Source organism: Oreochromis niloticus, linkage group LG3 (assembly GCF_001858045.2).
Source record: "Oreochromis niloticus isolate F11D_XX linkage group LG3, O_niloticus_UMD_NMBU, whole genome shotgun sequence".
Taxonomy (NCBI): domain Eukaryota; kingdom Metazoa; phylum Chordata; class Actinopteri; order Cichliformes; family Cichlidae; genus Oreochromis; species Oreochromis niloticus.
In genome coordinates this window covers 62,896,658-62,968,529 of record NC_031967.2, presented here as the reverse complement: position 1 = coordinate 62,968,529, position 71,872 = coordinate 62,896,658, and the positions used below count along the sequence as shown (strand labels likewise).

Sequence of the window (71,872 nt, the reverse complement as noted above, 5' to 3'; positions counted from 1 at the left end):
CGGGACTCGGTCAAATCTCTAACCGAAAATGTGACCCAATTAAACATAGAAAATAAAAAAATAAAAGAGACCGTTATCGATCTACAGTCCCGTAGCATGAGAGATAATCTTGTGTTTTCTGGCATTCCAGAGTCTGCCGGAGAGGACCCGGAAATGACTGTGAGAAGCTTTATTAAAACCCACTTCAAGCTGCCGGAGGACACGGTGAAAAACATAGGGTTTGAAAGAGTGCATAGCATCAGGGCTCCGAAGACAGGAAGCGGGAGACCACATCCTATTGTGGCCAAATTCGGCCACTTTAAGCAGAAGGAGCAGGTGAAGAGTCGTGGCAGAGAGCTGAAAGGAACGGACTTCAGCGTGAACGACCAGTTCCCCAGAGAGATCCTGGAACGACGCAGGGTCCTGTTCCCAGTCCGACGTAGTTTTATTCAGAAAGGCTCCCGGGCTGTCATTCGACGGACAGCTCTACCGCGGCCCCGGCACCACTCCATGGCTGAATTGACCGCACACCAGATAAGAATCTGCTACAGTATTTTTTTTTTCACTCACACTCTCTTGCATTAACATCTGTTTAACTTTGTAATATCAGTTTGCTAATCTAGTATAATGTCACCGTCACTCTCCGCCAATGCCTTAACTGGAATGTGTCCGTTTTTATTTCTTTTCTCCCTCTTTCTCTCTCTTGTTGCTCACCTTGCTCTTTGGTTTCTTTGCTTCTCTTTTCTATCACTGCGGCGATCACCTGTTTCCCTATCCATCCACAAACAACACCCTCTATTTCTACATGCTCACTCTGCACGATCACGCACACACATGCGTTTAAAGGCAACACATTTACAACAGCCACACAGTGCACACAGATATAGGACACACACGCACACATTTTCTCTTATTAGTTATCATGCACACACATAGTCAGACCTATGGAGCTTCTCGCTGCGCATTTTCTTCTCTTTATTTACAAAAAAAATATGTGTTTCCATTTTCCTCACCCGTCTAAGCAAGACACACAGCGTATGTCATTAGCCACAAACACACAACTATGGGCACGCTAAGGTTTGTCTCATGGAATGTGCATGGAGCTGGCTCTAGGGAAAAAAGGTTAAAAATACTTAACCAACTTAAAAAACTACAGGCAGATGTTGTCCTTTTACAAGAGACCCACAGACCTCTTAGAGGTTCGAATGAACTTAAAACACCTGAGTTTCCTAATGTGTTCTCAGCCTATTATAATTCTAGACAAAGAGGAGTAGCAATTTTAATACATAAAAATATTAATTTCACAATATTTGACACAGTTATAGATCCAGAGGGCAGATTCCTAATCGTTAAACTATCTATACTTAACCAAAAGCTATGCATTGTAAGTATATATGGTCCAAATGTTGATGACCCCTCATTCTTCCACGTTTTTTTTAGTACACTCTCCGAACACCTAGATTGCACAATTGTTCTTGCGGGAGACCTCAACCTGGGACTAAATGAAGAAATGGATAGGCTCAATACAACAGGAACTCAGTGTAATTGGCAGTCCACAAATATAATCAAACAGTATATGAGCGACTTTGGTCTTTGCGATGCATGGAGCTCCCTCCACCCCAACAGTAAGGAATATTCTTTCTTCTCACATGTTCATCACTCCTACTCTCGTCTGGATTATTTTTTGGTCAGCAGCTCACTGCTGAGTGACATTTCAGACACTGAGATTCACCCTATAGCTGTCAGCGATCATGCTCCTGTATCTTTAACACTAATGCAGAAGAATAATACCACACCAAGTAAAAACTGGAGATTTAATACATCGCTGCTCAAAGATGAAGAGTTTATCAAATACTTTAAAAAAGAGTGGATTTCATATTTAGACTTTAATGACATTCCTGGAATATCAGCATCTGTCCTCTGGGAAGCAGGGAAAGCTGTGATGAGAGGTAAAATAATCTCTTTCTCATCACATAAGAAGAAAGAAGAAAACAAAAATATTCAGGAACTAGAAAAAAACATCAAATCCTTAGAAAAAGCCTATGTATCACACCAAGATCAAGAAATATTAAACAAAATATGCAAAACAAAACTAGAATTAAATGAAATTATTAATAAAAAGACTAAATTCTTAGTACAAAGACTTCGCCTGCAAAATTATGAACACGGTAACAAATCCAGACAATTTCTTGCAAACCAGTTAAAAATCAATAAAGAAAAAACAACTATATGTGCTGTTAAAGATTTATCTGGGAAAACAATATATGATCTTAAAAAAATAAACAAAATTTTTAGGGATTTCTATGAAACTTTATATACACCACAAATAAACCCATCTAAAAACGAAATTGATCAGTTTTTGGACAACATAACTCTTCCAAAATTATTAGACACCCAAGCAATGGCACTGGATTCGCCACTGACGCCAGGTGAACTCCAGGAAGCCCTGATAAGTATGCCCAATAATAAAGCTCCAGGTCCAGATGGCTTTCCTGCAGAATTCTACAAAGAATTCTGGACGATTCTAGCACCAGTTTTTCACAGAATGTTGTTGGAAATCAAAGAAAAGGGCCGACTTCCATCAAATATGAATTCTGCAAACATTAATCTCCTGCTAAAACCAGACAAAGACCCTGTATATCCCTCAAATTATCGTCCAATATCCCTTATAAATGTAGACCTCAAAATAATCTGCAAAGCTCTCTCAAAGAGATTAGAGAAAATGACCCCCCTCTTAATTCATCCTGACCAAACTGGTTTCATAAAAGGTAGGCACTCATCAACAAATACACGTAGATTACTTAATTTAATAGACTACTCATGCAGTAAAAACATTGAAACCATAATATTATCTCTAGATGCAGAAAAAGCATTTGAGAGTTAACTGGAAATTTCTATTTGCAACTTTACACAAATTTAGTTTTGGAACCTCTTTCATAAACTGGTTAAAAATATTATATAATTCCCCAACAGCTTATGTCAGAATAAATGAGCAGACATCTTCCAGCTTCTGTCTCCTGAGGGGCACCAGGCAGGGATGCCCACTCTCCCCCTCACTGTTTGCAATTTTTATTGAGCCACTAGCAGCAGCAATTAGACAGAATTCAGTAATTAAGGGCATAAAATGTAAGAATGTAGAACATAAAATCAGCCTTTATGCGGATGATGTGTTACTTTTTCTCCAAAACTCACAAACCAATATCTCTGGGGTGATTGAATTGATAAATTCTTTCTCAAGAGTCTCAGATTATTCAATTAACTGGTCAAAATCTACAGTTCTTCCGATTAATTGCTCCTTCCATAATTCTTCTCCTACACCACTGCAATCTGGAAATATAAAATATTTAGGTATTAATGTCTCTCCTAAGCTTTCAGAATTAACTAAATTAAACCACATCCCGCTTTTAAAGACAGTAGAAAGCGATCTAGCTAGATGGAAATCTTTACCCATATCACTCATGGGAAGGGTCGCCGCTATAAAAATGATGGTCTTGCCAAAAAATAAACTATTTGTTTTCGATGATCCCAAATAAGCCATCACAAGATTGGTTCAGATCTCTAGACTCATATATCTCTAAATTCCTTTGGAAAGACAAACCCCCACGTATCAGCTTAAAAACATTACAAAGGACCAAGGATAAAGGAGGATTAGATCTGCCTAACTTTAATCACTATTTTTTAGTCAACAGGCTTCAGTTCATCTCTAGATGGTTTAAACACAGCTTCTTAGATGAGCCCTGGATAGATGTAGAACAGGCACTATGTAATAATCTAGAAATTTCAGACCTACCATTTATCAGTTCAAACATCAAACGACATGAATGCGTTAAAAGCATCAACATCAGCTCCTCTCTGACAGCATGGTGGGAGTTTCTAAAAATGACAGAGTCCTCATTAATCCCATGCAAACGTACACCTATCTGGAATAACCCTGACATATTACAAAACAATAATATGATAAACTTTCCAGATTGGAGTTGCAAAGGAATTAAATACTTGGAACATATATTGGAAGGAACATACTTTATTTCGTTTGACAGACTAGTTACACAATATGGGATCAACAAGAAACGATTTTTGGAATATCAACAAATTAAATCCATAGTAAAAAAGAAATTTAATCCCAGTGAAGCTGAATTACAAACACCACCAAGTGTGGTACATTTTTTTAATCTAAAACCCCCCAAATTATTGTCTAAAATATACAGAATGCTTTCTAAAATAGATCAATCAATATCCCTTCCTATTGCAAAATGGGAAGCAGATTTATCAATCAGCTTAGACCAAAACCTTTGGTCTCAGATATGCTTAAAAACCTTTCAATGGATCAGAAATCCCAGTTTGCAATTAATACAATACAAAATATTACATAGAGTGCACTATACTGGTCATAGGATATTCAAGATGGGCTTTACGTCTACCAACAACTGCTCACACTGCCAAACCAATACACCAGACAATTACATCCACGCTCTTTGGTTCTGTCCACCAGTTCAGAAGTTTTGGCGTGAGATATGTGAAGACTTATCAAAGTGTCTGAAATGTAACATTCCAGCCTCCCCTTTAGTATGCTGGCTGAGCAACTTGGATGAGGTCATTGCAGAAATAAACACAGCCCACATTGTTTTTACAGCCCTATGCATTGCCAAGAAAACGGTCCTCCTTAACTGGAAAAATAAAAATAATCTTAATTCTAATCAATATAAAAACCATCTAATAGATCACATTAGTCTTGATACAGCCTCTGCCACCACATTTGATCAATCCCTCTGGGCTCCTTTGATCGGCTTCATCACCTAGTGGGGGTGGGGGGTCATGGTTTGGTCCTGCCTTCGCTATTGTTGTTGATATGGGGGTAGGGACAGCCTTAGGGCATCTGGGGAGTCCCTAGGGACGTTTTCCCTGGAAGGCCTAACCCGGGGGATGTGGCCACGACCTGGTTAGGGTCTCTGATGGCTCCTAGATGGTGTTTTCCTTGTGGCTGCATACAGCGGAGATGGGGGAGGGTCTGTACTGGCAGACGTTGGTTACTGGCCTGGTGGCCTGGTTGCCCCCGGGTGGGTCCGGGACGGGCGTGGAGGTCTGGGGGTGCTCCGCCCCCGGTCTGGGGTGCTGGCTGGGCCTTTGGGGCTTGGGTCCTGGCTGTTGTGTCACCGGGGCTGTGGGCCGGTGGGTGCAGGGGGCTCAGCCCCAGTGCAGGGGACCTCTGGTGCATCGGCCCAACTAGGGGGCTCTCTAACTGGTGGGGAGGCTGTTACATCTTTGCAGGTGGTCTCCTCTCTACAGGAGCTCACTTTGCAGGTGGGGGAGAGATATAGGAGAGGTAGAGAATGAACTCAACCTGGGTGTCTATTGTCTTGTGTAGTTTGGGAGATGATTGGATGATGGGGTGGGTGCAGTTTTCTCTGAGGTGGAGTCGGGTGGGCTGCCCTGGACTAGGGCTGTAGGGCTGGGCGGTGCTGCTGCTGTGGGCCCCGGTCCGGATGGGCCTGGGCCCCCTTGCCCTGGTGGGTTCCAGAGTTGGGGTGCTTACTGGGGTCAGCGGGGGAGCTGGCCCCAGGGAGGGGCCACTTGCCCCTCCCTTTCTTCCCTCCCCATCCTCAGCTACCTCCCTCTTCCCCCTCCACCACACCCACCCACACACACACAGGGCTTGGGGTGCAGATATATGTCACCAGGGTGCAGGGGAGGCACTCCCCCCCTCTGTCCCCTTCTGGCCACCTGTGCCTCAATTTTATTCTGCAACCTAGACATCCACATTACTCACACTCTCACATAACACATACATATAGGGCCTTGGGGGTGGGCACGTTTTACAGCATCCAGAGGATGGTCGGTGTATTCCAACCCACCTCTGGCGCTGGTGCCTTACCCTCAATTTTAATGCATATAGACACTGAGGGTTTTCGGGAGGAGCCGTGCTGCTCTCTGGCAGGAAGCACCATGCCCTCCTGTGTTTTAAATGCACTTTAGAACAGCACACGGCAACACTACATATGAGCGGGTGGAGGGAGGTTTGGGGTCTTCACTCTGTTAGCCATCAAGGCTGGGGGGCTGGGAGGAGCTGCTGGCCATCGGATTGGGGTCTGGGATGCGGGGCCTCCTTGCTACTGCAGATAGGGGGGCGGTCCGCTTGCCTCCACCCCAGAGAGAAGGGTTACACCTCCTGGGTCTAGGTGCGGCTTGCCCCTCTGGGGGCGGGGGTACCTAGACCTGGGATACAGAGTATGTTTGGGGAGTGTGATTGTCTGTGCAGTGTCTATTTGTGTCTGTCTACATGTTGGGTAAGTGCCGAGTATTTGGTTGTGTATATGGGGTGGGAATGCACGTTTGAGTCTGTGTGCGCCTGTTCGTCTGTGTCTATATGTCAGGTTGGGCCTTAGACTCTACCTCTCTGGGAACATCTCAGGCCCTCCAAAGTACGGAGGCCTATCTCCCCTCACCACATTCCCTGCCGGTGGCTGATGCCCTCAGATGTTGTTGTACATACAGGTGATCCAGGTGTTTTGTTTGTTTTCTTTCTTTCTTCTCCCCCTTTCCCACCATCTCTTCTCCCTTCTATTTTTCTTTCTCTCCCTCTCTTTCTTTCATTCTTTCTCCCTGTCCTATCCCCCAGTCATGTCTGTCCAGACTGTAACAACTGAAAATAAATCCGCTTGGCATCTCTCTTGGCTTTAAGACAACAATTCTAATGGCTAAAGATCCAAACGGGACAGGGGAAAAAAAGAAAAAGAAAAAAAAAGCATAAAGTCAAACATGACTTATAAAAACACCAGTATAGGTTTTCAGGCCTACAAGTAAAAAACTACATTTTCCAAAAATGACGTCACTTCCGGTTTCGGACAGGAAATGGCGGACATGCGATCATTCGCGCTGACATCTGTTTCAATGTGGGAAGTGTTACGAACAGCTGATCGGATCAGCAAAGCGTGTTTGTGGAATATTATGTTTTTGTTCTTGCAAGCGCTTTGTATGCAATTTTTGCAAAGCTATATGTGGTAGTGATGATGAGATGAAGCCTCGTCATGAACTGAAGCTTTTCATCCAACTGGTCGACTCATGGTTCGAAGCATTGTGATGATTCATTTGCTCTACTGCACCATCAAGTGGACAATTCAAGTGAAACGGGCTCTGTGATTATAATGATGTGTAAACCTCTAAACTGATTAAATAAATAAATTGTTTTCATGGTTATTTATCCCGAGTATTGCCTCAGTTAGAGCTGGACGATATAAGATTTTTTCATATCACGATATGTTTTTTTAATTTCAGGCAATAACAATATATATCACGATATAAGCCAAATAACTATATTTGTAAGATTTAAATGTGCCGTTGCTCACAAGTAAAAAGTAAAATAATCAGCAGCTTGTTTTGATTTAAATATTTATTTCCCATAATAAGTTCAACAGGGCAGATGTACTTAAGAAACATGAGACTTCAGTTTCAGATAAATAAAGGCAAATATTGCAAACTACACAAAAGGCAGCCGCTAAAGCGTTTAAGTTTCAAAATAGAACAAACAAAACAGACCACTAAATTGTCAATTCCACTTAGAAACAAAATATTAATTCTAAAAATAAATCTTAGTTTGTTTTACAGAAGAACAGACAAAATTGACTAACTTTTGTCAATATCAAATAAACTGAGAACTAAAAGGAAATTCTCAATCTCTCCTTGTTGTATAGCTTAGCTATTACCTCAATTAGCTGCTTGAATCCTTCATTTTCGACCGTGTTTATTGGTAGCATGTCTTTAGCAAGACGGTAGGCTATGGCATTCGTTATGTCGTTATGTCTCTTAGCTTTTTTGTCATATGGTAAGACGCTGGAGAAAGCCGACTCAATTGACTGTTGCTGCTTCGCAGGGATTCTCCTGGTTGTTTTCGATGACAAATTAGCGCTTTCAGTCTACGGAACTTCTCTGGCCCTTCCTTTCGACAATCTCTCCGGAATTGGAACCGTCATCTGTGTTCTCTTCGGTAACCTGGTCACCCAAGCTCTCGGTTGATTTTTCTCTAGCGGGCACACTCATTTTCTCCATTACCCGGCCAGCACATGTGCGGCTTGGCACTTGTGCTGTACGTCACAAGTGACGTGACGTGACACTGCGGCTGTGATTGATTCGGCTATGCGCTACTTAATTTGGATTGGCTGTTCTTTTTTTTAAGACAGGAAGAGAGAGAGGGATGAGGTCGATCGCAATAGTTTCATTTTTCTATCGAGAAAAAGTTATTTCGCAATACATATCGTTATCGTTCTATCGCCCAGCTCTAGTCTCAGTATGTGTGATACAAAAGAGAAAGTGGAAACTATCAGGACAGAATTTTGGTATGATTGTATAACTGTTAGCCTCAGACAGTCAGTCAATAGGATAATTCAGATAGAAGATCAGTACATTTACATATTTTTAGAACTATAAAAAGAAAGCTGACACTTTTGAGACTTTATCTAAGGTGTAAGCATCACAGCAGATGCCTTTGTGTCAACGTAGCTGAGGCTAAAACAGAAAAACAATTTTATAAAAATATTCAGCAGTAGATCAAAAATGAAAGAAAACCATTAATCAACAAATGAACATTACCTGATGCTGCTGAATTGAAGCAGAGCAAATTACAGAGGCTTTACACACCTTAGCGTTTAAAAATTTTGCATAATGTTAAAAAGTTTAAATTTGTTTAGCAGCCTATTGAACAGCAGAAATTAGGTTTTCTTTTCAGAAGTAAGTAAAAGGAAAAAAACAGTGGCTGACAGCGCTGTAAACAACGGTAGTCGTATGTGTAACAAGCAAGTGAATAACGCAGAAAACAGATTTTTAGACGGGAAACTGTGTGTGTGTGTGTGTGTGTGTGTGTGTGAGAGAGAGAGAGAGAGAGAGAGAGAGAGAGAAAGCTGTGCATGAAGTGTGATTTTATCCTGGTGGAAGCAAAACAGCAAAAGTCAGAGTGAATTCATGACGATGTTTATGTGAAGCGTAGTTTGAATATACAATTCAAATATTGTTTGAATGAATACATAATGGGATTGGATTTACAACATTATGAATGAAATGTGCTCTATTTGGAAGCAGCCGGCGCCCCTCCCCTTTCGACAGGTTGTGTGTGAGACTTTAAATCATCAAACTATAAAAATATAAATTTTAAATTGTTATTGATCCCTTTGCCCCGAGTCCTAAAGTGTATATTTATTTTCTTACTCTTCTTACATATATTGTTTGTTTACTTGCACTGCTGTAACTGGAGCCTCGTTCTCTCGTCTCTCTACAGGGAGTGCAGAATTATTAGGCAAGTTGTATTTTTGAGGAATAATTTTATTATTGAACAACAACCATGTTCTCAATGAACCCAAAAAACTCATTAATATCAAAGCTGAATGTTTTTGGAAGTAGTTTTTAGTTTGTTTTTAGTTTGAGCTATTTTAGGGGGATATCTGTGTGTGCAGGTGACTATTACTGTGCATAATTATTAGGCAACTTAACAAAAAACAAATATATACCCATTTCAATTATTTATTTTTACCAGTGAAACCAATATAACATCTCCACATTGACAAATATACATTTCTGACATTCAAAAACAAAACCAAAACAAATCAGCGACCAATATAGCCACCTTTCTTTGCAAGGACACTCAAAAGCCTGCCATCCATGGATTCTGTCAGTGTTTTGATCTGTTCACCATCAACATTGCGTGCAGCAGCAACCACAGCCTCCCAGACACTGTTCAGAGAGGTGTACTGTTTTCCCTCCTTGTAAATCTCACATTTGATGATGGACCACAGGTTCTCAATGGGGTTCAGATCAGGTGAACAAGGAGGCCATGTCATTAGTTCTTCTTCTTTTATACCCTTTCTTGCCAGCCACGCTGTGGAGTACTTGGACGCGTGTGATGGAGCATTGTCCTGCATGAAAATCATGTTTTTCTTGAAGGATGCAGACTTCTTCCTGTACCACTGCTTGAAGAAGGTGTCTTCCAGAAACTGGCAGTAGGACTGGGAGTTGAGCTTGACTCCATCCTCAACCCGAAAAGGCCCCACAAGCTCATCTTTGATGATACCAGCCCAAACCAGTACTCCACCTCCACCTTGCTGGCGTCTGAGTGGGACTGGAGCTCTCTGCCCTTTACCAATCCAGCCACGGGCCCATCCACCTGGCCCATCAAGACTCACTCTCATTTCATCAGTCCATAAAACCTTAGAAAAATCAGTCTTGAGATATTTCTTGGCCCAGTCTTGACGTTTCAGCTTGTGTGTCTTGTTCAGTGGTGGTCGTCTTTCAGCCTTTCTTACCTTGGCCATGTCTCTGAGTATTGCACACCTTGTGCTTTTGGGCACTCCAGTGATGTTGCAGCTCTGAAATATGGCCAAACTGGTGGCAAGTGGCATCCTGGCAGCTGCACGCTTGACTTTTCTCAGTTCATGGGCAGTTATTTTGCGCCTTGGTTTTTCCACACGCGTCTTGCGACCCTGTTGACTATTTTGAATGAAACGCTTGATTGTTCGATGATCACGCTTCAGAAGCTTTGCAATTTTAAGACTGCTGCATCCCTCTGCAAGATATCTCACTATTTTTGACTTTTCTGAGCCTGTCAAGTCCTTCTTTTGACCCATTTTGCCAAAGGAAAGGAAGTTGCCTAATAATTATGCACACCTGATATAGGGTGTTGATGTCATTAGACCACACCCCTTCTCATTACAGAGATGCACATCACCTAATATGCTTAATTGGTAGTAGGCTTTCGAGCCTATACAGCTTGGAGTAAGACAACATGCATGAAGAGGATGATGTGGACAAAATACTCATTTGCCTAATAATTCTGCACTCCCTGTATATACCGGACTGTATGCAGCAGAGATGACAATAAAATTTACTTTTACTTCAGCAGCAAGCAAGTGAACCGAGGGCTCTCGCGCTCACTTTTCGCGTATAGAATTTCGAAAAAACTGAAACTTGCAAACAGTGTGCAAGGTTTAAAACTACTTATAAACACAAACACACAGTAACTCCACCAGAGTGCCTATTTCGGGTCACTTTTGCCAGTCCAGGCCTGGATAAAGGAGCAGGGTTGGAATTGTGACATTAAAAAACAATAATTGCTAAAAGAAATTTAATTTGTAGTTCTAAATAAATTCAAAATGTATTTAGGACATTTTTTGCTCACTTTATGTCTCTTCCACGATGTTATTCTCTCTCCAACAACGTAGGCTAGGATTATATTAGCATGACCAATTATGCAAATTAGGTGATGACGTCAGATTCCAGGCAGAGTGGATTCTGGAGTCTTCCACGCTCCTGTTACTGATCCTCCATCTGGATGGATGATAACAACCTTCTGAACAATCTAGCAGGTGGAGATGGCCCACATTTATGGGACTGATTTCTGCTAATAACGCCTGATGGACTGATAACATCCGAAGCGGGTGAATAAAGTTGCTAGCTGTATCATTACCCAGCATACACCTCTCCCTCCATAAATGCAATAAACGATACAAAAGTAATAACCTATAATTAATTTATCTGCTGTATCTGTTGTTTCTCAGGTAGTTGTTTACATTATATAATTTATTGTGTTCAGTATACGTCACTACAATGTGATTTCAGAAATGTATAAATATACGGACAACAGGCTTTTCTGCGGCAATCTCTTGTCATCAATAAACAACGTTTGGGGAGCTCTATAGGGCTTTGGAGTTGACGTCACGCCGCAATGCATTGTGGGAGCGCGGCGCCATATTCGGGGTCTACGAATCAAAACAGACACTGTGTTGGAACGACGACGACAAGAATCATGCTTAAAAGCAGCTCCAAAGAAAACGGACGGTATAGAGACCGATTGCGTCCAGAGGCGAAGCTGCGGTACTTGCAGAAAATAGCGTGCATTGGAAATGTGGACCCGTTTGAAATACGGCCATGGAGTAGAAACCCTGAATACCTACCGCTACTGATGTAGCCTGACATATTTTCGTACCTTATCTGTGGAGTCAGCGCGTACAAGTCGTCATTCAAACAAAGGTAAGTCAGCTCAAGTACTGTGTGTGAAATGTGTTTGATTTCCCTGCAAACATTCAGATTAGTGCAGCATAAATTCATTCATGAGGGGAAATTACAGTGAGAACATGTGGAGGCTGTTAGGTGGATAGCATAGTGAGTTCAGTGCACTGATGTGACATTGTCCTGAAGGATTTAGTTATTCTTTATGGTTAAAGAAGTTGCAATGATTTATTCATATTTATTATAAATAATTCTAATTATAGATCTTGCTTCAATATTTGTATCTTGTGTCACTAAAAATACATTTTATTTTAGTTTTATACACTGATTAATGACCTGCAGAATCTCCTTATCATATTAAGTGATTCATAATTGTCACTTTATGCTTTCTCCATCTCTAAAGTGATGACATCCTTGCATTACATACTTTAGGTTCATTTTCTGCAGGCAGGTTTCTGACAGAGAACAGGCAGATTTACACTATAACATGCAGCGTTCTATAGATGGACACATAAAGAAATGAAAAATTACATGTATGTGCTAACTTTCTAAACACTTTGTTACATTTATGATAAAGTAGATAAAACACATTTATGTCGGCCTTGGCTCATAGTTCTTGTCTTTAAATGAACTTTGTCTGTGTGTGTTTCAGGTCCTGCACTCTCAAAGACTGAATGAACCAGCATTGCAGCCATGGGTCACTGTGAGCATCACAGGGAAGGTTGAAGCCGCCCGCTGCAGCTGTATGGCCGGAGTCTCGGAGACCTGCAGCCATGTCCCTGCTCTTCTGTTTAATGTAGAAGCAACAGTGTTGATCCGTGGCACAAGGACTGTTACAGATGAACCTGCATACTGGGTTTTGCTGGGTAATGTGACCAAGATACAGCCAGAGGTTGGCCATAAGATAGACTTCTCCTCTTCAGCTGCCCAAAAAAAGGCTCTTGATCAAAACATAAACAGACCATCCGTAGTGAAAGGTAAAAGAAGCCGTCCTCAAAAAAGAAAAATCCCACCTGCTACTGCGGAGGAGTTGTCACTGCTATAATGCCATAATGTTTTATATAGCGGTCTAGATTTATGCCTGTAGTGCACTGCCATGTAAATAATTTGCATTTACTGAATATGTACTGACTGAGTACCACTGTTCAAAAATTGAATAAAGAAACAAACTAATTTTTGCCTCTTTTTTTTAAATTAAAACCACTTTATAGAACATCACATCAGTTACAGTGTAGAATCCATGTCATTTATAGTTTACAAATGACAAAATGTTCACATAAAATCATGACAGTGTTTACATGATATCACCCACTACTAACATTATTTACTGTATCTTTTGAAAAAAAAAATACTGCTATTTATTAAGTAAAAGACTTAAGAATATTTAACAGGAGCAATTTTCATTTTTCCCTGGTTTTACTATAACATTGTTCAACAAACGCAGCAAACCTTCACCATCTTATCCTGAAGGGTCACCTCTTCACCCTCACATGGAAGAAGTAATCTGATTGGCATGGTGGTATGTTTGAAGCAGGTCCCTTATGTAGCGCTGGAACCCAGTCACGATGTTTCATCCATTTCATAGGCTGGTTTGCTGCAATAATGCCAATTTTTTTATTTTATTTAACCTTTATTTAACCAGGAATGTCCCATTGAGATCAAAAACCTCTTTTTCAAGGGAGTCCTGGCCAAGAGGCAGCACATTTCCAAACAAATACATACAAACAAACAAAGTTAAAAATTACACAAAACAATTACACATTATTGAGGCAGTCTGTAGGCCTTTGAGTTTAGTTTTAAAAACATTTAAAGACAACAGATCAGTCAGTTTCCAGTCTTTCTGTAACAGGTTCCACGAAAAAGGCGCGGAGTGGACAAAGGCTTTCTTACCCAACTCTGTGCGGACAAGCGGAACAGACAGCAGCAGCTGATCATTTGAACACAAGGAGTAAGAACCACTATTTGTCCTTGTGACCAAAGTACAAATATAAGGAGGCAGCAATCCAAGCATAGCTTTGTAAATAAAAGTGTACCAATGCCCCTGTCTTCTAATGGCCAAAGAAGGCCATTTTACTCTTAAGTACAAGTCACAGTGATGGAATAATTATGTATTATATATATTATATATATATAAAAATAATTAGAAACTCTATAAAGAGAGGGTAGTTCTGCAAAATCACTCAGTAGGATGTTTGATCTAATTTGATATGACCTCAGAGCGCATCGAAAATAAAACTAATAGGCTATAAAGAGTGATATGAACATATTTAGAACTTACCGGAATGAAACTGTCTGGAGCACCAACAGATATTTGGGGATGGAAGAGAACTGGATATCAGCTCGTCTCACAGCTGCTATGCAGGCTAGACGCCTTCGTTTGGTAACATCAATACACGAGCTGCCTCATGTTGCTTCCAGGTTGGGAAAGAATGAAAAGATAAACCCTTTTCAAGCTTGTTCTCTTGCCGGTCATGCGATCACACATTGCAGCCGACCACACAGCAAATACGAACCATGGCTGTTGTGTGTGCCTTCGCTCCCTTTTCACTTGCGCTAGACCCCCAACATGGCGGATTGGGCCAAAATCCTTTCCACGCCCACCCCTGTGACATCACGCTCCAAAGCCCTATAGTGTTCAATAAGAGGACCCTGCACGTCAATTCTCGACACGAGGGGGGTACCCTGCGCGTCGATAAGTGAAGCAGAGGGAGCCTGACCATGCATTTGACGAGTGAAGTGAGAAGTGACAATACTAATATATCAATTATACTAGTTTGTATGATGAATCTTAATCAAAGAGCCATTTTTGACGCCCCCGGGACAGGGGGTAAAAAGGAGAAGATCACGTTTAATCGGTTATAACGCGGGTTGAGAAATATAAGTCCAGACATGTGTGGTATCCACACAAACCTCAGAATCTCAGCTAAAATGTCATATAAACCATTTCTACAACCACCAAACACACCGAAAACAAGCCGCGATTAAACGAGTGAACTCTACATTGGAGAGACCAAACAGCCACTTCATAAGCGCATGGCACAACATAGAAGAGCCACCTCCACAGGACAAGACTCAGCAGTCCACCTGCATCTTAAGGATAAAGGTCACTCTTTCGAGGATGCCAATGTTCACATATTGGACAGAGAGGACAGATGGTTTGAAAGAGGAGTGAAAGAGGCCATCTATGTCCACTGTGAGCGACCATCTTTGAACAGAGGCGGTGGTTTACGACACCAACTGTCTGCCATCTATAATCCAGTTTTGAGTTCCCTCCCCAGACGCCTTAACGCCCACTCACACCCTGGGCCATCTGACTTCAGGAAATCACATGATAGGGTGGGGCCAGGTTTCACAATGAGCTCACCCGAAACCCTGGCTGATTAGGTCCCACACCCACTTTCACACCTTGGCGCATGTGATTAGAGGATCACCAGGGGGTCCTTTGTCCCTCCTTGGGGGGATACTCCCACTGGGTTTAAATCTGGGACTCTCGGCCATTTGACCTTAGAACTGAAGAAGCTTCTCGGATGAGAGGTGAAACGTCTTCAAGCAACTTAAAGACGTCCAGACGCTTTTCTTTGCAAACTCCTTTGACTACGATGACCTGGATGACTGAGAACCTTCACAGACATTTTGGTTTTCAATGTTCGGGTTTCAATGTTCTGGTTTCAATGCTCGGGTGCACCCTAGTAACCTGACTCCTTAACTCTTATGGAAACAGATTACACAAATCTAATGTACATTCAAATGAAAATTTCACACTCTTTTCACATCTGGAGAATGTTCTACACAACAGCTCATTATTTAAAGTCCCAAATAAAAAATGTCCAAGGGGTAAAGTCCAAAAAATTCCCAGGGTGTGAAAGAATATAGGGGTGGAAGAATGTCAGTCAGTGGTCTTATGTATAACCAGCTGTGTGTGAAAGTGTGAGTGATACAATCCTACCACACCGCAAGGTACAGCAGATCATCAAGTGGAAAAGAAGCAAATCTCAGTCTCTCTAAGTCCAGGTGGGAAGTCTCGCCATCTATTTCACCGGAGGAATCCACCTCTGGAACAATTCAGCATACAAAAAAAACCCTGACCTGTCAACAGACAGGGTCAGAAGAGCAATTCAAATATTAATTATGCCGTTCTAGCTATAATTCAGGCCGCTTTGAGGGTTCACACTAGAGCGCGTTTGCTGTCACATTTTATTCATAATGTGAACAGAATTTCATTGATCAAAAAATCGGAATTAAGCATTAAGCCCTGCACTGTGAACGTAGCCTAATTATTTTCTCCTCTCTCTCTGTGAGTGTCAGCTTCAGAAATATTCCCCTCTGAAACCCCTTGGTGTGAGGAACTTATTTAAAATAAAACTTAAAATGAGTCTGCTCTTCTCTCTGGGCTGAACCTTGACAGTTTTAGACAGCTTAATTTAACCGCAGCTATTTTATTTCACACATGAAACTTTGAAATCACTTCGCAACCAAACAGATCATGCAAAAAAAAAGAACAGAGAGAGGAAAAAAATGGTTTCAGACAAACACACGCTGTCATGGTTCTGGGTCGGTTCGACCCAGCATTTTGGAGTTGTTATGTTTTGGTTTTGATTGATGGATTTTTCCTGTATACTGGTGGTAGTGGTGATGATTATGATGATGATAGATTATTATTAGAGTCGCATGTTTCTGTTTATTTGTGTTTAGGATTTGTGTTCTCATGTTTTGTGTGGGTTTAGTTCCATGTGTCATTTTCTGTTTGTCTCTCAGTGTCAAGTCTGCGTCTTTGTGTAGTGTTCTTGTTTCCTGTTTTATTGTGAAGGTCTGCGTCTCATGTGAGTGTGTTCAGTTTTACCTCTCTCTCGTCTTGTTGATTACTCCCAGCTGTGTTCCCCACTTGTGTGTAAACCCCTGTGTTTCTCTGTGTGTATTTAAGTTGCGTCTTCTGTCATTGTAGTTGCTGGTCCGTCTGTGTATCCACCATGTCTCACTCGTGTGTTTCCCCTGCTGTCCGTTGTCGTTCTCCGCTGCTCATCCTCCTTCATGTTCATGTCCTGGTTTGTGTTCACTAGTTTAGTTGTTCTCAGTTTAGATAGCCTTCGGTTCCTTTTGCCGTTTGGCCATTTTTATTTTGTGTTTAATAACCCACCCTCACACCTTTACAAGTGCCTGCGTTTGGATCCTCCTTTATTTTCTTCCACACGGCTCATCTCACTCGCCGTGACACACGCATGCGCATGCAGGAAAAAACATTACAGCACCAGTTGGACTAGAAACCTGAGAGACATATACCTCTTTACTAATCACACAGAACTGCTTAGGATCCAGTTCGCTCACAGATTTCAAAAGCCTTAGTGATTATTATCCAGCATTAGTATCTGAACCTGGAATCTTTTCCTATGGAAACTGAATTTTATGTAAACGTTAAATTTAATCTGATGCAGTCAGTTTTAAACTGATGTTCTGTTATTCACTGAAAATACAGACATTTAGAACAAACTAAGACCATCTGTGCTGGAGGAAATGTCTGCTTTGACTGCATCACTCTGCTCATCTTTGTTGTTCTTCAGCCTCTGCATGTTTACCTCTGCAGGTGAGTTTTACCTGTCAGGAGATAAACGACATTTCAATGATAGATAAAGACAAAGAAATAGAGTAGGATTATTTCATATTCATTCCGTTTGTCTGTGTGCGTGCAGGCAACATGAGCCTGCACACATTAATTTTGTGATAAGTGATATTATTGAAAATTCTATGTGAGTAAGTACAGTTTAGTGCTGTCTGATTGACTGCTGTAGAAGTGAACAGTGTTACTTTGACCTTTAACCTCTCTGCGCTCTGTTGTTTCCTCTTTCAGATCACAAAATCATCACAGCTGAGTCTGGACAGGACGTCACTCTGACATGTCGAGCTCAAGCCCACATCATCATAGTTGTAGAGTGGAGCAGAACTGACCTGGAGAACTTGTCCTTTTATATCAGCATGGATGGCTTGTTCCAGATTACCAGCATCCATCTTTTGAGAACCGGGTGGATCTGATGGACAGACAGATCACTGATGGAGACGTGTCTTTGATTCTGAAGAATGTGAGACAAGATGATGCTGGAACATACGAGTGCCGTGTCATTGAGAGAGCTGGAAAACCTTTGAAGCTCATCAGCATCATCAACCTGAAAGTTGGTTCTCCAAGTGAGTGAGGAGTGTTCAGTGTGTTTGAGATCTTCGGCTCTTTTAGCTCTGCTGCCTTATTACTCCTAAATAGCTCTGTTCTCACGATCACTGAGATCCTTCTATTTTAGCCTAGCTGTGAATGATCTGTGTTGGTAATGTCCCGATTCGAAATATTGAGGCAAGGAACAAACCAACACTGGCCCAGAAGAGTTCAGTCAAATGATGATTTATTGAGTACACATGTGGGAAGATGTACACTGCAATACATCAGCATAGATCTTCTCCGAACAACTCAATTCAGAATAGTTTTATTCATGTCAGGGTTCAGCCCCTTCTGTGTCACAAATGTACATAATATGCTTAAGTTACAGTAAATCATCACTTAAAAATAGCTAAAATAGACAGATGTTCCTCTTTCTAGTACTTTCTTCCATACATGATAATTAAACTCATTATCGAATAGCCCCTGGGGACTTTACACTTTCTTCACTCTTCTTCTGTCACTTGTTACTAGGCAAGCTCAACTGCAGGTAGAAGCTAAATGAATTCAAGGCCTTCGCTTACAAAGGTCTACATTTAAATCATATTTGTCTGTAAGCGTGAATGCTGTTTTAACCTTCCATTGCTCCAAGTCACCTTACACAATAGATTGTGAAGACATCGCGCTGCACAAAGCTTGAAGCCTTCAATAGACTGAGAATCAACATGCAAATGTGTGTATACAATGATTATGGCTGCACCTGCAATAAAAATTTTAATCTGATGCCAGTAGCTGTGATAAACAGTTTAATGCAATTTAATGATAAAGTTATATTATTAATGCAGTAAAATAATTCCTTTATTCCCACTGTTAGCAGTGTTTGATTTAGTGTTTTCATAAAAGCCCATTTCTTGTGTGTATATTAGTGCTCAGAAGAACAGATATGTGGTTTAAAGCCTAGACAAAAAAAATCCTCCTCATCAACACTTTTTTGTTTGTCAGGGGACATTTGTTTTGTAATAATTGTTGTTCTTTTGATTTGACTTGCAGCATGCCATAGTTTATTCAACACAGTGGATGGTACAGCAGAGATACCTGACTCAAAACAGGACACTCTTTCAGGGCCAGTGAATGTCACCTCTCCTCCAGCTACAGGTAGATATGAGCAGCATTTAGATGAATCTTTTGATTTTGCTCTGACAAATATTAACATTTTAGAAATTCAATTTCCTGATCCATTTTTTATCATTTCTATCACTTTTCCCAATGTACCTGCAATTAATTCCAGATCCTTGTCTCTGTGTCGCTCTGTGTACCTGGCCTGTACCACCACAGTCGCTGTCTTCACAGTTTCTGCCCTCCGTCTGAGATTCTAGGTTCATCCAATTGTCACAAGAAGTCACCAGCAGGGACAGTACTTGTTTAGAGTCCGAATCAGAAGAAGATGTTTCTGACTCTGGAGGTGTGGAACATGACTGACCTTAGGTACCGACCAGAGGGCACGGGTCACACGGGTGGTGGGTGGGGTGCAAGGGGTCACCCATGATGACAGTGGTTTTCCTGAGAATGGAGGACATGGCAATGGCCTCCATGGGTGGCAGAGGGCAGCAAATGTTTTTGGGTTTTTTTTTTTTTGCTTTTTTGTGGGGTTAATTACCCTCTGTGCAGCCTTTCTGTTCTCAGTTGTGGCCCCTGTGTACCTAATAGCCAGGCAGTAGGAGAGTACGGTCTCCACTGAAGCACAGTAAAAGACTCGCAGCAGCTTCCGGTCTGGGTTATTCTTTCTCAGGACAAGGAGGAAATGCAGTTGCTGCTGGGCCTTCTTTACCAGCATCTTGGTGTTGTGGGCCCAGGTGAGATTGACAGAGATGTGGCTGCTGGACTCATCGACTGTTTGGGGCCAGTTGATGATGAAATATTTAAATCAGGATCAGGATTAAGGTGGTCCAGTTTGGTAGTAAAAATGTCTGGGATTATGGTGTTGAATGCTGAGATGTAGTCCACGAAGACCATCCTTACATATCTTTTCCTGTGAGGGCTATAGGTCTGTAGCCATGACCAGGATGCTTGGAGGGGCTTGTTTTTTTTCCTGAGGGGGATGTAGGCAGGGATGAGGAGCAGAGAGATTCTGTGAGATTGTCCTAGGACATGGAAGGGTTTCAGTCTGTAGGCCTGCTTGATATCTTCACATGGTTCAGTGTCCTTACCCCTCTGGTAGGACATGTAACATATTGGTGGAATTTGGGGAGTACAATTTTCACACATGCCCTATTAAAGTCCCCAACAACGATATGGACACCCTGGTTGCTCTCTGCTGTGGTCGCACCTTTCCTTACAGGAGTATTTGGTGTGATCCTGCTGGTGTAATGTCCAGCTTGGTAACTCCACCTAGGCATTGGGGATGTTTGGATGGAGCCAAGATTCAGTTACAATTCAGTTTCAGTAGATAACACTCCCAGACAAAACAGTTACAGTAAATTTCTGATCAACTATAAAAATATTTTTGATGTTCTTGTGTATTATGTTGTTTCAGTCTGCTGTATTTTTAATAATAAGTTAAGCACTTTGTAATAGATTCTTGTCTAAAAAAAGTGCTGTATTAATAAGTTTTAGTTACTTACTTTACTCATCACCTACTTGACAGCTGACACCCTACATATGTTTCTTACTTTCAGGTCAGCCAAGAGGAACCAAATGGATGGATCTGTTGGAGGGATATGTTGGACTAATTGTCGTAGTAGTTTGTTTTGTTATTGTTGTTGTTAATGCAAGTATTACAGTTGTTGGTTGTGCTATTTCACTTCCTGGTTGTAGAAAGCAGCAACTTCCCAAGTCTGATGATACCTTTAACCCCTATTCCAGCTGTGAATTCACACATATAAGTGAATATAAGTGCACAGGGAACCAGGTTTGCTCGAGCCCAGGTCCCTGACAGTACCCTGCATGCTGGACGCTGTGCCGTACATGGACATGCAGGACCCTCCGTTGTGCTGACTTCCTGCTCGGGCAGAGCGGGTCCCTCCGGCGGCATTGCAGCTGCAGATGATTGAGCAGATGATAATGGTGGTGTGGCAGCTTCCATGTAGACTACGGGACCGGCGTGCCAGGCTGTGAAGTTACTGGCTGCCCAGGCCAGTGAGCAGCCTTGATTGGAGGGAGGAGGTGGAGTTAATTAAGAAATGTGTAATACCCAAGGGGAAACCACACAGCCACTTTCCCACAACGTGATGAACCTCTTCCCCGGGCATCTCCAGATAAATAAAATAGCTGCGGCCAAATTAATATTTACATGTAAACCACATGAATGGCCTTTTTTATGTCTGTTTTTGTGATGTACCAAGATCTGAAAGTTTTTATTTATTTTAATGAGAAACTGAAGTATAGCAGAAAGCTTTGTGAGCTTCTCCTGGTAATATCCTGGTAATAGTAATAGTAAAAACAAAATTTTAAAGTGTCTTGATACATGCTCAATCAAGCAGTTAAGTAAATCTCCAAAAGCTGATTCTGTTCATTTGGACGTAATGTTTTCAGTGGGAGAAGTGTTTTGTCACTCATCCAAGTGACTTCTTCAGTCTCAGCTGACTGCAGGTTTCCCCAATCTTATAAACAGTACATTTCCATAATGACTGAAACCAGCCCACTGAAGGAACAATGGTCTGGGAGGTCAGTTCCTTGATCATTAATATACAAATTCTCATGACCATTGATCAACAATCACTGACCAAAGCACACTGATCAATGGCCATGAGTACCATTCACACAGAGTTGAAAGCCATTCCCCAACTCTCTGTGAATCAATGACACAAGGATCCAGGCCCACACAGACGGTGCGTAAATCATGGGAGGCCACATCACGGACAGGAAGAGAGACACAGATGGGCCGTTTAGACAGGAATAGGATAGGAATCCGTGGGAGGAAGTTGTATCCCCATCTACAAGACCGCGCAAAGAAGGTATATGCTCTCTGCACTGGTATGTCATCCTTTAGGTTTATCACCATTTTCAGATCAGGATTACAACCAATATTGTTCCCATCCCACTCAAAGACCCTGCACTCATCAAACAACATTCTCTGGACAATCTCTTTTTGTTCCTCTTCCAAATGATCAAGATTCACTGGCGGATACCACGACATTGGGAGAGGTCCAGCTGACTCCACCATTATCTTGCGAACTGTTATTGCAGGTGGGCACTCGTTTGAGGCCTCGACCTCCACAATACGTTCAACTGGCTGTAAGGTGCCCAGCGCCATCTTCCTTGTCAAGGTGATATCATGTTTGGTGTCATTACTTAGAGCAATGGTGATGTATGGCTTAGCTGGATTCCGTATTTTAACTAACCCCGTCAAGACATCGAACCGCTTTAGGGCCTGGTTACCCTCATCAGCCTCAAACAGCACTAAACAATCAAGCAGATTCATGGTTGATGGAACCCGGCACTTTAACCAGGTGACCTGTTCAGGAGGGATAATCACATCCCTTTCAACTGTTCTCAAGCACCCTTGTGTAATGTTTGGCTCTACTGTCTGGATGAAGCTTCTGACCACCTCACCTTTCTCAGGGGGAAGACAGATGGCATTCACAGCAAGGTAACAAGAGTAGGTATCAACTGCTCTAGTTGCCCCTCAATGATCTGTTCCAAGACATTGAAACCAATCAATGGTTTGCCCACAGGCAAGGTACTGACGAGGACCGGAATACTGACGGAGAGACTGGGGTCTTCACCCCCCAGTAAGTTGATCACGATGGGTACCCAGCCATCAAATGATATGGTTTCCCCGTTGACTGCACAAACTTTCAACTCATCAATTTCCTTGATTATTTCAGACAGGTTGCATGACTAATTCAGGCAAGTATCAGTCTTTCCAATGTTTACTTATGATGCAAACTTGAGCACATATGCCAAGTACTGCTTTCACTGCTAACCCATTCAAATTGCAATGTATGAGAGCTTTCTTACTGATTAGCTTAGCAACTGCCCCACATTTAGTGTGGGGTGCCATAACACCAGACGTAGCGAGTGCCTCACCCTGCTGCTGGTTAAATACTTCTGATGTGACTGGCGAGGGGAGACTTGGTTTGCTACTGTTAAGGTTAGGTTGGGTCCCATCCCAGATAGCAAGACGACATTGAATCTATGTTGATTTTTCATCCGAACCGTCGTATATGGTTGGGGTTGAAATGCCAATGTTGTAACAACATTGAAATACTGTGGTAAACCGATGGTCTTACTATAGGGACGTTGTAACAATGTTGATTTACCGTTGTTTTTTTGTCATTGATGTTTGATCTATTTGTAGTCGACCAGGTGACACCAACAACGTCGAGAAAACGTCTATTTATAGTTGACGATCATTCGGCTCCGGTCACCATCAAAAACCATCGATTTGTAGTTGAGCATTAAATTGCATTGCAACTGATCGGGTATAAAGTACCAGAGAAAGTAGATTTATTGTTCACTTGTTATCAATGACTTGGTCTAGTCTACGTGCAATTTATGTATAGTTGACCGGGAAATTAAAGCAGCGATCACTTGGACTATTCCGCAGCACCCCTCTCACATTGGTACATCCCCCCAGGTATTCATTGTCTTCTACAGTAGAGCGGGACATTTGATTTACTCTCAGCGGAATTGACCGGAGAAGGCATCAGGTCATGCACTGCACTGGCCTGCACCACGATTAGTATAAGGTAAGAATGAATGAATTTTTTTTCTACTCGTTATTTCCATGTTTGCATTTGAATAACATTAAAAAAACTCGTTAATGTTGTACATTAACAAGTTTTTTACTGTTATTTACGTTGCTCCCACAAAATGTGGGAGCCCGAAATTGTGTCTACTTCTTACAATCCGGCAACAAATAAATTGCACTGCGAACAAAGTATATCAACAAAGAAAACATTTTCGTTTCATAATTTCTTCGTTATATTCCCTTACAAAGCTAGCTTTAACGCTTCGAGGTTTCCTTTGTTCTTGCCGTCACCTCGGCGCTTGACCCAGACTTTCGCTCTGTAGTTGCTTAGTACTACAAAAAATTCTAAATCTGTGATATATGATTGATAAACGTAATGGTAACTGTATAAATGTGTTCAAGGACTTTGTTTGCACCTTTCGTCCACACGTAAACAGCGTTTTTGGTCACTGAAAATGGAGATTTCTAAAAACGCCTGCCAGGGTGGATATTTTCGAAAACTCAGTTTTTGCATTTATGTGTGGACGAGAAAAACGTAGAAAACGCAGCGTCAAAGGTCTGCGCCAATTTTGACGTCACACTATGCGCCACGGTTTTGTCTCGGTGCCATGAATTCCTACAATGGCAGACTTAGACAAAATACTGTTAATTTTAGTATATTCAGTGTTTAAATGCTTACATATACACACACAGTAACTGTCCCTTCACACATAGGACTAAGTGAACACTGTGATACGTCTGACCTTCAGTCCGAAGCTGAAACTCAGACCAGTCATAAAAGAAAGCACAAGTAAAACTTTTTTTTATTCTCAAACATATCTTTGATTGTTAAGAATTTATAATCTTGTCTTTTGTACATATCTGTGATGCTTGAATACTGCAATATAACCACATAATATAGTCCAAAAAGTGTAAGTTTGTAAACTTTAAAAATGCAAAGCCGTGTACACTTGTGCACTTCAAAAATTCCTTGTATACTGCACCTTCTTGCACATCTCCATTTCCTGTGTGTGTTGTTATAAATCAAACTGTAACTTTAGGAAAAAATATGCCAAAAGAACATTTGTAATTACTTGTGAACTTTTTCTACTTATTTCTTTAGACCAAATCCCCTGTACACATATAGTGACTCAGAGGATGAGTAGCCCACAAAAAAACGGTTTCCCCGGGCACCTCGAGTGAAAATACCAGGTAATAAAATACTGTCTAGTGTCTGTGTACATATCTGTGTGTGACACATGGAAACTTTTTGGACAAGTTGTCTGTATTCTTAAATACTTTAAAAAATTTATCTTTTTCTAAACAGCCCTCACCACTCCGCAGTCTTCCCCCCAGCCCACTGACAGCAGGCATCATAATGCCCCACCCAGCTTCCTGCACCTTTCGCCACTCCGGCAGAACACTCCAAACGACACAGCTTTGCAATCTCCCCAGCATGCAGAGTCTGATGTTGAGGCCTTCCCTATAGATGGTATGCTTTTAAAGTTGTTTTAAAGCTGAATCACAATGTCATTGTGCACTTATCTTCAAAACACCAGTTTATACTCCTGAATGTCATCTTGTTGTGATTTGTTTTTCTGTAGATTCCAGAGACTCTGTGAGGCCACTATTACAAGGCAAGTTCGAACATCTTGGAATTTCAGATTTTACATGGTATAAATGGTAAATGGCCTATATTTGTACAGCGCTTTAACTAGTCCCTAAGGACCCCAAAGCGCTTTACACATTCAGTCATCCACCCATTCACACACACATTCACGCACTGGTGATGGCAAGCTACATATACAAATATCATATATATGTGACAGGCAAAAACTAGCAAACACTTTTTGCAGTTAAAACAACTTATACTTGAATGGAGAATGTTACACCATCACTTATGGATATATTAGTTTTTCGCCTCTCACTGCTTAAGCCATTAATCTTTCTGGAATTGTTCTTTGAAACAGATGCTGATAGGTTTGTAGCTTGAACCTATCCGCTGGAACGTTGAAGGCAATGTAATTACACAACAAGCAAGACACGAGTAGGCAACATTCTTTATGTTTCACGTGCACGGGAGAGAACTGGACAGGCGCCGTTCCTTCGCTTGACCCCAGTTGCTCTCGTCTGCTCTCCCGTAACACTGCTCTTTTATTGCGGTTACATGAATATGCATAGGTTCTTTAACATATGACGTATACATACACACAAAGAGTACCTTGCCTGTGATTTTGTGTAAGCGTGTGTGTGTGTGTGTGTGTGTGGGTGTGTGGGGTCGAGATATGACCCCGTGAAGACTCCCCAAAGCTGGTGCCAGGAGTCTAGCGGTCCATCTAAACAAAAGGCTCTTAGACTCAAACAGATATACATATGTTTGCTATACCATATATCAGCAAGAGAAGATACGACCTCTCCTAGGAGGTGTGTGATCTATGCCAGAACACTCTGAAGAGGAGTGAACGCACTCCCCTCTTCATGCTACACAGAGTTGTTACAGACCTCCTAGGATGAGACATTCTTTCAATCTACAAATGATTATATACTTCTAAGCATATATGAGTAAATATTTCTAAGCATAAATGACAATAAACAATACAAATCTAACAGATGCAACCTCACAAAAGATGTTAACTATGCTGTCTGACCTGACGAGATCTCTTAACGAACTCCGTGAGGAGGTCAGAGCCATCCGCAATACCAGCTCCAATGAATCGGTAGATGCTGGGGTACTCCCTTTGGATTTGCCCTTGCACAACATTGAGGAGCTAAACAATGCAGAGGCAGCTCTTCAATCGCAAGAGGCAAATAAGGCAATGGTAAGTATATAAAGCTTATGTACACTTTGTAACTATAAAGTGTAATAGCTGTCAGATGTGATTTAAATGCATAACAACGGCATACACACAAGCACTTGCATACACATTTAAGACATGAGACACGCTAATTCCATCTCTTAAAATGTGTCTATAGGTGAGACGCTTTGCCTTGATTGGAGGGACCACACTGGAAGTGCAAGTCCGCCGTGTAATGGCTTATGCCATCACAAACGAGCTGGCCTCGGTACTAAACTGGGCAGGGAAAAAAACAAAGGACCAGACGAAGCAAAAAAGGGCATTTAAAGATACTGCGCTGTGCAGATGCATATTTGGTAAGTTTTACCGTTTATTGTAGTTTTATGAGCCTAAAGTGAACAATAAAGGGATCGATTGATCTGCTTGGTGTGTTTCACATGTCCTATGTCCGGTTTTTGCTATATTACTTTGTCTTTTTTAATAACAAGACTTTCATGTCTGGTTAATCTGGAGATGGAGTCTTTGGTCTTTGGCTTGTTTAGTCCTCGGGTTGTAGTTTGTACAGCCCGAGGACCCCATGTTTATTTTGTTTTAAAGGATGCACGGCACACCATGCTAAGACTTATCACTTTTTCCGCTCATAGCTCTTTGGGAATCAAATGCGGCAGTTTGCAGATTTACGCCTGGTGACTTTCATGTTTATCAGCCTAGGAGTTTACATACTTTCTCCCTGCTGAAGACAGATAACAAGAGCTTATTCATGTGCTCTAATTCCCTTTTTTTGTTTGTGTGTGTGTGTATTTTTGTCCTAAATGGCCTGACGCAGCAGTTAGGGGCAAACTCTATGTCAGAGTTTGTCTTTGCACAGGCAGTGCAGAAATGGCTCCGATATGCCCCAGACCGTTTGGGTGGCAATACTGTGGCTGACAGGGTTTATTATGTGAAACAGCACCTTGTTTAGTTTAAACAGTCTGCTTTAAGCTGGGCAAACACTGCGATTTTTTTCAGTCATGTTATTCAGCTCCTGCTCAAACTGTACAATTAAATCGCAGAGGTTAGAAGTTCATAGGTCACGATGCAGGGTCTCTCACTATACGGCCTGATGCTCTGATGCGACCTGAGTGCTCAAACTGTGCGTCCATAACATGAAGCTTATTATACAAAATCTGTCCCTCGCTCTCCCTCTCTGTCTTTCACTCACACAGACACACACACCATCAACTCTGCTAAATTACTAATGAAAAACATTGACCAGGCAGCTGTGATTGAGCAGCAATATCCATCCAACTCTTTTCACTGTTGTTGTAGTCGTGATAATTTTGTGAGGCCACATTGAAAAGCCTCGGATACGGAAGCGTAGAGCTGCCACCGGGGCAAAAGAAAAATAGAGCTATGTCATGTTATAACATGAAAGGTTTATTGTTCTAACAATATAGTTTTAATGTTTGTACAATATACCTTCATGTTTGAAAATTATAATATCACGTTATTACAATATACATAATTATCACGTTCGTACAATATAAATATTATATTGTTCAAACGTGAAAGGCATAGCTGGACTGGCCATCGGGCATACCGGGCATTTGCCCGGTGGGCCGGTGGCGATTTTTTGTTTTTATGGGCCGATGGATTTTTTTCTTTCTTTTTTTTTTTTTAAGGAAGGGTATATATAATGAAAGGTGTTGGATTGGCCAATTGGTCATGATCGACTCTGGGCTGGACCAATTGCAGCAGAGGAGGTCGGATGCACCCTCCCCCTTGTTTAGCAATCTTATAGACGAACTAAGGAAAATGGAGAACAATAAAAGGAAAGGAGGTGTTTAAGAAAAAATTAGGGCCAAAAAGAAACAAGCCCTTCAGGCAGACGCTGCCAAATGTGTAAAAATAACTGAATTGTTTGGTGGTAGCTATGGCGGAGCTTCCACAGATTTAGCAACATCAGCCAGTGGTGGAGGCCCGCAGGTGGATGAGGGAAAGGGGAGGCAAGAGGATGAGAGACCCGAGGCGGCCGCCGGTCATAGTGGCAGAGGAACTGAACTTCAGGTAAGAAGTTATGACCTGCTGTCTATCTGTGTCAGATATAAACCAAGTTTAGTTGTAGTTTGTTTTCGTTGTGCTGACTTTTTACAGTCGCTTAGAATAACTCGTACTGCGTACTAGCTAGCATGACGGAGTTTATATACTGCTGGGCGTGTGCTATGAAGTTACTGATAGTAAATTTTATTTTATGCGGTTAGTTTCTCAAACTCCTCAAAATCTTAACAAATTGTGCCAATCCTTACATGTTGCACCAGCCTGATTTATCATCAAAAGTGGAGAAGTCTGTGACAGAGGAGACAGAAGAGCAGCAGAGAGAGATGGAGCAAGAGAGACAAATAAAAGAGCAGCAGAGAGAGATGGAGCAAGAGAGACAAATAAAAGAGCAGCAGAGAGAGATGGAGCAAGAGAAAGAGACGGAGCAGCAGGGACATACAGAAGAGCAGGAGAGAGAAATGGAGCAAGAGAGAGAGATGGAAGAGCAGGAGAGTGAGAGCCAGGGCATCGATTACTTTGCTCGCCCTGAACCTGCCATATTACAGGCCTTCTTAGATTACCACCCACAGCAGAACAGTACCAGTGCAGTTGTGATGAGGGTGTTCAGCTGTAAAGATGGCACCAACAGGAAGCTGCTTACTTATTGCAAAGAACGCCATTTATTGTTCTGCTTTGTGTGTCTGGCATTTGCAAGGCAGACTGACACCAGCACATTTATAACAGGCATGAGTGACTGGCGACATATACATCTGCGCACAGAGGAGCATGAAAAGAGCACTACACACCAGACCTGTGCTGAAGCTTTTTTCTTAAGGAGCTCAAAAGGCAACATCAGGAGCTTGTTTGCTGGCAGTCACTTGTCAGCTCACAGAGCACAAGTGAAAAAGAGATGGCAAGTTTTAGAGCGTATAGTACTTGGGAAGAGGGGACTCAGCTATAGGCATGTGGAGAATGAGGCTGCATACACTTTAGGTGATAACACCATCGATAATGGTAACTTTCTGGAACTGATTGTGTTATTAGGCAAGTATGATATGTGCCTTGGAGAACATTTGAATGACTGCATTGAAAAAAAGCAAGAAGTTGCATCAGACCAGTGGATCAAGAGGTAGAGGATCTCTCATCACCCTACTCTCCAAAACAACTGTCAACTCAGTGATTGATGCACTTGGCCATCTCCTTCAAGAGAGCATTGCCAGTGATGTCCAGAAAGCTGGGATGTTTTCTGTTCAGCTAGACACAACCCAAGACATCACATGTTATGATTAGTGTTCAGTGATCATCAGGTATGTTACTGAGGCTGTGCAGGAGAGGCTTGTCTCCATAGTGAGGTGCGAAGCATCCACGGGGCAGTACTTTGTAAACTTGCTTTCCGGAGTTTTAGAGTATCTGAATCTAGACAAGGCCATGTGCATTGGGAATGCAACAGATGGTGTTTCAAATATGCAGGGCCAGTACAAAGGCTTTCCAGCACTTATGACTGCCCAGTCTCCAACTCATGTGCATGTGTGGTGCTATGCACACATACTTAATCTTGTGATTGCTGACACAACACAAAGTGTCATTGAAAGTGGATCACTCTTTAATTTACTTAATGACATAGCTGTGTTCCTCAAGGAGTCCTATCACAGGGTTAATCTGTGGGAGAAACAAACCCAAGAGACAAGACACAGACGCCTCAGTCCAATAGGTGAGACACGGTGGTGGGCCAAGCATGATGCCCTCCAAAAAATCTTTGGACATTTTGGAAAACCAGATGATGGCCTCTTGGTTGATGTAGTGCTGACGCTGGAAGCCATTGGAAAGAGGGAAAAAGAAAAGCCAGCTGTTCATGCCAAACCACGAGGCTTTAAAGAGTGTCTCTTGAAGCATGAAATTGTGTTAACAGCACAGATATTTCTTAGAGTGTTTGAGCAAACAACTCCTCTGTCGAAGTACCTCCAGTCAAAGGGGATGGACATTCTCTCTGCACATCATATGGTGACTGCCACACAAGATGGCCTCAAAAGTATCGCCAGGGACTTTCCAACTGTGAAGACAGCTGCAGACACATTTGTGAAACAGACAAATCAAAAACTAGAGGAGAGGGAGAACAACACAGACATGGAAGTGGAGGCTGAACTACCTGAAAAGAGAGCCAAAAAGAGAAAAGGCATGGCCGGAGAGATACCTGAAGATGAGTTGCAAATCAATGCTGAGAAATCATATGAGGTAAAAGTGCACAACATCATCCTGGACACAGTTATTGAAGCAATCTACAGACGATTTGTCATACATGGCCCTCTTCTTGCCGATTTGGCATGGTTGGACCCCAGGAAGTTTAGCCAGGTCAGAACAGTTTCTCTTCAAAGTAATGCATTTCAAAACCTCAGCACCCGTCTACTTAAATTTGACAGCAGGGCTACAGTTAATAACCTTCAGTCAGAACTGAAACATTTTGCTGAACAGTGGGAAAGGCTTAAGACATCACATGTAGATGACTACAGGACCAGAACAGCAAAGGACAGATCTGAAGAATGGGACGAAGAAAGTGAAATTGTGACCAAAAGCTGTGGTTCTTGCAAAAATTGCCCACTGTGCTGCTATCAAATACTCAGGCGGTTCAACATGCTGTCTGATGCCTATCGTCTCCTTGGGCTGGCATACAAGTACCTGCTGACCCTCTCCCTCACTCAGGTTGCCTGTGAAAGAACATTCTCTACACTCAAGTTCATTAAAAGCAGACTTCGAAGCAGCCTGTCTGCAAGCAAGCTGGAGATGTTTATACTGATGGCCAGTGAAAAGGACATTCTCATGTCATTGGACTCTGACATGGTCATTGAGAGGGTAGCTGAGAAGAGTGACCTGCTGAGAAAGCTCCTTTTGTAACCTGGTGAGGTGAAATAAAAATGAGCAAAACATTCCTAATTATCTATTGTTAATATTAAATTCAGCTTTATTGTTATTGCCTAAAGTACAGTCAAATGAATACGTTTAGTATCTACCTTCACTTCAAACAAGTCAAGTGCTTGGTAAATACTTAGAATTTGTCCATCTTAATAGATAGAATAAATATGAGATTGGAGTATTAGGCATTTATAAACATATATTCTTACAGTCTTAATCTGTCATTGTTTCATTTCAGATGCTGTCAGTCATTTTAGGAGGACTGAAGTGTGTTCATTTTAAGTAAGTACTATATGGAATATGATTCAACCATTTTTCTAGAGTAAGCATACCAGTACTGTCATCGTCTGAAAAAAATCTATTAAGTGCAATTCTTTCTCAACCTTCACTGTCTGTCCTTTCACTTCTTAAAGGTTTCCAGGTCTTAAGATATGTTCAGTGTTGCTGCTGTGGAAGTGTTGTAGGTGACCTTTTATTGATGAGTGAATAGTCTTTGGTGTTACAATTCAATCATAATCTGTCCTTTATAGATTTTAATATTCATCTAATCTTTATTCCTTTCTGTCCTGTTTGTCAGGGTCTAATCATACATTGTTTTTTTAAGAGGTTCTCGAGACCATTCAACTTTTTAAGTTCATCAACGTAAGTACTGCTGTATATGATTCCTCTAATTCCTTTGTGTAATAAAGATGCCAGTACTGTGATGGCAATTGATGGACTGAGCAAGTCCATCAATTGCCATTCACTGTTCTTTGTCCTTTCATTTGTGTCCTGTTTTTCAGGGTCCCATATAATTTCTTCAGAAGTAAGTACTGTATATGATGCCAGTATTTTGCCATATTTTCTAGATACTGTATTAGTACTATGTGTAAAATGCCATCAAAAACTCAATTAAGTGTTTTTCTTATTCTTCTTTCTCACCTTTCTTTCTCTGTCTCCTTTCATATTTAAAGGTTGCTGTGTTAAAAAAATAATATTGTGCTACCATGCTGTTTTGTATTGTTTTGGTAAATAAATAGTTTATGAAAATATCACTAAATCTGTCATTTATTAATTTTAATATTAATTACTGATCATGTCTCACCTCTAGTGTTCTTGGTCTTAATTTCAGGTTTCTACCATGTGTTGTAGTCTTTTTGTCTTTTTGTTTCCGCTATGTACTGCTTAAAATCCAGAATAGGGAGGATGGTGTAGGTTTAAGTTTATTAGATTGATACATATATACCAACAAGGCAGTGTACATCAAAGCAGTAGTTTTCATGCAAAGGCTTTATGGTTTTTCCTATAGCGATTGACAGATCACGTGACTTTGGCGCATTGCATGCCGGGAACTCGTGGCAAAACAAGTACCAAGTACCGCATCAAATGCAAGCATTTGCAGCACCGCAAAACGTTCATTCTCCGGTTCCAATACCTTCTTGGTTTTTCTTTGCCGCACAAAAAAGGAATGTACAAAACGAAGGAGAATAATGCCGGACCGTACAAAGACAGACTCGACGAAAGGGCAAAGAAAAGATACGAGGAAAAAATCAAAGGAGTGAGAGGGTCAGACCCTTACGAGCACACAGAGTGGACAAAAGATGTTAGCGTGCTGCCCAACTTTCACCACGCTCAGATTTATAATTATACGGTTCTTGGAGTGAGTGCATACACTCAGGTCACTGCAACAAGCCCAGGTACAGTTTACCGACGGATGCATACAGGACCTTGAAATGCACCGTGTAGAACGAAAGACCATCGTACGAACAAAGGTAAGTTTACCAGTCTCACAAATCGTCGTCATAAATACACATTCGTCAACCGTTTATTAATAGGACCTTTAAGCTCAACGGTAATTAATTAGTAGTGGAAATAATTTCTGGTACGCATTACAGAAATGTAGCAGTGACAATAATATTGTATGCTGTAATCGTACTGGGCAATTAGTGATAAAAACAACTGTTTTATCCTGTGAATAAAAGTATATGTTTTTGTCAGTGTACCGTGGTAATAACAGAAGCAAAACGCAATATTGTGTCAGGACAATTCACTATTTATGCACAATAAACAAAGGAGCATAGCGCGACAATTTCTGTTCAGTGCCAGACTTGCTTGTAACCTATATCACCAATTATGTTAAGAAAAATGACGTATTAACTACTACAAAACACTGACCTTTGTGGGAATGCTTGGAGCAGACTAACATGTGAGCTGGAGTGTTCTGAGACGTTATATTTGGTATATCCAGACCATCCGTCGGCTCTTACTTCGGAAACATAGCTTAAAAAATTTCTCTTCAACGATGTAATCCGATTAAAAAAAAACGATCTCTTTACCCGTCAGCTTCCCGTGGCTGTCATGCGACTGACTATTGCAGTTAATAATAGAACAGCTTCTTGCCATTTTTTGGGTTTCTTTTTATCGCTGTGTAACTGAGTTCAATTGAAAGCCTGCGTGCGCTAGTACCTCTTGCCACAAGATCCCAGAATCCTTTGCGGTTTTACCCCTGAATGACGTCACATTTTCAATCTCTATCCTGGTGGGCCGGTCTCTAGTCAAAATGCCCGGGCCGATTTTTTGTCCCAGTCCAGCCCTGGTGAAAGGTATATTGTTAGAACAATAAACTGTTTACGTTATAACGTCATATAGCTCTATTTTACTTTTGCCTGGGTGGCAGCTCTACGCTTACGTACTCGGATGAGCTTGCCAAGTTGTGCCTCCATCTCTTGTGTCCAGATCACACGCTGCTGCCGTGCCGCTCCACCTTTTCTTTCATTTCTGTGTTTGTGCTGCGCAGTGTGAGAGGCAACAGGATTTCAAACTGGTTTGATTATCATGCGACCATACGATTGATGATTGGGAGCTGGTTGTGAGGTGTTAACTGCTTATCGTTACCCCATGTATACTACACGATGCACACACGATTAAGGCAAAACACGGCTGATCCCCAAAACGGTTGCGCGACTGAAAAATCGTGTCAAAATGGGCCAAATCGCACAGTGTATGGCCAGCTTTTGGAGGCTAGCTCCAAACAAACATCTGCAGCTTGGCAGTGTATACAGCACTATAATGACCAGACCTAATTCTTTTGAAAACCTTACATCTTTCCACAGGTCTCCACTTCATCAGACATCACCTAGACACAGAGCTGGATGAGACCAGCACAAACAGCAGCCTAACTGACGAAGATGATGGATCCATGGGGGTCAGGAAAGCCAGAAGCAGAGGAACTGGAGAGGTACCTTTCATGTCCATTCACTGGAGGTGTGGAGCTATTGCATGGCTTTCCTCAGATCAAGAAGCTGTCGATCAAAGTCAATACAGCTCTTCCTGCATCTGCAGCCTGTGAGAGACTTTTTAGTCATGCAGGACTCCTGTTCACTGCCAAACGGTCACAGCTTCAAAGCAAGAACCTTGAGAGCAAACTGCTGCTGAAGCTGAAGCACCATTTCACTGACTGAAGAAACAATTTATGGTAAAGTGAGCAATACACATATGTACATCCACATAGTGGGAATTTGTATTTGTTTTTTATAATTAGTTTTACTCTGATTTCAGTGTTTATTTGTGAGTGTAGTTTTTACATTTTTACATATAACATTGTGTTAATCCACTGTCTATACTTCAGGGTATTTTAGTATACAAAATAAGTTTTGTTTGAATGTCTATTCTTGTGGAATTTTAGCACAGATGTTTTGTTTTGGGTTTTTTTGTTTTTTTTTTTTATTCCTGCTGTCCGCCTTGGGAATAAACTTTTCCTGATTATACCTGTTGCATCTCTGTGTCATTTGTTTCTGATTTACTTAATCCCTCTTGTATTTAAAAGAACCACCCCTAGTATGACATTCTGGTGCATCAGCTGTAGTCTGTTATGTTGAAGTTGCCTCGTTCTAATGTTTTCTCTGAGGCTGCTGTAAATGCGAATATATTTACTGTGGGTTTTGCTTGAAAAAGCTTTACGTTGTGAAAAACTGAAATCTTGAAATTAGAATTGTTGTGCCTTATTTTGTGGATCTTTTTACATATATTCCTTTTGAAAATACTAAAATTTGTATATTTATTTTTGATTGTCTGATAGCATTTATTTATAAAATAAATCGGACATTTCAAACAGTTACTCGCTACTTACTCAGTACTTGAGTAGCCTTTTCACCAAGTACTTTTTTACTCTTACTCGAGTAACTTTTTTGACAACTACTTATTACTTTTACTTGAGTAATAATATTTTAAAGTAATGATACTCTTACTTGAGTACATTTTTTGGATACTCGACCCACCTCTGAGAGGACCTACTGCTTCAACCCTGTCACCCAGTAGAGAAACTGCTGTGGTGTCTCCCTGTCATCTTTTCTGGCACACATTAATTCTTGAAAGAGTTCTGTACTATTTTTCTCTCTCAAGTGGGCATGGAGAAACCCCTTCTGTTCAAGTACAGCCAAATTGTCTTTATTGATTAACATGTCTTTAAAAGTTCCAGGCTTTAATATCCTGAGCGCTCCACGAACTCTCTCTGCATCAGGGAAGCCTTCTCTGCGTCGACCTCTTGCTGACCCAGGCCCGCTGGACCCACCGTCTTAGCAACCATGGATCAGTCTCAGCTCCAACTTTCAGCTCGTATCAGCTCCTGTCCTGGTCCCAGATGTCATTTTTGGATCAGTCTCAACTGCAAGGTGTCGACAATCCTGGACGAGCCCGCAAGATTTGTTACAGGTCCCAAGGATGAAGACCATGATGACAAATATGTTACTTGTAAAAGCAGGTGAAGAGCAGAGTAAGGAAGACCCGGTGTGTCTCTGTATTCCTCCAGATTGTGTCTGATTTATTTCACACAAACAAATGCTATATAAACACTACCATGAGCTTTCAATATACTATTCATCAGGTTCCTCATTCACATCAACTACATTTACTTATTTCACATCCTCAGTGAAATATACTCTTCACTGGTTCATTTTCTCTAATTAACATCTTTCATAACAGTTACTTTCCTTACTCATATCAATAAACACATCACATTGTCTTCTACAGTGTCTTACTGGCTAAACAGTTCAATAACAGTGTCAGTTTTGTTCGGCGGTCATAGGTTCTGTCCAATAATATGACGCGAGACTGGAGTAAAAGACATCCATGGATTGGCACTTTATTAATGAAGGAACATGATAGGAGCACAAGAACACCAACTACAACTAAACAAAATGGCTTCTTTTTATACTCTTCCGGAATAGCACAAGTATGGGGGTTAACTAATCAAAATGAAAACATAACCCTCCACACACACACAAACATACAATAACATTAAAGCACATCACAAACATATACATATTTCCAACACGTACTATAAACAAACCACTAACTTAAGCTTCACCCATTACTATATAAATTGGCTCACTGGTCTGCTCCAAGAGCCCTTAAACAGGTGATTGAGCGGCTTTCACTCTTATGCTCCACATCTTGCAAGAAGCAACCAGGACAGGTGAGTACCTTATTTAGGTTACTGACAAATGATTAACTGTAAACAGCTTTAACCTTGGCTCTTCTCTGACACAGGTAGGATGGCCAGTCCCACTGTCTCTTCACCTTTACAAGCTGTCATTTTAATTGTATGTCACATAAACCCAATAAAAGACTCCATAAGAACTAAAGTGTTTTTTCTTTATTACACTATTTTAAATTCCCAATCCAACAATTAATCACTAACAATACCAACCAGGTAATGGAACCCCTGGTCTCCATTACAAACAGCATCGGTAAATATATCACTAGAGAAGGGTACCGGTATCTGGTGCTATGATGGCACCGGTTCTGACATAAACGGTAGTAACCAGACCGAAAAGCAGCGCACATTTCGGTGCTACAGATTGAAAATGCCCAAGGCAAAGCGGACAAAAGTCTGGCTGTACTTCACAGCAAAAGATGCAAACTCAGCAGCCTGCTACAAGTGCTTTAATCAGATACTGCGATACTGTCAAAGGAGGTAACACCTCAAATCTGATGAAACACCTGGCGACGAATAGTGTTTTGTTAAAAGCCGAGAAATGCACCGTATTTGATAGCTTGCTGCAAGACCTCACGCCGTGCACATCTACTGCGGGTGTGGTGCCTGTTATCGGACCCGGAGTTAGCAACATCCCCCAAAAACCCGAAGAGGAGAGTCCTGGCCCCTAGCCCTGCCAGTGTAGCAGAAATGATGACGGATGAAGATGGCAGCAGCAGCCGTTCTTAATGTTGTTTGTGTGTAATTCACGTTGAGTACGCTAACCATGTTATTACATTATTGCATGTAAGGTGAACTAGCAAACATCATAGCTACATGTGTATAATTCCGTCGAAGCACAGGCAGACGCAAGTGGTTTTCTGTCACTGGTTTATTTGAAGACTTCTCTCCAAAGCCACCGTGAAAACTATACAGCATTAACAAAATAAAACTCAGCGTAAGACACAGCACTAAAAATAACACTGTACAACAAACACGATAAATGAATAAATACCTCGTTGGCTGCATGCTGCAAAAAGGGAATTAGCCGCCGTTCTTCTGAGGTTTCCTTTAACCGTTTACAGTTTTTCTCCATTGGTTTGGCTCATTTCTTGAAACAGACTGTGGCAGCACAAGGTGGAAATAAAGTAAGTACGCTTCACAGTTTAAAAAGACAACGCCACCCTGGGAATTTCACCCAGAGAAAACTGGAGGTAACACTAATCACTAAGAAGGCAGTTAGGTTTGTTATACTCAATACAGACGAGGTTCAATGATAAAATAAGTTGACAATTTATTAATTAAAACAACGTTTAAAAGCACAGTCATAAATATCAGTGTACAAGTATGCTAAAAAAAAAAAAAAAAAAAGGTATTCAGAGCCGAGGCTTACCACAAACTCAAAAAAGAAGACACACCAAGATACAAGTGCAGCACACTATCACACACTCACACTAATAAACTAAGCAAGGCAGGTGTGTACACTCAAAGGATCCCACCACCAAGGCACCCTAGTCTCCTCCACGTCGGCACTCCGCATCTGAATAAAAGAAACAAAGAAAATTTTAATATAGTACAACAAACTGATGTGTAGCGCTGGGGGATAACCCAACTGCAGGACCACACTGGTGATCTACAGCTAGAAAAAGGGCCTCCCACCAGTGGCGTAACAAAAATCCAAACTACAAATCAAAACAACAGAAACACAACATACAATCTAGATAAAACTCTAAAATATGGAGCAAACGGAATCGCCGTATTGCTCCAACTTGCCGTCTGCATGACTATAAGTTAATTATCCAGTCAGTCAATCAGTATGCACGCCAGCCGACCCGCGTGGCATGCATATGGCCGTTGTCCACGCCGACGTCCACTTTAAAGGCTGGCAGCAGTAGGAAAGAAACTTCGCAGCCGGAACAGACAGTAAAAACAAAGTAAAACAAAGCAGCAGCACTTCGGTTCGCGTAGCGTGGCGTAAAACTAAGGCCCACACTTCCTGCAAAGCATAATAAGTAATTACTATAAAAGAACAATAAAAAGGCAGAGATCGTAACAAAAGTTGATTACGTACCGAGTAAGCCGCGTCATAAACCATGAGCAGAATGGCTCAGAGGAGGCTTCTACAGCTACGACCTACAAACAATAGCCGTTTACCACCAAGTAAGGTAATGTACACGCTACAATGAGTAAACACCTACCAGCCACGATGGAGGCTTCAGAAGTGTAACCCGCAAATGAGCTCTGCAACACCAAAGGGAAGTCAGGTGACCAAAAAGGAGATCACAGGTAAGCGATCCAGGGACACTCAAATGGCCACTATTTATACTAGCGCCCCCTAATGCGCCAGGCTGAAAGTGGGTTGGACCGAGGGATAACATTCATCCTGCCACAAGACATTACATTCTCAAAACTCTAAGATCATTTGGCAAAACACTCTTACAGTTCAGCACAACACTATAGCTCACCTGCAAAAGCTCATATCTCTTCCAAAACTGTTCACTCAGGCTTCAATCTAAATCCCTTTCTCATTTAAACAGTCAGTGTCTCCAAAATGGCAAAGATCCTTCTCAATAGCTTTGGCTCATTTCTCGACACAGATCCGACATTCTCATCATTCTTGGTGCTTTTGTCAAAATAAACCTGGATGGTTGATCACAACAACATGGTCCACCTGCAAAAGCTCATATCTCTCCTAAAACAGTTCACTCATGTGTCAAAACTACATTTCTTTCTAATCTGAATAGTCAGTGTCCCCAAAATGTATCGTCCCTTTGGCATTGTGTGAGTACTGCCATACAAAATGTTTAGATGTTTTGTCACTATGGAGGACCAACAATATACAACAGAAAAGAGTAGCCTCCAAGGTTTGACATCACAGATTGCACTCACACTACCAAGGAAATCATAACCATTTTTTATTCACACGCAAAGAAAGTTTCATACATATGTAAAAAGAAAATGTACATTACAGTAGTAAATTGTATGAACACAAAATCAAAAAACCAGGACTTATTCAGTGGTCGCTGTACTCATTCTCCCGCTCTTGTCCACTGTCTCCCTTCCTGATTATTTACACGCTGTTGTCCGTCTGGCCACAGATTCTCATCCACATCACAGCGGATACTTTCTCTTGCGATGCAGTGAGGGAAGAAACGGCGTGCATGCCACAACCATCCCCTGCATTGATCTCCTGTAATGTCGTCACACGCTGCGTCCATAGCATGGAGCAGGGACGGCTGATCCTGAGCATGATGCTCATACACTCTCCACCTCCAAGCAGAGAAAAACTCATCTATCGGATTGAGGAAAGGAGAGTAAGGTGGTAGGAAGCCCATGACCATCCTTGGATGCGCTGCAAACCAGCCCCTAATGAGTGGGTTATGGTGGAAATTGACATTGTCCCACACAATTACATAAATGGGTAAGTGAGGCCCTATGAGACCACTCTTATTTTCAGGGATAAAATCGGTATAAAGGCGATCCAAGAAGATGAGGAGCTTGTGTGTGTTGTATGGGCCAAGACTGGGGATGTGAGTGGCCACACCATTTTCAGAAATGGCAGCACACATAGTTATATTGCCCCCTCGCTGACCTGGGACATCCACTGTGGCCCGGTGGCCAATAATATTACTGCCACGTCTTTGGCCCTTGGCCAGGTTGAAGCCAGCTTCATCCACGAACACCAGGATGTGAGGGGTCTCATGTCCTTCCAATGCCATTATTCTCTAAAATAGAGTAAAGAACATACAATCAGTCATACAGAAGAGTCATATACTACAGTTAGACAATTACATGTCCCCCCCCCCACAGGTTCAATATACTACAGGCCACTACTCCAGTGGTTCTAAACTAGTGATAGGCCTATGAGGAAGTACTGCAGGGGTATATGATAGAAAGGGGAGTGGGAAATACTGATGAGTCACTGAGATGTTACAGTAAAACCTACAGTATTAGATAGATTTGATTGGGAGACAACAAAATAAGGATTATAATGAGAATTGTATCATACAGTAAACTGATTCTGAAATCAGGTAAAGGAGGTATTGAAACCAAATAAGTGAACTACTGCTTACTATGATTACAGGTAAGGTTATAATGAGAGACAACCAGTAACTGACTTACATTTACATACTGGTAGCGCAGCTCCTTCACTCTGTCAGAGTTCCTCTCAAATGGTACCCTGTAGATTTGTTTCATTGTCATCTGATGCTTCTTCAAAACCCGGTCTATTGTGGAGATGCTTATTGTGTTTATATTCTGGAATATATGATTGTCCTGAAGGATGGCATCACGGATCTGTCTGAATGTGATGGCATTATTTGCCATCACCATGTTACAAATCTCTTTCCTGTTGTTCATTGAGCAGTTTTCCTCTGCCACCCACATGAGGTTGTCGTCCAATCCTACACAAAGAACAGAATACAGTAGGTTACCAGTGTAATTGTATTATTGTTTTACTCACAGTAACTTCACCACAATCCTAATGCAACATTGCACAGTGACTGGAATACTACTCTAAACTGTATAAATTATGTAATTCCATAGTTTACAGTAATTTGTTCAATATCTTTCTTGTCATATTTAGTATCAAAACATTCCACTAGTCCTCTCCACCTGCTAGTATAGACCTACTACTGTAGGCAGATGCACACAAAATCTCTACAGTAAGTTATACATTTTTTGCCTCACGCACAGTGCAATGTCCTATGCAACATATAATTCCATCATCGATTATATAGAGTACATACCTGTTTTCCCTGTGAAAGGTTTGGATGATGGAGGAGACTGTAGAGCAAGGCACATTAGGCTGCACTCGACGACCTGCCTCTGCCATTGTGAGGCCATGGTTTATGACATGATCTATAATTGTGGCCCGAATTTCATTCGGGACAGCACAATGTCTTCGCGCACCTCGGCCTCTTCCCCCTATTCCTCCACCACGCCTTCTCAGTCCTCCTCTTCTTTGAGGAAGAACTTCCCCTTGTCTGTTTGCTTAGCCTTGTCTATCCATGTTCAGAGGTATTATGTTCTTGACCAATTTTGACAATTGAACAGACAGTTGTGCATGCGAGTACTTATACAATGAAATGAAATCATGGTGACATGTTTTGGAGAGAATGATCATTAGACTGAGAATCAACTAATCAGTTTAGATCTACAAGATCTATTCATTTGGAAAATGTGCTAAATGTGGGCTAACTGTATAACTGTAGGCTACTTGTACTTAATCATTTGCAAAGATGCACTGAGACAATTGAGACATGTACTAAGGCATTTGCCATTTGATGAAATGAATGAGAAATGCCATTCTGTTGTGAACATTTGCCAAGAGGTTTGGAGGTTTGTCCATGTTATTTTGAGAATGTAATTTCTGTTTCAAGAAATGAGCCAAACCAATGGAGAAAAACTGTAACTGTGTGGTACCTCACAGGGGTACCACAACAACATCATCCATGTAGGAAACAGCATATGCAATTTGAGGAAGCAGCTACTGCTCCATGAGGTGCTGAAAAATAGCCGAGGCTTCAAAAGAGCCAAACGGAAGTGTGACGAATTGGTACGAACCATACAGAGTGGAGAAGGCCGTTTTTGTCTTTGGACTCTGCAGACAAGGGAATCTGCCAGTAAGTGTTGGTTAAATCCAGCATCATAAAAAAGACGAGCAGTGCTTAACCAGTCCAGGTCAACCCAGGCATTGGACAAGCATCAAACCATGAGATCTTGTTCACTTTGTGATAATCATCACCAATGTTCCCTGTAAGCTGCACGTGTGCTCAATTGCGCACTGCTGGCACGGTCTCTGTGCAGAAAAAATTATCCTTGAAGATCATTTTAAAGTTTTTAATGAGCTGCAGGATCCTTGTTCAGTGTGGGTGGAGAACAGCCAAGTCTCCTTCTCTGATAAACCTCCACATGTACCACTGAAAACAGTTAAATTAGTTTGAATTGGAAATCATGGCTCAAACTACTTATTCTGAGACCATTTCTTTATTTTTCACACCAAACTGTTTAATAAGATAAACTCTACACAGACTTCATCAAATATAACTAACACTTTAACATTATCGGGATTTCATAATACAAACTTTGATGGTTTTGATGAAGCTTTTTACTGTAGTCTCCGCGTCCTCTCCAGCGCCTTCTGGAATACCAGAAAATACCAGATTATCACGCATGCTACGAGCTTGTAGATCAATAACTGTTTCTTTTATTTTTTTATTTTCTCTATTTAGCTGAGTAACGTTGTCTGTGAGACATTTTACCGACTCCCTTAGCGTGGCATTTTCAGCAGCGAGCGTTTCCACCTGCTGCTGGCGGAATCCAGGGATTCTCGCAACGATTTAATTTCCCGGTGAAGAATCTCCACCAAGGACAGCCTTGTATCGAAACTGGACAATCGTTGATCGATTGACTCCAGTATGTCGACAAAATCTTTGCCGGCTGGCGATGTTGTGCCGGGGGAATCTGCCGGGCGAAGTCTTTTCGACGACGGCGTCTCAGATTTGGCTGGGGAAGCTGCACTCTGGCCCTTCTTCATCACGAGATCCTGGAAGCACTGATCAATGTAATCTTGGAGAGCCTCCAAACTCTCCCCGTTGTTCTCCAGGGTGTTGGAGATGATTTAGACAAATGTTGTTAGTTTAAAGACAATTGATAAGTGTATTTGGTAAAACTGAAGCTTAAAGGAATTTGTTCAAATCTAAACTACCATTCGCTTTAATTTTCCACCAAAATCTCCGGCGTCTGATATCAGTTACAACATGAGTCGCTTACCTTGTCCGTCACTTACCTCACCTACTGCCCCTTGGGATTTCTTTCCACTGTTATGCTGATGACTCCCAGATTTATTTCCCACTTAAAAAGATAAATGGCTTCTCAGTAGACCCTCTGCTCAGATGCCTTGATGAAATAAGGGCCTGGATGGCTTTGAACTTTTTACATTTTAATACGCAGAAAACAAAAGTGATGGTTTTTGGTGGCGATTCTGTGGCCACTAATTATTTGTTTTTAAATCTCATTAAGAGATTTAAAAAAAAAAATTACTTATGATGCACACTTGAGCACGTGTCAAGTAGTGCTTTCACTGCTAAGCCATTCAAATTGCAATGTATGAGAGCTTTCTTGCCGATTAGCTTAGCAACTGCCCCACGTTTAGTGTGGGGTGCCATAACACCAGACGTAGCGAGTGCCTCACCCTGCTAGTAGTTAAATACTTCTGATGTGACTTGACTGGCGAGGGGAGACTTGGTTTGCTACTGTTAAGGTTAGGTTGGGTCCCATGTGAAGTTGTTAAGAAGAGGAAAATTTAGGAGTGACAGCAGTGTTTTGAGATGTGAGAGATTTGCGACGTTTAACGCAAATCTTGCGTAGTTAGTGTGTAGTGTAGTCAATAGTTTTGTTGTGCATGTCAGAACAATGACGCGACTGCTAAATGTTACAGGAGTGATACATCTCCTGTTGTCAGGCCTGCAGGTATCAGGCTTTTGATGTTCTCCTTTATCTCGTAGTGGACAGAAATTATTTTTTGGGGAGGCACAAATAATTTGTGCGGCATCAGATTTGATGCAGAACAGCTGATTGTTCCGTAAATAGTTTGAAATGTTTGTTTAAAAAAATGCCTTAGCAGCATTTTTAGGTAAACAGCTGCAAAAATCTTTGTTTTTTGCAATACTCAGTAACTTTTTTGAAGAAGTAACTATATAATAATTGCCCAGCATTGGTCTTTATCTATTGTATTTTGCAGAGAGAGTTACAAAGTTTCAAAGTGGTGCTCCATGAGAGTCCTGTAGACAAGCAGGGGGGGAGAACGCAACTGCAAACCGCTGTTGCAATGCAGGAACATCTGCCTTAAAACAGTTAAATTAGTTTGAATCTGAAATCATGGCTCAAACTACTTGTTCTGAGGCCATTTCTTTATTTTTCACACCAAACTGTTTAATAAGATAAACTCTACACAGACTTCATCAAATATAACTAACACTTTAACATTATCAGGATTTCATAATACAAACTTCAAATCAACAAGAAAACAGCTGCAAACATGTGGATCAAAATTCATTAAAATAACAACATGTGGACTTCAAGGACTAAATACACTAAAGTGAAAGGAGGAGCAAAAAATAGAGGTTTAACAGAATTTGAATTAAGTAAAAGTAGTCACCTGTGATCTTTAAAATGGTCCAGATGTGTGCTGCTGTTTTTAACTCTCAACATTTCTTTGCTGCCACTGTGAATAAGATTGTGGTTTTTGCGTAATTGAATAAAGGTTACACTGACTCACTGCTTCATCTACTGGTACAAACTGGTATTACATGGAAGTACAGCCCAAAACCAGTTTAGCTTGAGTTTCTTTTTTCTGGACATAAAGTCACAGCAGGTGTTGTTTCAAAGCTGGTGGACAGATTTAGTTCATTTTTGAGGTTTTAAGAGCAACTGCTGTGAAATCATTTGCAGTTTTGGGAGAAAATGATTTAAGAGAAGATTTTACAACAGCAAAAGTTTAAATATGAATGAAGAATTGAAATTTAACTGAGGTAACACATTAAATGAATACATAAAAAATAATTTAATTTTAGAAAAACTAAGAAAGCTAAAATAAAAGAAATTGATATATAAAACCATATCTGCAATTTTGATACATGATTAGTTTGGTAAAAAAAGACATTCCTATAACTTTAATAATACAGTAACAAGTACAACTACTAAACACTACTGTGTCCTAAGGGAACAAAGGTTAAAATGTAACAGGGATAACATTTTAGAGAATTCAAATCCCTAAAAGGAAAAAACAAACTTGATATACATATGTATACATGCAGCTTCCTAAATGTAACATTCAGGATTATTCACTGCAGCTCCAGAAATCAGAGCTACCTCTGTAAGCTGCTATTTTGAGCCAAAGCCTTACCACACAACTCACAGCTGTAAGACTTAACTCCACTATGGATGAGTTGGTGTTTTTTTAAGTTTCCAGCATGGGTAAAAGACTTTCCACACAAGTCACAGCTGTGTGCTTTAAATCCACTGTGGATGAGTTGGTGTTTTTTTAAGTTTCCAGCATGGGTAAAAGACTTTCCACACAAGTCACAGCTGTAAGGTTTAACTTCACTGTGGATGAGTTGGTGTCTTTTTAAGTTTCCAGCCATGGTAAAAGACTTTCCACACAAGTCACAGCTGTGTGCTTTAAATCCACTGTGGATGAGTTGGTGTGTTTTTAAGTTTCCAGCCTGGGTAAAAGACTTTCCACACAACTCACAGCTGTAAGGTTTAACTCCACTGTGGATGAGTTGGTGTGTTTTTAAGTTTCCAGCATGGGTAAAAGACTTTCCACACAAATCACAGCTGTAAGGTTTAACTCCACTGTGGATGAGTTGGTGAGTTTTTAAGCCTCCAGCCTCTGTAAAAGACTTTCCACACAAGTCACAGCTGTACGGTTTAACTCCACTGTGGACGAGTTGGTGTGTTTTTAAATGTCCACTCCGGGTAAAATCCTTCCCACACTCATCACAGCTGTAAGGTTTAAATCCACTGTGGATGAGTTGGTGTCTTTTTAAGTCTCCAGCCAGGGTAAAAGACTTTCCACACAAGTCACAGCTGTAAGGTTTAACTCCACTGTGGATGAGTTGGTGTTTTTTCAAGTGTCCAGCCTCGGTAAAAGACTTTCCACACAACTCACAGCTGTAAGGTTTAACTCCACTGTGGATGAGTTGGTGTGTTTTTAAATGTCCACTCTGGGTAAAATCCTTCCCACACTCATCACAGCTGTAGGTTTTCTCTCCCTTTCTTCTGTGAGGTTTGCCGGCCTCCTGAGAGCGCTGACTTCTTGCTCCATGTTGGTCCTGCAGTGACAGAGATACAAACAGAGGCAGTGAGTGAAATGCAGTCGTGGAACAAACTGAAACTCCCTCCATCAGTGGAATCAAACATGTCAACAAACACATTGTAGGTGTGTTTCCACCACCTTCTGGTGGCAGTATCACATTACAATGATGTGACACAATGCGAGGTATAATTAAAATGACATTATTGAAGAAATATTGATCAACGAAGAAAATCTTTTCCGGAAAATTTTTTACGAAATTGCAAGAACAACTGATGATACTGTTGTTTCAGTGTGTGCTTATAAAATATGATCTTTGTATTTTCTTGTAACTTCTGTCATTTCTGATTTGAATGTAGATTCTGTATATATGGATGAGGCCAGGATGCAAAAGATAAAGCTGCTGTTAACATGTTTTTAAAAACACACCAGCTGAACACACAGTTTCAATAACAGTGTAACTGTGTTGTTTTTCTCACCTTTTGTGTTGAAGTCATTGTTTCCTCTATTGTGGCTGAGCTGAGTCCAAAATTGTTCCTCTGCTGCTCCAACAGACTCCTGTTACTCAGCTGGGACACGCACACACACACACACACACACACATATATACATTTATGTAGATAGATAGATAGATAGATAGATAGATAGATAGAGTCAAAGCAAGATGGAAATAATTGAACAAGCGAGCAAACTCTCAACATTTTTCCAGCATGCTGAGCTAATGATTAGTTGGTGTATTTCTGCAAACAGTCTCTCACTCTGTCAACGTGTTCACAATAAACTGTGAACACACTTCACCGACTTCACGGATTTTTGATGGTAGCATCAGGTGATGAATCAGGCGTCTTTATTTGCGCTGGAAGAAAATAAAATGCAGATGCATCTGGAGGTCATCCTATGAAGTCCTATTCTAAAGGCTGATAGGGCTTTGGAGTTGACGTCACTGGAGGTGGGCCACGCCCCCTTTCCGCCATGACAGTAGGCTAGACACAGGATACAGCTTCAGCTATGGTTCGTACGTGTTGTGTTATCAGTTGCAACGTTTGATCACACGATCGTGAAGGCAAGAAGCTGGATAATGGGCTCTCTTTTCATCGTTTTTCATCCTGGAGGCAACGTGAGGGATCCCATGTATCCGATATTACTAAACAAAGACGTCAGGCTTGCATTGCAGCGGTGAGACGAGCGGATCGAGTTCTGTGCAATCCCCAGCTTTTTGTTGGTTTGGTCTCCGCATCTTCTTTCCGGTGAGTTCTAAATTAATTCATATCACTATTAAAATGCTTTTAGTGTTATTTTCAATGTGCTGAGGTCATAGATAATGAGATAAAACATGCTAATGTGTGATGCTGCAGAACCACGTCATGTCATCATGTCGACTGAGTAGCTTATGATTTAGCGTTATTGCAGGCAAACCAGCATATGAAATGGATGTAACAAATCCAGACTGGGCACCAACACTGCTCAACATACTAAATTGCTCTCATTGTACACTAATCCGCACATAACTTCTAGATGAATCACACACCTGTCATGTGCACTAATTTTATCTTACCGCCTTTGTCCTATCCCGATCTATGCTTGATAAGATTGTTAAGGTTTGCTGTGTTTTGGTGAATATGTGTGGTTGTCAGACCAGCGCCAAATGAAACTTGCTCTTGTTGAGTATTCATAAAGCTGTTGTGTTGCATGTGTAGTTCATTGTAAATAATTGTACTTTGTGTGAAGTAGTTTCAATAAAACAGAAAAGAATAGTATACATGTTTGGTTTTTTTTATTCTTGATCTTATCACATGTACCTAGCAAGTACATAGAAATGAAATGCAAACTATTTACATGGCAACACACAGCTGGCATCAATCTTGAACCACAAAATGAAACATTACAGGCTATTTAGAGCAGCACATTGTTTGGAGAAGTATTTCCCAACAAGTTCAGGAAGACACACTTTAAGAAAGAAGTCTTGTGCTTGCTTTAAACGTGGTTCCCAGAAATCCACATCAGGGAAGATGCGTATGACAGGTCTCTCTGTGTCCACACAACGAGGTCACAGTGCAGTTTCATTCAGTCGTTGTGAGTGCAGTACCTGAAACACACAAAAACCACTTTTAAGAAAAGGTCTGTAATGAACCAAGGCTAATATAGATGGTTTGGCTGTACGTGCAAATCAAAAACTGTAACAAGGAAGTTGTTTAGAAAGTTATCATGTTCAAACCGACTTACCTTTCTTTGTCTTAACGACAACGTACAGTTGTCGCAGCGTGGAGGCATAAAGATGGACAAATCTTGCACCCAGCCGTTCGTGAATTGGATGTGGGCCTCCAGGGATTTATAATTCTTAAACTGGTTTGCTGTGTATGCGCTGACTCCACAGACAAGGTATGCAAAGATCGGGATAGGACAAAGGCGGTAAGATAAAATTAGTGCACATGACAGGTGTGTGATTCATCTAGAAGTTATGTGCGGATTAGTGTACAATGAGAGCAATTTAGTATGTTGAGCAGTGTTGGTGCCCAGTCTGGATTTGTTACATCCATTTCATATGCTGGTTTGCCTGCAATAATGCTAAATCATAAGCTACTCAGTCGACATGATGACATGACGTGGTTCTGCAGCATCACACATTAGCATGTTTTATCTCATTATCTATGACCTCAGCACATTGAAAATAACACTAAAAGCATTTTAATACTGATATGAATTAATTTAGAACTCACCGGAAAGAAGATGCGGAGACCAAACCAACAAAAAGCTGGGGATTGCACAGAACTCGATCCGCTCGTCTCACCGCTGCAATGCAAGCCTGACGTCTTTGTTTAGTAATATCGGATACATGGGATCCCTCACGTTGCCTCCAGGTTGAAAAACGATGAAAAGAGAGCCCATTATCCAGCTTCTTGCCTTCACGATCGTGTGATCAAACGTTGCAACTGATAACACAACACGTACGAACCATAGCTGAAGCTGTATCCTGTGTCTAGCCTACTGTCATGGCGGAAAGGGGCGTGGCCCACCTCCAGTGACATCACGCTCCAAAGCCCTATTGCCCTCCCCCACGCTTGTACCTGTGGCTTCCTGTCCTGGGGGTTGGCTCTTCTCCTGCCCTGCACCCTTTGTTCATATTCAAAGACTATTTTTCTGTATCTATTCTTTCCCCCTACCAACCGCCAGATTATAATGCTGCAGACAATCACAAACTCTAGTCTGTCTAACTCCAGTGTATACCAAGCAATCTATTATTCTCAACAGAGCTAAACTCAACATAAACTGAACCCACATTAAAGTTAGCTCGGTGCTTACCTTTAGATGAGCCCACAAACCGAGAGAAACTCCGTGATGAAGCTGGAAGTCTTAAGAAACAGATCAGGGAGCAGAGACCCACGTGGTTCACGCTGATCTCGGCTACGATCCAGGAGACAAAGGGTGTGCAGATCGATGCAGATATCGATCCAAACGTTGGTAGTGGTATATGTTCCTGTAAGTTCACTACTTTACTCCCGTTTCATGAAAAAGCAGCTCTCTCAGCTCGACTGCTCTCCTGCGCACACACTTTCTCCGCCCCCTTTTCCTGGCTCTGTGTCGATTTGTTACTGTGCGGTCACGTGACTCAGCTGCATAACGTAACCACGTGGGGTGTAATTTCGAAATTAGCGCCTATCTCCTTTTCCTAAACTCTTTTTTCTTGGCCTCGATGGAAACGTCATCATGGGAAGGAGATTTGCTAAGGACTCAGTGAAAGAGAAGAGCGGTGCTGAGAATTGGAACAGCCTTAGGCTGTATCCCAATTCAGGTTCTGCAGCCTTAAAGTACGCAGCCTTAATGGTCCACAAGGGCCGCGTACCCAAAGGCCGGAAGTGCGAGGCTTGTGAAATAGGACGGTCTCCATCGCGCTGCGTAGGTTGCCTAGCAACCATGATACCAACCGCTGGAAACTTTTCATACAGCTTTGTGTGACAGAAATGAAGAAGAAAAAATGTTTTGTTGTTCATTTGTTTGTTTGTTTCTACACGAGGTTTGTGTGATTTGATAAGTATCTGAGTCTGAGACCACAGGACTGTAAAACATGATTGTTGGGCTTCATTTCTGTACTGAACAGTCATTTAAGATTAGCTAGTAAATAACAATTATGTTATTCATGAGACTAAGTCAGTGTAAATATAATATGGCCAATATTATAGTTATCATATTAATCATTATTAGTTATTGCAGCAGTGAACTTGAACAATTCACGTGAAAAATTCACTTTTATTGTCACATCACATGTGCAGGTACACTGGTACAGCCCATGTGAGTGAACTCTGTGTCAAATACTGAGCTTCAGTAAAGATTCAAGTTTCAGTTATTTATATTTCCCATCACCTTAAATCTTCTACATCTTACAGTGTATAAATACGTATAGATGTATCATATGTAAGAGACAAATATTGTTCATTTAATTTGTTGGCATTACCAAATTTTGCTCAATGCTTACATATATGTGCACATACATACACACATATATGTGTGTGTGTCTTCTTCTTTTGGCTCTCAGCGAAGGCGGTCGCACTTTTCTCCTCTCCTGCCCTTATCTTCCCTGCTTAGCTTCTTACGTCCTTGTCTTGTCTTGTGCTTTTACTTACTTTTCCCTGGAACACTCTCTCAGTCTGTTCTCTAAAAGTTAAAAGAGAAATTATGGATTTGATCAACTGGTCTCTGAATGCATTTGACACCCCTTCTCAACGAGAAGTCTGGGCTCGGGTGAGCCTGACTGCTGAAGATATTGAGCTATTCGGAACCATGATAACAGGGTTCTTGCTGATCGGAGCTGGCTTGGCCCTGACTTATCGAAGAATTAAGGAAGCGGAACCGGCTGTTCAAACCCCCACAAGGCTGCCCACTGGGATTGAAATGATGGGACGAGGCGTGAGTTTCTCAAAATGGGCTCATTGAGTGCAGCACGGATAAGATCTTGGGGAACCACACGGCTGCCGTGAATACTCAGAACAAGACCTCTGAGTGAAAAACTGGATTACATCTGGAGGGGCTTGCTCGGAATAACACCTCTGGGCGCAAATTGGATCACATCTTGGGAAGTGCACTGCGGTCGTGAGTTCTCAGAACCTGCTCTTTGACCACAAGAATGACAACATCACGGAGCGTAAGGTTGATAACATCATGGAGAAGCTCACGGCTCTCCAACGGGAGATTGAGAGACCAGTGTTGGACTGTTAGAACAGCTTTGAAATTCATATGAGTTGTTCGCACTAAAGTAAAAACCACCATCACTTCATGCGGAGACCCCTTCGGTGCCAGCTGCGGTCTCAAGGTGGAGCTGAACAAAACTCCCTGATAACGACTGTGTTTAGACTGTTCCCCCCATTCCATGCAAGGCCACCTGGGTCGGCTGGAAGACTGTTTACTAAGCCTGGCGCGGCGAAGGACACTGTGTCAGCTGAACTCTGGACATACACACACACACACACACATGCACTGATATGAACACACTGATCCCCCCTCCCTTTCCAAACGCCTTCGATGCTTGTGCCCTATCGGGGAAGATGGTAGTTGACTGGACCATCGCAGACATGCTGCAGGACCGGATGCGCTCTCTACACCGGCTCTCTCTTACCCTTTACCCGCCCCTTTTGCTTGTCTTGTGTTTCTATGGTGTATTGATAGTCATGTGCTTTTTGTGCTGAGGTGTTTTTTCTGTTATCCCACTAGGAGCTCAGTCTGAGTGGAGTTTTTTTCTCCTCCTCTCTCCTCATGTTATGTATTTTCGTTGTTTTTTTTCTATCAGCCTACCTCTCTGACATGTCTCCCCAATGTGATGTTTGTGTGAAGTTGGTCAGAAGGTTCCTTTGTAAGTGCGCATGCGCCATTAGCGTGCTGCCTGCTGTAACCCTAATTTCCTTTGTGATTAATATTATAGTATATAGTATTCTGATTCTGATTCTGAAAAAGAAAATGTATGAGCTGTGATAACTGTTTCTGATAGAATGAAGAGTAGACTGATATATGAAATATTCCTTTATTGGGTGAGAAAATCAGAGCATGTCATAACTGCTTTAAGTCATACAGAATAGATATCAGAGCCTTAAACAGGCTGACTTCTGCTAAATGGGTCAAACTGGGCAGAAAGTATACAAACACATAACATCCTTATAGAATATGATGTAACACTATAGATCAACTTACCTCAGAATATATAAAGCATATAAACAATTACAGCAATATGATGCAACAAACACAGCAGTGCTACTAATCCAAAATACTCAAAGCTTCATAGAACTGAAACAAACATTTATTTTTAGCTCCATTCTGCTGCTGATACATACTTTAGGTTTCTGAACATTAAACTTGTTGCTGCCTTTCATAGTGTGTAACTTGAAGGCCCTGAGTACTTTCTCCCACACTGAAAACACTGGGATGATAACATTATTTGAACATTACCTAATAAGACTGATTCAGGACAGACAATTAGTTATGTTAAACTTTCCTAGCAGTCCTTCACAAACAGGGAACAGTCTGTCTATTCTCTCCATCTGTCAGCTGCTGCTGGCTCTTCCTCCTCCTCTTCCTCACACACTGCTGAGTTTGTCCTGGTGGATCATCAGGGGTGCAAAGCCTCACAGATGATGTGCAGCAGTGGGTCCCTCAGTCTGTCCTCACTCTGGACACTTGCAGTTGTCACACATGGAAATCAAATGTGTGATAAGCTGCAGGATTCAAACACAAGTGTAACTTATAAATACATGTTCATACTTTTATTCCACAATCAGAGAGAAAGAAACAGAGAGAGAGTGCAGGACAGACAGACAGGTGACAGTCTCAGGTGTGTACACTGCTACAAAACAGCACAAGAGAAGGAGGATTTAGTGTTTGTGTTATTACGAGTGCTAAACAAGAAGAGTTCCAGATGGTCCAGTGGACACATGTGTGACTCCTGTGATTAAAGCATCTTTCTTTCAGCTTAACGAGTGAACCGTCAGCTCGTTCAAACACATGTTAAAGTCCGTTTGGCTCGACACCACCGAACAGAGGCAGCAATATAACATAGCTAACATTAACAGTGCAGTGAATCCTGCTTGTGCCGTCATATTCAGGACTGCAAACCGAGCAGCATCACTGACTTTCAGCTTGTTGTGTTTGTGGATGACTGACTTTAATTATCCATAAAATCATCACATTCTCTTTAAGATTAAGGTCGACTATATTTATATTTTGTGAGTGTGTTGTTGGTTAAAGATGCAGTCCCACCACCTCTCTTACCACTTCTAATAGAAAAAGAGAAATTAAAATTTGGTGGGGAGGCCTCAGTGAGAACAACTGGTGCATCCGAGCCCAGCCATGTTACAGTTAAAAATAAACAGTCAAGTTTATTATCTAAAATTAAATCATTAATAATAAAAAACTTGTTCAACAGAGAGTGGACATTTAAAAGTGTCATACTGATCGAGACTGGTGGATTTTTGACAGTAGAGCTCAATGGATGTTGACATTTTTGAAGAGGCCGGAGGTTATTAATGTTTTTGGAATTACTGGATTTATGATAATTCTGTTTCTCTCTGTTTGTGATTATAACGGGTATTGTGTATGTATTATGTTGACTGTGGGAGAGAGAGGTCCGAGTCCAGAGTTTTGTGTATTACTGTTAAAAGTGGAACGTCTTGATGCATTCTCAATCATCCAGGAAAGTAAATCTCCAAAAGTTGAATCTGTTCATCTGGACGTAGCGTTTTGTGGGAGAAACGTTTCGTCACTCATCCAAGTGACTTCTTCACTCTCAGCTGACTGCAGGTTTCCCCAAACCTTATAAACAGTACATTTGCATAATGACTGAGACCAGCCCACTGAAGGAACAATGGGCTGTGAGGTCAGTTCCTTAATCATAATTATGCAAATTCCCATGACCATTGATCAACAATCACTGACCAAAACCCACTGATCAAAGACCACTGATCAATGGCCATGAGTCCCATTCACAGAGAGTTGGGGAATGGCTGCAATCACAGCATTGTAAGATGGCGAAAGATGTACCCTTAGGCCCCCTCCTCGATTCAGAGATGGTCTTTCCCTTTTCACATTAGGCCTCCTTGACTCCGCGCTCAAACCAGCGTTCTTCCCTGTCCAGGATGTGTACATCCTCATCATTGAAAGAGTGTCCACTGGCCTGTAGGTGTAAATAGACTGCAGAGTCCTGGCCTGACGAGGTTGCTCTTCTGTGTTGTGCCATCCGCTTCGCCAGAGGTTGTTTGGTTTCCCCGATGTATAAATCCTGGCAGTCTGTTTGTGTCGGGGGACCCGATCCTTGGGGTGGACCAGTTTTTGGCGCAGCGTGTTTTGGGGTTTAAAAGCCACAGAGATCCGGTGTTTAGAAAAAATGCGTCTCAACTGTTCCGATACTCCTGACACATATGGGATCACTACAGGTTTTCGCCTGGGCAGCGGTTGTCCTTCTCTCCTCGATCGGCTGGAGCTTTCTTTGACAAAAGTCAAAGCTGGAAAGGCACCTAAAGAAAACTCCAGCCGATCCAGGAGAGAAGGCTGCTCTTCTTTGTGTACATCAAGATTTACTTTTACAGCCAGGAATTGAGGCTTTGGTTTATGTTACATTGGCTATGAAAAGCGCACATCTCTATAAAAATACCAGGGTTTTTGTGATAATAAGAAATAAAACTACAGTGAATAATTTCAAAACTTTTTTCCATCGTTAATGCAGTATATAAGTGGAGATTCAAATAAAAAAAACAAATAAGTCTATTAGGGAAAAAATGTATAAGAAAATATAAATGTAATGAAAAAGTACAATAAGCTGGTTGTGTTGGTGTGTACACCCCAAAACTAATACTTTGCTGAATCACCGATTGATTTAACCACAGCATCCAGTCTTCTTGGGTAAACACCTGTCAACAATTAAAGAGACAGTTACAGTGAATCGATCAAGTGTGCTCTGCTAGTAGGACTTTCCTGACAATTACTCAGCATCAGAGGAGTCTAATTGTTGAAAGGCATCAGTTAATTAAGAGAAGTACTTTCACAGGACTAGATGTACACTCTAAAAAGTAATTCATCAGGCCTTTTACCACCACTTTATTAAAGTGGTGGTAAAATGGCTGCAAGATAAAAATTCTAATTTACTGATTAAGATAGACCTTCTAAGTTGCTGACTTTATTTTTTGGGGTTGCGTTGAATTAATAATGTTGGTAATTACATTAAATTAATTTGATATGTAATTTGAAATTAAATCCCAATGTTAGTGGGTTCAAAATAAAATTCAAGTTGTAATTACTTAAAGAAATTGAATATGTAACTTATTTTTTCTCCACTGTAACTTTTGATTTCAAGTTCCCTCCCCTACCCACTTAACTAGCCCGGGCAAATTCATATATGGTGCATTGCTTGGTGGACTTGCAAGCTTATGTAAAAGACATTTCAAGGTAAGTAACATTTCATTTACAAATAACTGTTCTAACAAAGCAAAGCATTTGTGCTAGTCACTTGTAGTGGATTTGTGTACCATGTTGTGCTCATACAGTTAAGGAAATATTTTGCACTACCACATGTAGCTAATGCTAACCATTCTAAACTTTAGCACAGGAGAGGATAAGACTTATAAAGTTTCATTTGACAAATGTCTTCAGCTAGAGAGAGCTGCTGTGGCTAGGAAAAGCATGGTTAAAGTTTTGCTACACAATGCAATCTAATTTCGCTGGTTTTGTTTTTTAACATATCAGGTTGTGTGAAATATCGTTAATGTCATTCCAGTAGCATTATTCTAGCATAGGCTATGTGAATCTACTTAACATTAAGACTTTATGTAAGCAGTTAGTATAGTTATAATCTAGGGTCATTAATGAGTTGTTAAGTTGGTACACATTTTTTACAAAATGGGCTGGGAGTGCACAATGTGTAAATTTGAAACCTCTACAAAAACAGGGTTGCTAAAGCATTACAGATTACGCCATGGTTATGGTGGGGAATGTCTCTCTTCTCTTCACTAAGATTGTTTTTGTTCCCTTGGGGTAGCCTTAGATCACATCTATCATCTTTAACTAATGTATTAGAGCATTAATTAATGCAAAATAGCTAATAGTCTGCAAGATTTAATTCTTCTGTTTGTGTGGTCTACAGATAAAGGAGGAATTCAAGAGTTCAACCACTGTAAGCCTTGAATGGCTACACTTGACCCTAAAACTGATGGACGTCATTTTTCCAAGGGGTGGAGCTAAAGGAGTGAGAATCAGGCAGATCAAGTACATGCTTCTTGAGGTAGGACAACTATTTTGGGTAGCTTTGAAATGCACTTTGTTGGCAGTCACCCATGTAGTTTATACTCATACTTTATTTTTTCTTAAATAGCACAATTCAACTGAAATACACAGAGAAGTAGCCATCTGCTGCCTTATCACATACCTTGGAGAGAAGGAAGAGGACCTTTTCATGGAGTTTGGTGTAAGTAATTCAGCATCGTGTGTGTGTGTGTGTGTGTGTGTGTGTGTGTGTGTGTGTGTGTGTATTCCACTGATCATCTGAATTCATTAAGATTCAGTAAGTATTAAAGTCTAATGTATAATTCACTAACCTATTTTTTAAAATTTGCTTTACAAGGACACCGAAGAATTTAAGGCCAACCTTGAAAGGCAGGTAATGAAAACTGCCATCATCAGTGACCGGTACACCCCTGGATCTGACCATAAGACTGCAACCATTGTGGTGCGGGAACAAAAATCCTGGAGGGCCAGAATTTCCCATGGTGCTGTGTGTTACTCATGGGCATAATATATGCTCTCAATCTGAGCTAATGCAAGGATCTGAAATATGCTTTAGAAGTTTTTCAGAAGCTGTTCCTTGACCTTGATGGAACCAGCATTATGTTAAAGATGCTGACTCTGTTTCAAAAATTGTTAACTGTTTTGAATCCTGTATGTGTAACATTGATCTTAAGGGTGTTTGCTGCATTGTGTAAAAGAAAGATGCAAGATCTTGCAAAGTTTGGTAGGCACTGAAAGTTGACATTTATTGAACACTTGCTTGGAAGTATTACTGTAACAAAATGTTTTCTAAGTGGATTTTTTACCAATTGAACACATTTATTTCTGTGGTCTTAAATACATAAAAGCATATTGTTTAACTTGGCTACGATGGTACAAATCTAAATTTCTGGTTTATTTTCACTTTTTAAATATGAAGTGTTGAAATGCCTACAGTTAAAAAATAAAAAAGTTATTTGCTAAAAAAAATGTTGAATGAATTCATTTTTTAAAAGCTATTACAATAAAAAAAAATAAGAAAAAGCTAAAACGATGATAATAATGAAGAAAATCAGCAACTTAATATTTTAAATGATTAACTTTAAAAAATTGTTTTTGTAATTGCTGTAATTAATTACATAACACTTAAAAATCATTTTAAGTAATGTGGAAAAAGTAATTGGAGGAACATAATTTTTATGAGTAAACAACTTAAAAACATGTTTTTAAGCTACCAATTATTAAGTAAGTGGTAATTAAAATCACCTTTGATTATGGAGGAAAAGTTAATTCCCCTAACTCAATATAGTTTGTTGGTTCAATATAATTTCAACATAAGTTATCGTAACTCAAAAAGATTAATGGAAACTGTTGCGTTAATTTTTTTTGTTGAGCTTAAACAATAGTTTTTAGAGTGTATAGCATGGAGCACAGTGAGGTCATCAAAAAATAGAGAAAATGTGGGAAAACAATGACATTCCAAAGAACTGGATTTTCCTCCAAAACTGATGAAAGGAGAAGGTGGAAATTGCTTAGGGAGGCTGCCAGGACACTTACAGCAACACTGAAGAAACTGCTGGAATTTCTGGCAAGTACTGCTGTGTACTACATGCAGTGTTGGGCAAGTTGAAAAAGTAATTACTAGTTACTTCTTCAAAAAAGTAACTGAGTTAGTAACTGAGTTACAAGATTCTAAAAGTAATTAATTACTTGAAAAGTAACTATTGCATTACTTTAAAAATAAAAAACAACTCTGGGATCCACGTTATAATTGCCCAGTTTTTACTACTCTTGATTTTCCCTCCACATTTTCCCTTTAAAAACTATTTACTTTGCCTTGTTGGGTATCATCCTTTTCAGCACAACCTCACATGTCTGAATTTACAGTCATGTTTTCATTTTGTCATACTGTATTAACACAATTGATCTAAAATCAGACAAAAAACATAAAATCAAAGTAGAAAGTGTGATATTTTTTACTGTAACAACCATAAATATGTTTAATGAATCATATTTTATAACTTTAAATGCAAATATTAATTGTCAATTTTAAAATCCTATGCACAAGCTTTGCAAATAACAAAGTTATTTGCATCCATTTACCTTTTACCCTTTTTTTAAATAACCATTTCAAACTATTTACAGAACAATCAGCTGTTCTTCAATAAGATGCCGCACAAATTATTTGTGCCACACCAAAAAAATAATTTCTGTCCACTATAAAGGAGAACATCACAGCCTGATACCTGCAGGTCTGACAGCAGCAGGTGTATCACTCCTGTTTCTACCTGGAGACAGCAGTCGCCTCATTGCTCTGACACACAACACAAAACTATCCACAACACTACACACTAACTACACACTCCAAACACACTAAACGTCACAAATCTCTCACATCTCAAAACTCGCTCTCTCTCTCTTTTTCTGTTCTCTTTCTTTCTCTCTCTCTCTCTCACGGTCACTCCTAAAACAATTTTTTTTTTTTTGCTCATAAGCAGAGAGTGCTTGCTGTGCTGTCTTTAGACAGTAAACGTGATGAAACTATTGAGGGGAAAACACCGCTTATATATTGTTTATCATGACTCTGGTTTTACGTGGCCTATCAACACAATTTATAAACTGGTAAATATCTCCTTGTTGCTTTGTCTTTAAGTGGTCATGTGATTGACTTACCACGACTACTTTATTCTTCCTCAGTCAAACAGCAGCACTCATGCCATTGTTTTTGCCCCCTGAGCTCCAGGTGTTGTGCCAAAAAGTGATCGTGATTACCGTCCGCGGGAGCGCGCAGCTGTTTAAAGCTGTAGCGTCCAGATTACTTACAGCTACTTCCGTGCAGCTGATATAAGATGCGGTAAGCTGAACACAGCTTCAACCGTCTGTTTGTTGAAAAAAAGTAACGCGACCGCACTTTCTTGTTAGTAACTGTAACGGCGTTGTAACGATAGGAATAGTAATTAGTTAGATTACTCGTTACTGAAAAAAGTAACCACTGCCCTGGTCTTTATTTAAACATCAGTGGGTGTTTGTTCTTTACATTGGAATGTGGATGTTTAGGTCTGTGTGTGTGTGTGTGTGTGTGTGTGTGTCCATAAACGACTTCCCTAAACCTGCTGGTCTGGAAGTCCAGCAGTTCATCTAAACAAAATGCACTTAGCCTAAAACAGACATAGATACGTTTATCCTACCATAAAACAATAAAACAAGGTATGACCTCTCCCATGCTCCCAGGATATGGGTTTGAATACCAGAGCACCCTGGAATGCACACAAGGCCTACTAAAGATCCTATCACTACACAATCGATTATACACCTCTAAGCATATATGGAAACTTATATCATTAAAAGATTATACTGACTACTAAGTACAATTTTCCATTGACAAATGTAATCTCAGGTAGTCAGGTTTAAACTCAGGTTCAGTTATTCACTGAAAGTACCAACAGACTCAGACATTTAGAACAAACTAAGATCATCGGTGCTGGAGGAAATGTCTGCTGTGACTGCATCACTCTGCTCATCTTTGTTGTTCTTCAGCCTCTGCATGTTTACCTCTGCAGGTGAGTTTTACCTGTCAGGAGCTAAATGAGATTTCAATGACAGATGTGTCAGTGTGAACAGTGAACAGTGAAATCTGTAAGGAGTTATATTATTGAAAACTCTGTGTGTGTGTGTTGACCTGTTAAGCAGAGCTCAGTGCTCTCTGATCTGATCTCGACTCTCACTGGCTGTTGTAGAAGTGAACAGACTGACCTTTATTTTTATTTAACCTTTATTCATACATGTAGTCCCATTGAGATGCAAGAGAGATCTGTTCCACACAAACATATTAAAATTACAACAATAATACAAATACAAAAATAGCTAAATTTGTCTAATGTACACAGTAATATCATGACAAAAAAAATCCTAGTGATGATTTCACAAAAACATTTTGACAATCCTACCAGTGGCTGGACAAAGCTGGACTGAAAGACAGCACAGAGGCACTAATCATGGCAGCACAAGAACAAGCTCTGAGTACAAGATCCATAGAGGCTGGGGTCTATCACACCAGGCAAGACCCCAGGTGCAGGCTGTGTAAAGATGCCCCAGAGACAATCCAGCACATAACAGCAGGGTGCAAGATGCTAGTAGGCAAGGCATACATGGAACGCCATAACCAAGTGGCCGGCATAGTGTACAGGAACATCTGTGCCGAGTATAACCTGGAAGTCCCAAGGTCAAAATGGGAGATGCCCCCAAGGGTGGTGGAGAATGACCGAGCTAAGATCCTGTGGGACTTCCAGATGCAGACGGACAAAATGGTGGTGGCTAACCAACCGGACATAGTGGTGGTAGACAAACAGAAGAAGACGGCTGTAGTGATCGATGTAGCGGTTCCGAATGACAGCAATATCAGGAAGAAGGAACACGAGAAGCTGGAGAAATACCAAGGGCTCAGAGAAGAGCTCGAGAGGATGTGGAGGGTGAAGGTGACGGTGGTCCCCGTGGTAATCGGAGCACTAGGTGCGGTGACTCCCAAGCTAGGCGAGTGGCTCCAGCAGATCCCGGGAACAACATCGGAGATCTCTGTCCAGAAGAGCGCAGTCCTGGGAACAGCTAAGATACTGCGCAGGACCCTCAAGCTCCCAGGCCTCTGGTAGAGGACCCGAGCTTGAAGGACAAACCGCCCGCAGGGGCGTGCTGGGTGTTTTCTTTTTTTTATATGTATATATTTATAAATCAAAATATAGCTGATTTCATTTAAATGCAGTTTAGTTGAACAAGGAAGATGAAGGAACTTGTCCTTTTATATCACCATGGACGACTTGTTCCTGATTACCAGCATCCATCTTTTGAGAACTGGGTGGATCTGAAGGACAGACAGATCACTGATGGAGACGTGTCTTTGATTCTGAAGGATGTGACCACTGCTGATAGTGGAACATATAAGTGTCGTGTCATCCAGAGAGGCAGACAACATATGAAGCTCATCAGCATCATCTACCTCAGGGTTGGTCCTCCAAGTGAGTGAGGAGTTCAGTGTGTGTAGGATCTTTGGTTCTTTTCAAAAAATCATCTTTAAATTTATGGGGGACTCCACCATCTGCATGTTAGTTGCTTGTTACAGCAGCATTGTTTATTATATATTATACAGTAAGAGGAAAAAATGTCAGGTAGCCACTGGTTGTGATCGTAGCCGGCTCCTTATTAACACTTTTCTGTTTGGCTGGGTTCATTTGTTTTAGAATAAAGGTTCTTCTTTTGTTTCGACTTGCAGAAGGCCGTGGTGTAGATCCTGTTTTCTTCAACACAGCGGACTCTGCAGCAGAGGTACCTGACTCACAACAGGACACTCTTACAGGCACAGGTACATTTAAACAACTCTTTCATTCGTTCAACTACTTGAACATTACTCAGATCGCTTCCCCAATGTGACTAATTGTTTTTCTCCTCTTTCTTTGTGAACGCTGAATTCAGTATCAGCTTCAGGAATATTCCCCTCTGAAACTCTACAGTGTGAGAAACTTGTTTAAAAAAAGTTTGAACTGGCGCTGCTCTTCTCTCAGGGCTGCACATTGACAGTTTCAGGCAGGTTAAATTAAATACAGCTATTTTAGCTCTCATATGAAACTTTGAAATCACTTCTCAAGAACAGAGAAAGTCACCTGCCGACACACACACGTAGCAACAAACACTACTGGACCAGTTTGACCAGAAAGCTGAGAGACACATACCTCTTTACTAATCACACAGAACTGCTGAGGATCCAGTTCTCTCACATATTTCAAAAGGCTAGGTGATTATTATCCAGCATTACAATCTGTTAGGGTACCTGGGTCATTAACCCAGTGGTTTCAGTTTCGTACCTTTTATTTGTGTTCTCATCTTAGTTTATTATTGTGAAGCTTTTGGGTTCTGTTTTGCATTTCTATTTCCCCCAGTTCTTCTTGGTGTGTGATTATGTAGTTCTTAAGTTTTGCTTTTCATACTCCCTCTGTTCTGTGTCTGCCCTGGTCTCACGTCTCTTGGTTTTGCTTCCTTTGTCTCGTTAGCCCTGATTTGCCCCAGCTGTGTTTTCCTCCTGTCTCTCATTCCCTGATTGTCGCGCTGTGTATTTAAGCCTTGTGCTTCTCTGGGTCCGTGTCGTGATCTACCTTCATCTTGCTGTGTGTTCGGTCTGTCTGCTTAAGGTTGTTTTGGATTCTCAGTTTTGTTACTTTTTTGAGTTCAGCATTAAACCTGTTTTGAGTACACATGTCTGCACTTTGGGTCCTCCATGTCATCACTCATCCCTGCACACAGTCTAGTCATGACAGAATCTGAACCTGGAATAATTTCTATGGAAACTGGACTTTATTTAAACCTTAAATTTAATCTCAGGTAGTCAGGTTTAAACTCAGGTTCAGTTTTTCACGGAAAATCCTGACAGACTCAGACATTTAGAACAAACGAAGACCAAACTTTGCTGTTAGTCAGCCTCTTAATTTTTTAGCATTGCAGGTTAGTTTTACCTGTCAGGAGCTAAATGCCATTTCAATCACAGATCAAGATAAAGAAACAAGCAGAATTATTTAATATTGATTCAGTTTATCTGTGCATGTTTATTGCTTGTGTATGTATGTAGAAGAGTGTAGAAAGGCTCAGTGGTGTATGATCTTCACTCTAGCTGTTGTAGAAGTGAATAAAATGACCTTTAACCTCTCTGCTCTGTGTTGTTTCTTCTTTCAGATCACAAAATCATCACCGCTGTGTCTGGACAGGACGTCACTCTGACATGTCGAGCTCAAGCCCACATCATCATAGTTGTAGAGTGGAGCAGAACTGACCTGGAAGATGAAGAACTTGTCCTTTTATATCAGCATGGACGACTTGTTCCAGATTACCAGCATCCATCTTTTGAGAACCGGGTGGATCTGAAGGACAGACAGATAGCTGATGGAGACGTGTCTTTGATTCTGAAGGATGTGAGACAAGATGATGCTGGAACATACGAGTGTCGTGTCATCGAGAGAGCTGGAAAACCTTTGAAGCTCATCAGCATCATCAACCTGAGAGTTGGTTCTCCAAGTGAGTGAGGAGTGTTCAGTGTTTGTGAGATCTTCGGCTCTTTTAGCTCTGCTGCCTTATTGCTCTTTAATGGCTCTTCATTCAGTATCACTGGGAGCCTTCTATTTTAGCCCAGCTGTGAATGATCTGTGTTGGTAAGAAGTGTTTGAATTAGTGTTTTCACGAAAGCCTTATTTTTATGCATTTACTGCTGCTCAGAAGAACACACATGGGGTTTAAAGCCTGGACAAAGACAATCTGAAATCTGTTCTTCTTTACGATGGAAAAATGTCTGAAAGTCACTGCCAGTGATGTCAGCCAGCTCCTCATCAAAACGTTTGTTTCACTGGGGTCGTTTGTTTTGGAATAAATGTTGTTCTTTTGATTTGACTTGCAGCAGGCCGTGGTTCATTCAACACAGTGGATGGTGCAGCAGAGATACCTGACTCAAAACAGGACACTCTTCCAGGGCCAGTGAATAACACCTCTCCTCCAGCTACAAGTAGATATGAGCAGCGCTTAGAAGTATTTTTTTAAATTTGTTTCAACATATTACAATTTTAATAATTCTGTGCTCAGCTTTGCTGTCTCCAGTATCATTTAAATGCAGCCAGTTTCTTTTCGGATATTTTTATCACTTTTTTCCCCAACACATCTGCATTTAATTCCAGATCCTTGTCTCTGTGTTGCTCTGTGTACCTGGCCTGTACCACCACAGTCACTGTCATCACAGTTTCTGCCCTCCTTTCTTTCACACAATGTTGTGATCCTAGTCTTTGCATGTGATTGGCCAGATGAAAATGAAGATGACATCAAGTCATTGTGAGCTGAGATTCTAGGTTCATCCAATTGTCACAAGAAGTCACCAGCAGGGACGGTACTTGTTGAGAGTCCGAATGGAAAGAAGGTGTTTCTGACTCTGGAGGTGTGGAACATGACTCAACTTATGCACCGACCAGAGAGCATGGGTCAAACGGGTGCAAGGCGGGGTGCAAGGGGTCATCGGTGATGGCCTTCTTTTCCATGAGAAAGGAATATATGACAATGGCCTCCATGTGAGGCAGAAGGCAGCCAGTGCTTTTTGGGTGTGGTTAATTGCCCTCTGCACAGCCTTTCTGTTCTCAGTTGTGGCCCCTGTGTACCAAATACCAAAGCAGTAGAAGAGCATGCTCTCCACTGACGCACAGTAGAAGACCAGCTGCAGCGTCTGGTCTGGGTTATTCTTTCTCAGGACACGGAGGAAGTGCAGCCGCTACTGGGCCTTCTTTACCAGCACGTTGGTGTTGTGGGGCCAGGTGAGATTGGCAGAGATGTGGGTGCCTGACTATTGGAGCGTTTGGGGCCAGTTGATGAGGAAATATTTAATCAAGGATCAGGTTGAAAGTGGTCCAGTTTCATGGTAAAAATGTCTGGGATTATGGTGTTAAATGCTGAGCTGTAGTTCACGAAGACCATCTCCATGTAGCGCTTCCTGTGAGTGCTATAGGTCTGTAACCATGACCAGGGTGCTTGGAGGGGCATGTTTTATTGTTTTGTCAGATTGTCCTAGGTCATGGAGGAGTGTCAGTCTGTAGGACTGCTTGATGTATTTACATGGTCCAGTGTCCTAACCCCTCTGGTAGGACACTTAATATTGGTGGAATTTGGGGAGTATAATTTTCACACATGCCTTATTAAAGTCCACAGCAACACGCTGGTTGCTCTCTGCTGTGGTCACACCTTTCCTTACCAGAATCTTTGTTGTGATCCTGGTGGTGTAATATGCAGCTTGGTAACTCCACCTAGGCATTGGGCTTTTCTGGATGGAGCCGAGATTAAGTTACAAACAGTAGACGACACTAACAGACAAAAAACATTACAGTAAATTTCTGATGAGTTAGAAACACACCTATTTAACAAATATTTTGATAATGTTCTTGTGCATTGTGTTTCTGTGTGCTGTTTTTAATATCAATGTTAAATCACTTTGTAATAGATTCTTGTCATAAAGTGCTACATTAATAAATTTTACTTACTTATTTCACTCACCGACCTGACAGCTGACACCCCACATCTGTTTCTTACCTGCAGGTCAGCCAGGTGGAACCAAATGGCTGGATCTGTTGGAGGTTTATGTTGGAATAAGTGTTCTAGAAGCTTCTTTTGTTCTTATTGTTGTTAATACAATTATTACAGTTGTTGTTTGTGTTATTTCACTTATTGTTTGTATAAATAAAAATTAAACGAGCGTTCATACCTGTTGGAGCTTAGACAGTTCAGGCCAATATTTTACTCAATTACATCAGGCCATATTTGAGTATTTGTTATGATCTTTGAGTTTCTAGTTATAATCTTCATTATTTTATGTTATAATGTAATATGCTGTGCTCCATAAATTAATCCTGCTTTGTTAATCTTTTGTGTTGTTGTAAAGTGTTGATAGATGTCGTAAAGGGGGTGTGTATTTTTTGCCCGCATGTGGGGGGGAAAAAAAGGTTAGGCTAGCAAGCAGGACGTGGAGCAACAGTTTTCTGACCGTCGCCGTTTAATGTTGTTTTCGTTGTAGCATAAATGGAAAGTGAACGGAGCTCCCACCGGAGGCATTTGTTTTGTATTTTTTGGTTTGTACTGAGAATAAATGTTTTGCCCTTTTTTCCTTCGCCTCGTTTTTGCTACTGGAACGCGTCCAAGCGTTTTAACAAGAGCACGAGTCAGAAACTTTACGTCCTGCAGAAGCGGCAAAGAAGGACCGAAGGTTGCCGCTACATTAGTCAGAAAACTGCTCCGGAACTGAGAGGATTACGCACACGTCACCGGCGCACGGAGTTAATCGGCCCGCGGCGCGGCAAGGGAAAAACGGGAAAAGGCGCTTTACCAGTGAGGACGTTAAAGAGGATGCTGCTTCAGTCTTCCCGTGTTTCCCGGATCCTTTCGGCAGTAAGAGAGCCCCGCATCTGAAAAGTAAGATGCTGTGCCTGCTTTAAGGTTTGTGAAAATTCCTGTAAGGTTAAGAGGTACATGGCTGGTGTAAAGGATTAATTGCATTGAAAGGTTTGTGGCAGCGCAATTAATATGGAGCAGCCGGAAAAGAGAGTTTCAAAGCCAACCTTTAAAGCACAAGAGGAAAAGCTTCAGCAGCTTAAAGTGACAAGGAAAACCAAGTTGGGTTATCTTACTAGAAAGATAAAAGAGATTGAGGACCTTATGGAAGATGATGGCAATTTTGAGGAAGTGTCTGTTAAGTTAGCCACTGACTTCTCAAAAATGTATACTGAGTTTTGTGAAAACAACGATGCAGTTAAAAATCACTTGACTGAGTCAGAACTTCTTCATGATCAGACACAGTGGTATGAGCCAAAGGCTAGCTATTTGAGAAGTTTTGTGGAGAAAGTCGAGAGATGGTTAAAAAGAGTGGAAATGCAAGTAGATGAAGCAAGAATGATTGATGCTGAAGTTGAGCCTGCAGACAGTGCTTCAGCGATATCGTCCAGACACAGTAAAGCCCATCGAAGCAGCCGAACCTCTTCTGCTGTGTCTTCAACCACATATTCGGCCAGGCTAAAGATTGAGGCAGAAAGGGCTGCTCTGGTAGCGCGTGCGGAAGCCTTAAAGCAAAAGATGGAGATTGACAGACAAGAAGCTGTTCTTAAGGCGAAAAGGGAGGAATGGGAGTTGCAAACAGCTATTGCTGCAGCTAGTGCAAAGCTTGAGGTGCTGACTGTGAAGGAGCCAGCCCATAACACTTCTGCTGACTTGGTTAACGAAATGGCTGCCTGCCAAAGAGCTCCGGGCCAAAATACTGGGGCCAGTTTTGGTTTCGTTCAGCCAGAACATGGAGATGTTTATTGAAAATGTGAGTCGGAAGTAATGCAGGGCTCAGAAAGGAGTAGCAGGCTTCCTCATCCATTGAGTAAGAAGGATAATAGACAGTCTATTACTAGTCAAAGCAGAATGGCTGATGTTAAAGACTTGTTGAATGTCATGAAGCGACAAAACGAGATTACAGAGCTCCTAGTAAAGCAACAGAAGGCATCCACTCTCCCTCCTTTGGATGTTCCAGTATTCAGTGGGGATCCACTGGAGTTTGGGTTTTTTATGAAAGCATTCGAGCATGGGATTGAGGAAAGGACAGACAGCAATAGGGATAGGTTGCGCTTCCTGGAGCAGTTCACTCAAGGGAGACCCAAGGTTCTGGTTCGTAGCTGTTCGCACATGCATCCTGACAGGGGCTACGCTGAAGCCAAGAGGCTCCTGCGCAAGCATTTTGGGGATGAATATACTATTGCCTCAGCCTACATTGAAAGAGCTCTAAAATGGCCTGTAATCAAGCCAGAGGATGGTGATGCACTGACGGAGTTTGCTATGTTCCTCACTACTTGCTGTAACACAGTAGACAGCATGGAGTACATTGAGGAGATGGATAGCCCTACTAATATGAGAACTGTCATCTCCAAGCTTCCTTTTAAGTTAAGGGAAAGGTGGAGGGGTTTCGCCTGTGACATTCAAGAACGCACAGCAATGAGAGCTAGATTCGCTGATCTAGTCAGTTTTGTAGAAAAGCAGGCAAAGATTGCTTCTCACCCATTGTTTGGTAACATTCAGGACACCACTTTGTCAAGTGACAAGGGCAAACCAAATGTACGCAGAGAGAATGCTCTGAAATTCAAGGAGAGGGAAAGCATCTTTGCTACTAATACGGCACCTGTGTCAAACAGTGCTGAGCAGACAAAGAGGGAAAGGGAAAATGTAGGCTCTACAGGTGGAAGACAGTGTCTTTTCTGTCATAAGGGAGGGCATAACCTCAATACCTGCAGACTCCTCAAGCAAAAGCCCCACAGAGAAAAGCTTGATTTCCTCAAATCAAAGAGTTTGTGTTTTGGTTGCCTATCACAGGGGCATTTGAGTAAGGGTTGCCAGCAAAGACACACGTGTGAGACTTGTTCTCAGAAACATCCCACCATTCTGCATAAGGAGCAGTACTCTCCTCCTGATAGTGACGCTAAAAGTATCAGGGAACCAGCAGCAAGTTGTTCTCCAGCAGCAGGCAGTGAAACATGCGGTTGTACCGGGGCTGGCGAAGCAGTCTGTGCGCTTTCAATTGTGCCAGTGAAGGTCAGATGTTCAAGGAGCAACACAACAGTTGAATCGTATGCATTCTTAGACCCAGGAAGCACTGGAACCTTTTGTACAGACGAGTTGATGAGGGATTTACACGTCACAGGAAAAAGGTCCAACATTCTGCTCCGCACCATGGGAAAGGAAGCGACAATCAGTACTCATGTCATTATGGGTCTCGAGGTCAGTGGTTTGGATGAGGACAACTTTTTGAAGATTCCCCAGGTTTTCACACAGGCAGAGATTCCAGTAACAAAGGAGAACATTCCACAACAGAGCGATGTGGACAGATGGCCTTATTTGAAGGAGGTTCAGCTCAAGCAGATTGATGGAAAAATTGGTATGTTAATAGGAACGAATGTACCAAAGGCGCTTGAGCCCTGGAAGGTTATCAACAGTGAGGGCAACGGCCCATATGCTGTAAAAACTGCACTAGGCTGGACGATTAATGGATCTCTGCTAAGAGAAGAGGGTATTGCTCAAGGAGCTGTTGAGTGGCCACCGGTGATGGTGAACAGGATATCGGTGACAAAGCTAGAGGAGCTCTCGCAGCAGCAAATGAAGTATGACTTCCCTGAGCATGAGTTGTCCGAGAAAATGGAAATGTCAGCCAGAGACAGACAATTTATGGAGTCTGTGTCACTGTCAGTGAAGCAGGTTCATGGTCACTACACCATTGGCCTTCCTTTAAAGAACAAGGGGGCTGTATTTCCAAACAACCGTGTTGTGGCGGTACAAAGAGCAGAAGGCCTGAAACGGAGGCTGTTAAGAGGCAGTGAGTTTCATCAAGAGTACACAAAGTTCATGACAGAGACACTGGAAAGGGGCTATGCCGAAGAAGTTCCCGTGGCAGAAACTTCTAAAAGTGGTAGCAGAATATGGTATCTCCCACATCATGGGGTCTACCACCCAACCAAGCACAAGTTGAGAGTGGTATTTGACTGTGCATCCACGTATCAAGGCATGTCACTGAACTCACAGCTGTTGCAGGGGCCAGACTTAACCAATTCCCTTATAGGTGTTTTGATCAGGTTCAGGCAGGAGCCAGTTGCCTTCATGTCTGATATTGAAGGCATGTTTCATCAAGTCAGGGTTCCCGCTGAAGATGCTGATCTGTTGAGATTCTTGTGGTGGCCACAGGGAGATCTTGGTAAAGGCCTCAAGGAATACAGAATGGTAGTTCACTTGTTTGGTGCAACTTCTTCACCAAGCTGTGCATGCTACGCGCTGCAAAGGTGTGCTGAGGACAATCAGGCGAGGTTCAACCATATTGCAACGAACACTGTTCTAAGGAACTTTTATGTGGACGATTGCCTAAAATCTGTTGGCACTGAAGAGCAGGCAATCTCACTGATTCAGGACCTCAGGGCTTTATGCGCTGCAGGAGGTTTCAAGCTCACTAAGTGGATTTCCAACAGCAGAGTCGTGCTTGCATCTATACCTGAGGATGACAGGGCCAAAGAAGTCAAGGAGCTCGATCTTGAAAGGGACTGCCTCCCTATTGAAAGAGCTTTAGGGGTTCAGTGGTGCGTGGAGTCTGACACGCTGAAATTCAGAGTTCTGGTTGAGAGCAAACCACTCACAAGGAGAGGTCTGCTTTCGATGGTAAGCACTATATATGACCCACTTGGGATCTTATCCCCTCTGATCTTGCCAGTGAAGCATATCCTGCAAGAGCTAAGCAGAACAAAGCATGCATGGGATGATATCATGCCAGAAGCTCTGTCTCTGCAGTGGCAACAATGGGTCGGCAGTTTGCACCACTTAGCTAGGTTTGAGGTAGACAGATGTGTGAGACCAGTCAACCTTGGCAAGATCACTTCAGCTCGACTTCACCACTTTGCCGATGCAAGTGAAAGGGGGTATGGCATAGCCACCTACCTGGTTTCAAAAAACAATCTGAACCAGCCACATAGTGCTTTCATTATTGGTAAAGCCAGGGTTACACCATTGAAGCCAGTTACCATACCACGACTCGAGCTTACTGCTGCAGTGGTGGCAGCAAAGATGGACAGGATGGTAAGAGCCGAACTGGAGTTGGAGCTGGAGGAGTCTGTCTTTTGGACGGACAGCACGTCGGTGATTAAGTACCTCAAGAATGAAACAGCGAGGTTTCGTACGTTTGTTGCCAATCGAGTTGCTGCCATTAAGGATAGGTCAGCTGTCTCTCAGTGGAGATATGTGAACACCTCGGCCAATCCTGCAGACTTTGCTTCCAGAGGGCTCAGTGTTGGTGCCTTTCTCAAGGCAAAGACATGGATCACGGGTCCAGATTTCATCACGAAACCAGAAATGGAGTGGCCAGAAATGCCAGACAGTGTATGCCAGCCAATCTGTAATGACCCAGAAGTCAAAGAAGCATCAGTATATGCTCTTATGGTTGAAGAAGGTGCAGACGCCACCACTCAGCTCATTCATCATTACTCAAGCTGGCATCGGGTTAAAAGAGCCGTTGCGTGGGTCCTGAGATTAAAAGGTGTGCTGAAGCTTCTTGCTCAAAAGAGGAAGGATTTAGAAGCGAATCTCTATGATGGAAGGTTGGATGTAGGAAGTCAAAGGCTGGAGCAGGAGAAGCAAATGACACACCTCAAAGCTAACCTTCCCATCTTGCCACTTTCTGTGAGTGACATGGCTGAGGCGGAAGTAGAGATCGTGCGCTTCAGTCAAGGGCAGCAGTTTGGCGAAGAGATTGCCAAGCTGCAACAAGGAAAGACAGTGTCTAAGGATAGCCCTCTTTGTCAGTTGTCGC

At 41.5% G+C, this 71,872-nt stretch overlaps 3 protein-coding genes and 4 long non-coding RNA genes across 7 annotated transcripts; 2 read left to right on the top strand and 5 right to left on the bottom strand.

Moving 5' to 3' along the window:
- Positions 1–11,687: 11,687 nt before the first annotated feature.
- On the top strand, positions 11,688–12,773 carry LOC112846329 (uncharacterized). Its single transcript, XR_003219245.1, has 2 exons — positions 11,688–11,988; positions 12,620–12,773. It is a non-coding gene; the product is annotated as an uncharacterized LOC112846329 (long non-coding RNA).
- A 25,784-nt stretch (positions 12,774–38,557) lies between these two features.
- On the bottom strand, positions 38,558–39,668 carry LOC109201381 (uncharacterized). The gene is made up of 3 exons (XR_002061399.2): positions 39,143–39,668; positions 39,016–39,077; positions 38,558–38,940 (listed from the first exon to the last, which is right to left on the bottom strand). It is a non-coding gene; the product is annotated as an uncharacterized LOC109201381 (long non-coding RNA).
- A 305-nt stretch (positions 39,669–39,973) lies between these two features.
- LOC102082563 (uncharacterized) lies at positions 39,974–41,868 on the bottom strand. Its single transcript, XM_005466075.3, has 3 exons — positions 41,693–41,868; positions 41,067–41,347; positions 39,974–40,669 (listed from the first exon to the last, which is right to left on the bottom strand). The coding sequence occupies exons 1-3, from the start codon at positions 41,787–41,789 to the stop codon at positions 39,974–39,976; spliced, it is 1,074 nt and encodes a 357-aa protein (XP_005466132.1). The 5' UTR covers positions 41,790–41,868.
- A 4,228-nt stretch (positions 41,869–46,096) lies between these two features.
- Positions 46,097–46,705, bottom strand: LOC112846321 (zinc finger protein 70-like; the record flags this gene model as incomplete). Its single annotated transcript, XM_025905842.1, has 1 exon — positions 46,097–46,705. A coding segment is annotated over one exon (609 nt), but the record flags the coding sequence as incomplete, so codon positions are not given.
- Positions 46,706–48,787: 2,082 nt separating this feature from the next.
- On the bottom strand, positions 48,788–49,532 carry LOC112846333 (uncharacterized). Its single transcript, XR_003219251.1, has 3 exons — positions 49,482–49,532; positions 48,988–49,126; positions 48,788–48,850 (listed from the first exon to the last, which is right to left on the bottom strand). It is a non-coding gene; the product is annotated as an uncharacterized LOC112846333 (long non-coding RNA).
- A 12,075-nt stretch (positions 49,533–61,607) lies between these two features.
- LOC109196601 (uncharacterized) lies at positions 61,608–66,273 on the top strand. Its single transcript, XM_025905809.1, has 5 exons — positions 61,608–62,006; positions 62,261–62,350; positions 63,712–64,050; positions 64,427–64,531; positions 66,100–66,273. The coding sequence occupies exons 1-5, from the start codon at positions 61,772–61,774 to the stop codon at positions 66,249–66,251; spliced, it is 921 nt and encodes a 306-aa protein (XP_025761594.1). The 5' UTR covers positions 61,608–61,771; the 3' UTR covers positions 66,252–66,273.
- On the bottom strand, positions 63,761–66,100 carry LOC112846343 (uncharacterized). Its single transcript, XR_003219276.1, has 3 exons — positions 65,759–66,100; positions 63,975–64,176; positions 63,761–63,896 (listed from the first exon to the last, which is right to left on the bottom strand). It is a non-coding gene; the product is annotated as an uncharacterized LOC112846343 (long non-coding RNA).
- Positions 66,274–71,872: the final 5,599 nt, after the last annotated feature.

What these genes read in the sequence shown, in the direction of transcription:
- LOC102082563 (XM_005466075.3), bottom strand. Translation starts at nt 41,789, where the DNA reads ATGGCCTCACAATGGCAGAGGCAGGTCGTCGAGTGCAGCCTAATGTGC. An exon ending in ACCTTTCACAGGGAAAACAG is followed by an intron (nt 41,348 to 41,692) that starts GTATGTACTCTA and finishes TTCTTTGTGTAG; the next exon opens with GATTGGACGACAACCTCATG. An exon ending in TGCGCTACCAGTATGTAAAT is followed by an intron (nt 40,670 to 41,066) that starts GTAAGTCAGTTA and finishes ACTCTATTTTAG; the next exon opens with AGAATAATGGCATTGGAAGG.
- LOC109196601 (XM_025905809.1), top strand. Translation starts at nt 61,772, where the DNA reads ATGAAGGAACTTGTCCTTTTATATCACCATGGACGACTTGTTCCTGAT. An exon ending in GGACACTCTTACAGGCACAG is followed by an intron (nt 62,351 to 63,711) that starts GTACATTTAAAC and finishes TTCTTCTTTCAG; the next exon opens with ATCACAAAATCATCACCGCT. An exon ending in CACCTCTCCTCCAGCTACAA is followed by an intron (nt 64,532 to 66,099) that starts GTAGATATGAGC and finishes TCTTACCTGCAG; the next exon opens with GTCAGCCAGGTGGAACCAAA.